This window comes from Colias eurytheme, chromosome 30 (genome assembly GCF_061535395.1).
Source record: "Colias eurytheme isolate Ceu_HAF_F1 chromosome 30, ilColEury1 Martin Lab GWU primary, whole genome shotgun sequence".
In the NCBI taxonomy this organism is placed as follows: Eukaryota; Metazoa; Arthropoda; class Insecta; order Lepidoptera; family Pieridae; genus Colias; species Colias eurytheme.
Window position 1 is genome coordinate 1,906,927 of NC_143009.1, and position 56,371 is coordinate 1,963,297.

At 33.6% G+C, this 56,371-nt stretch overlaps 1 protein-coding gene across 2 annotated transcripts; it reads left to right on the plus strand.

Moving 5' to 3' along the window:
* Window positions 1–11,320: 11,320 nt before the first annotated feature.
* Window positions 11,321–49,739, plus strand: LOC149895709 (43 kDa receptor-associated protein of the synapse). 2 transcript variants are annotated; one of them, XM_090118693.1, is made up of 12 exons: window positions 11,321–11,358; window positions 11,888–11,970; window positions 13,230–13,375; window positions 14,597–14,748; window positions 17,907–18,029; window positions 18,980–19,163; window positions 19,955–20,155; window positions 20,614–20,723; window positions 21,123–21,303; window positions 29,380–29,570; window positions 49,212–49,350; window positions 49,650–49,739. In XM_090118693.1, the coding sequence occupies exons 1-12, from the start codon at window positions 11,321–11,323 to the stop codon at window positions 49,737–49,739; spliced, it is 1,638 nt and encodes a 545-aa protein (XP_089974819.1). The 2 variants fall into 2 exon arrangements, with proteins under 2 accessions (XP_089974819.1, XP_089974820.1); XM_090118694.1 differs by having other exon boundaries at window positions 49,212–49,338.
* Window positions 49,740–56,371: the final 6,632 nt, after the last annotated feature.

Genomic DNA, 56,371 nt, shown 5'->3' on the forward strand with positions numbered 1-56,371 from the left:
ACTTTGTTAGCCTATAACACTCATACCCCATGGACATGGGCATAAATTTTTCGGTGGGGTAAATTGTGTTTAAAGCCATTGATACCCAATTTGTCTAAATCGACTCTGGGTTTTTTTTTGGACCATCTCCTTTGTGATTGGAACACTCCTAGTAAGCAAATAAAATGCTTGTGTCAGGAGGTTCCGCTCTTCCTTAGCACTATTACAGAAACAGAAATAAAACAATATGAATGAATACAATGCAAAAGCATAAAAGAAAAGAAAGAATTTAATAAAAAAATATCGGTAACGGTTGATTTATTATCGGCGATACCGATATATCGGCATTGCCGATATATCGGCCGATATATCGGTATCGGTATCGGTATCGTTACATCCCTACTAAAAATGTAAATCTGAAGGTTTTTTATACTTAAAAATATTAAGATGTTTGAAACTACTGAATCGATTATGGCGAAAAAATATTACAAATGTTACGTACGTGTACGCTCTATATTTGATATATTTATTGCCATTATATTTTTTATCTTGGTCCGTAATATTCAAAACATAGACCGTAACAATTTTTTCCAGTATAAGATTAAAACTTGTTATAATAAATAAACAATAAACATTATTTTAAGCAATACCGTATCGTAAAAAATATTAAATAACAGTAATGAGTCTATTTAAAAAAGTAGGTATCGTTTTCGTAGTAACGGTGCATTAAGGGTGCTATAACAGATTTTTAACAAAAATCGCTATTTTACGGTACAATTTTAACTCAAAGCACTTACACGTGAGAACAAAGTAATATCTTAATTTAAAGATAATATATTCAGTTCTACGATCATCTTATAAAAATTGTACGACGTCATACAAAATTGTCACTGAAATACGATTTTCCCAGCACAATGATGGCATAAAATGCAAAAAAATGGGGTCTAAACCGGTACACTTTTAAGAAAATTAAAAGCCTAATCTATCTTCTTACCTATAAATTATTGAGGGATATATAGTCCTTTATAGATTGTGATAATTTTTTTGTATCTAAATCAAAATTTTATTTCAATTATAAGCTAAATTAAAAATACTTGTCGATTTCTTCATACATTTTGCTCTCGCGGGTCGTCAGACCGCGCTCAGAAGCGCTCTTGGAAGGACGGGTGTATCGCTCCTCGTCCCAAAAATAAAAACGAATTAGAAAAAGATTATTGTGCGTATACTGTCGTTTTCGTGATTTGAAATATTTGATACTTTATAAGAGTAAACTGTATAAGTTTCATATTCCAGTTATTTGTAATTTAAAATTATGTTTTAAAAATTATGTTGACTGAGATCCTCTTTTTTTATGGGTTGTTGAACGGATTGGTGGGGTAAAGCAATTTGACAAAACTTAAATCCAAAATGGCGCCGACGAAAATTTGCCATCTTTTCGTCATGGGTGTCATTTTCATGGTTTTTGGGGTAGCTATTAACCAATATGAGGTCAAAAATAAAATCCAAGATGGCGCCGACGAAAATTTTACATCTTTTCATCATGGGTGTCATTTTCATGGTTTTTGGGGTAGCTATTAACTAATATGAGGTCAAAACTAAAATCCAAGATGGCGCCGACGAAAATTTTACATCTTTTCGTCATGGGTGTCATTTTCATGGTTTTTGGGGTAGCTATTAACCAATATGAGGTCAAAAATAAAATCCAAGATGGCGCCGATGAAAATTTTACATCTTTCCGTGATGGGTGTCATTTTCATGGTTTTTGGGGTGGATATTACGCAATATGAGGTCAGAACTAAAATCCAAGATGGCGCCGGTGAAAATTTGACATCTTTTCGTCATGGGTGTCATTTTCATGGTTTTTGGGGTAGCTATTAACTAATATGAGGTCAGAACTAAAATCCAAGATGGCGCCGGTGAAAATTTGACATCTTTTCGTCATGGGTGTCATTTTCATGGTTTTTGGGGTAGCTATTAACCAATATGAGGTCAAAAATAAAATCCAAGATGGCGCCGACGAAAATTTTACATCTTTTCGTCATGGGTGTCATTTTCATGGTTTTTGGGGTAGCTATTAACCAATATGAGGTCAAAAATAAAATCCAAGATGGCGCCGACGAAAATCTTTGTTATTTTATTTTAGTTTACTTCTTTATTATTAAGAAAATTACACCTATGACGAAAAGATGTCAAATTTTCGTCGGCGCCATCTTGGATTTTGGTTTTAACCTCATGTTCGTTAATAGCTACCCCAAAAACCATGAAAATGACACCCATCACGAAAAAAGTCAAATTTTCGTCGGCTCTATCTTGGATTTTGGTTTTAACCTCATATTCGTTAATAGCTACCCCAAAAACCATGAAAATGACACCCATCACGAAAAAAGTCAAATTTTCGTCGGCGCCATCTTGGATTTTAGTTTTGACCTCATATTTGTTAAGAGCTACTCCAAAACCTTGAAAATGACACCCATGACGAAAAGATGTAAAATTTTCGTCGGTGCCATCTTGGATTTTAGTTTTGACCTCATATTGGTTAATAGCTACCCCAAAAACTACCCACACTTGCAAATGTGTTTGCTACGTAGGAAAAGTTCAGATTTAAGAGTATCCTAGGTAATGTGTTATGTGACGAATACCTATAATTTATTTCATTCTGACTATTTTTCGGAATAACATACATTTACTAAGAATTGTATACAATGCCGGATTTAATACAGTGCCGGTAACATCATATGTATGATAATAATTCTACATTTCTTAAAAAGCTTTGATATTGTATACAATTCATAGATTATTATTCAATGAAATAATGATGTAAAATAGTCACACTTTTTTAAGTTGTTTGAATATACTAACATACTTATTAGGATCGTACCTACTAATAAAAGTAACAAAATGAATTTTTAAAGTTCCTAGTAATCTTCTGGAATCAATTTCAATAAAAATACATAATATCAAAAATTAAAAATAATATCAAGTATGAAGATGGTCTATAAAATGGAATGCGCTATGTTTACGTGAGCGTGATATTGCCGCGAACAAAGTTACGTCGTTAGATACCTAAATTTGAGTAACGCAGATTTGTGACAGCGTCCTTAACATCAAACGCAAAGATCAAACGAGCGAATGCCCACTATGTCAAATTCTTGTGTAAACAGGCGTATTCTTTCGTTGTTCTTAGTGCGAAAAGATTATATACAATGTTCTAATACTTAACAACACGTCATGCATGACAACACTGAATAAATAAATAAACAACAATTAGATAAAAAAAATGTGTGCGCGTACTAGTGTACTCACGTAAGAAGTGAAACTTCTTTATGACCTTATTTTTCAAAAAATAATTTGCTATATGCAACTTTACAGAAAAACCTCGAATCACGCGTGGTAGGCATAAGAAAAAGATGGCGCGTAACGGAAAAATGTCATGCGTAACGAAAAAATGTTGCACTAAATTTTTTTCCAACCCCGATAAAGAAGTTTCAATTCAAAAATAGCTTACCTATATGGGCTAGGGGACAGATGCATCTGTTTCAGTGATCGATTTTCTTTACGGACAAGTACATAGTAGCCTTCAATATATTACAGAAGACCCGCGTTACAACTTACACCGGCCCCTGGCCTACCCGTCGCCCCCTGTAATCCGACATATTGTCTTAAATTGTTGAATACCTATTTTTGTCAATTTTTACTTCGATCATGCATGATTGAACAGTGTACAACATTAACAAAAAAAAAATCCACCAACTATTGTGCTGTACTCGAAATATTGTTTTAATTCCAAAATACACAATGAAGCATGATTTGTACCTACTTCTGAAACAGAACTACCTATAACAATTTATTTTATAATTAGGTCCGTTATTTGTTGAATTACAAGGTACTCTTGCGTGAAAACATCCGGACTATAGGGGGACTCTAGACAGCACCCCATAATATATAATTATCTGAAATAAATAAATTAAATAAATAAATAAATAATCCGACAAATTCAATACTTTGAACTAGGGATGTAACGATACATGATTTTGCCGATACGATACCGATACCGATATTTGTAGTAATGTATCGGCGATACCGATACCGATACCGATATCGATGGCTTGGTAGAAAAATAAATAGTGAATTATGCATAAAAAGTTACCAGCATTTAACAGAGACTCAACTGTTAATCGTATTCTTTTAAATAAAAATGCCAAATCAAAAAACAACAAAACCATTTATTTTAGTATTATTATTTTACAAAGTCAGTTAAACTTTAAGTAATACACATACAATCAGTACCTAATAAAAGTTTACTATTGGTAGAGTTTTTTCAGAAAACAAAGTGCGCACGCGTGGGCGGCCTCCCGCATCGTTCATTGGGCGCGGTTTTTTGAATTGTTTGATATCGGTATCGGTTGTTTTATTATCGGCGATACCGATATATCGGCTTGCCGATTAATCGGCCGATATATCGGTATCGGTATCGGTATCGTTACATCCCTACTTTGAACTGTCGGAATACCGCGGGTCTACTGTATTTTAGATGTTTTCCATGGAAATCGAACCCACGACTTCTCTATGTATCTACTCGGTATAAGTTGATTTCCTTCTTTGTATCTATACAGAGAAATATGTAATAAGATAACGGCTATGAACTGGGGACCTTCAAGAAAAGAGCATATTCCTACTTGAAAGGCCGGCAACATACTCACAATGTCTCTGACACTGTGCGTACATATGGGCGACGTGGAGCACTTACCACCAGGTGACGCGTCTGCTCTGTTGCCCCCTATTGCATAAAAAAAAAAAAAAAAAAAAAAAAAAAGATTAACTAATTTCGATGATATTTCGCGTATTTGTAGACCATGTTTTAGAGGAGATTCATTTGAGAAAAAATATATCATAATAAAATATATTAACATATGATTAACATAGACAATATAAATTTATAAAGAATAGAAAAAATTCGATCACGAAGCGGGACTCGAACCTGCATCCTTTCGCGCCATTCCGGGGCGGATGCCTGACCAATTCAGCCACTCGTGACCCGCCAGAGCAATCGAATTTATTCCATTCTTTCAGTTTTATGTGTCTAGGGACACACCGCGCGCCATCTATTGAGACGATTAACAACCATCTCAACCAATATGAAACACTTTTCAGTGAATACAATATTGTAACGACGGAACACGACCTTTTTTGTTGAAATTGATATTTTTGGTTTTATGGCATTCAAATGCTTTATAAATATAAATTTATAAAGAATAGAAAAAAGCGGTGTGTCCCTAGACACATAAAACTGAAAGAATGGAATAAATTCGATTGCTCTGGCGGGTCACGAGTGGCTGAATTGGTCAGGCATCCGCCCCGGAATGGCGCGAAAGGATGCAGGTTCGAGTCCCGCTTCGTGATCGAATTTTTTCTATTCTTTATAAATTTATATTTATAAAGCATTTGAATGCCATAAAACCAAAAATATCAATTTCAACAAAAAAGGTCGTGTTCCGTCGTTACAATATTGTATTCACTGAAAAGTGTTTCATATTGGTTGAGATGGTTGTTAATCGTCTCAATAGATGGCGCGCGGTGTGTCCCTAGACACATAAAACTGAAAGAATGGAATAAATTCGATTGCTCTGGCGGGTCACGAGTGGCTGAATTGGTCAGGCATCCGCCCCGGAATGGCGCGAAAGGATGCAGGTTCGAGTCCCGCTTCGTGATCGAATTTTTTCTATTCTTTATAAATTTATATTTATAAAGCATTTGAATGCCATAAAACCAAAAATATCAATTTCAACAAAAAAGGTCGTGTTCCGTCGTTACAATATTGTATTCACTGAAAAGTGTTTCATATTGGTTGAGATGGTTGTTAATCGTCTCAATAGATGGCGCGCGGTGTGTCCCTAGACACATAAAACTGAAAGAATGGAATAAATTCGATTGCTCTGGCGGGTCACGAGTGGCTGAATTGGTCAGGCATCCGCCCCGGAATGGCGCGAAAGGATGCAGGTTCGAGTCCCGCTTCGTGATCGAATTTTTTCTATTCTTTATAAATTTATATTTATAAAGCATTTGAATGCCATAAAACCAAAAATATCAATTTCAACAAAAAAGGTCGTGTTCCGTCGTTACAATATTGTATTCACTGAAAAGTGTTTCATATTGGTTGAGATGGTTGTTAATCGTCTCAATAGATGGCGCGCGGTGTGTCCCTAGACACATAAAACTGAAAGAATGGAATAAATTCGATTGCTCTGGCGGGTCACGAGTGGCTGAATTGGTCAGGCATCCGCCCCGGAATGGCGCGAAAGGATGCAGGTTCGAGTCCCGCTTCGTGATCGAATTTTTTCTATTCTTTATAAATTTATATTTATAAAGCATTTGAATGCCATAAAACCAAAAATATCAATTTCAACAAAAAAGGTCGTGTTCCGTCGTTACAATATTGTATTCACTGAAAAGTGTTTCATATTGGTTGAGATGGTTGTTAATCGTCTCAATAGATGGCGCGCGGTGTGTCCCTAGACACATAAAACTGAAAGAATGGAATAAATTCGATTGCTCTGGCGGGTCACGAGTGGCTGAATTGGTCAGGCATCCGCCCCGGAATGGCGCGAAAGGATGCAGGTTCGAGTCCCGCTTCGTGATCGAATTTTTTCTATTCTTTATAAATTTATATTTATAAAGCATTTGAATGCCATAAAACCAAAAATATCAATTTCAACAAAAAAGGTCGTGTTCCGTCGTTACAATATTGTATTCACTGAAAAGTGTTTCATATTGGTTGAGATGGTTGTTAATCGTCTCAATAGATGGCGCGCGGTGTGTCCCTAGACACATAAAACTGAAAGAATGGAATAAATTCGATTGCTCTGGCGGGTCACGAGTGGCTGAATTGGTCAGGCATCCGCCCCGGAATGGCGCGAAAGGATGCAGGTTCGAGTCCCGCTTCGTGATCGAATTTTTTCTATTCTTTATAAATTTATATTTATAAAGCATTTGAATGCCATAAAACCAAAAATATCAATTTCAACAAAAAAGGTCGTGTTCCGTCGTTACAATATTGTATTCACTGAAAAGTGTTTCATATTGGTTGAGATGGTTGTTAATCGTCTCAATAGATGGCGCGCGGTGTGTCCCTAGACACATAAAACTGAAAGAATGGAATAAATTCGATTGCTCTGGCGGGTCACGAGTGGCTGAATTGGTCAGGCATCCGCCCCGGAATGGCGCGAAAGGATGCAGGTTCGAGTCCCGCTTCGTGATCGAATTTTTTCTATTCTTTATAAATTTATATTTATAAAGCATTTGAATGCCATAAAACCAAAAATATCAATTTCAACAAAAAAGGTCGTGTTCCGTCGTTACAATATTGTATTCACTGAAAAGTGTTTCATATTGGTTGAGATGGTTGTTAATCGTCTCAATAGATGGCGCGCGGTGTGTCCCTAGACACATAAAACTGAAAGAATGGAATAAATTCGATTGCTCTGGCGGGTCACGAGTGGCTGAATTGGTCAGGCATCCGCCCCGGAATGGCGCGAAAGGATGCAGGTTCGAGTCCCGCTTCGTGATCGAATTTTTTCTATTCTTTATAAATTTATATTTATAAAGCATTTGAATGCCATAAAACCAAAAATATCAATTTCAACAAAAAAGGTCGTGTTCCGTCGTTACAATATTGTATTCACTGAAAAGTGTTTCATATTGGTTGAGATGGTTGTTAATCGTCTCAATAGATGGCGCGCGGTGTGTCCCTAGACACATAAAACTGAAAGAATGGAATAAATTCGATTGCTCTGGCGGGTCACGAGTGGCTGAATTGGTCAGGCATCCGCCCCGGAATGGCGCGAAAGGATGCAGGTTCGAGTCCCGCTTCGTGATCGAATTTTTTCTATTCTTTATAAATTTATATTTATAAAGCATTTGAATGCCATAAAACCAAAAATATCAATTTCAACAAAAAAGGTCGTGTTCCGTCGTTACAATATTGTATTCACTGAAAAGTGTTTCATATTGGTTGAGATGGTTGTTAATCGTCTCAATAGATGGCGCGCGGTGTGTCCCTAGACACATAAAACTGAAAGAATGGAATAAATTCGATTGCTCTGGCGGGTCACGAGTGGCTGAATTGGTCAGGCATCCGCCCCGGAATGGCGCGAAAGGATGCAGGTTCGAGTCCCGCTTCGTGATCGAATTTTTTCTATTCTTTATAAATTTATATTTATAAAGCATTTGAATGCCATAAAACCAAAAATATCAATTTCAACAAAAAAGGTCGTGTTCCGTCGTTACAATATTGTATTCACTGAAAAGTGTTTCATATTGGTTGAGATGGTTGTTAATCGTCTCAATAGATGGCGCGCGGTGTGTCCCTAGACACATAAAACTGAAAGAATGGAATAAATTCGATTGCTCTGGCGGGTCACGAGTGGCTGAATTGGTCAGGCATCCGCCCCGGAATGGCGCGAAAGGATGCAGGTTCGAGTCCCGCTTCGTGATCGAATTTTTTCTATTCTTTATAAATTTATATTTATAAAGCATTTGAATGCCATAAAACCAAAAATATCAATTTCAACAAAAAAGGTCGTGTTCCGTCGTTACAATATTGTATTCACTGAAAAGTGTTTCATATTGGTTGAGATGGTTGTTAATCGTCTCAATAGATGGCGCGCGGTGTGTCCCTAGACACATAAAACTGAAAGAATGGAATAAATTCGATTGCTCTGGCGGGTCACGAGTGGCTGAATTGGTCAGGCATCCGCCCCGGAATGGCGCGAAAGGATGCAGGTTCGAGTCCCGCTTCGTGATCGAATTTTTTCTATTCTTTATAAATTTATATTTATAAAGCATTTGAATGCCATAAAACCAAAAATATCAATTTCAACAAAAAAGGTCGTGTTCCGTCGTTACAATATTGTATTCACTGAAAAGTGTTTCATATTGGTTGAGATGGTTGTTAATCGTCTCAATAGATGGCGCGCGGTGTGTCCCTAGACACATAAAACTGAAAGAATGGAATAAATTCGATTGCTCTGGCGGGTCACGAGTGGCTGAATTGGTCAGGCATCCGCCCCGGAATGGCGCGAAAGGATGCAGGTTCGAGTCCCGCTTCGTGATCGAATTTTTTCTATTCTTTATAAATTTATATTTATAAAGCATTTGAATGCCATAAAACCAAAAATATCAATTTCAACAAAAAAGGTCGTGTTCCGTCGTTACAATATTGTATTCACTGAAAAGTGTTTCATATTGGTTGAGATGGTTGTTAATCGTCTCAATAGATGGCGCGCGGTGTGTCCCTAGACACATAAAACTGAAAGAATGGAATAAATTCGATTGCTCTGGCGGGTCACGAGTGGCTGAATTGGTCAGGCATCCGCCCCGGAATGGCGCGAAAGGATGCAGGTTCGAGTCCCGCTTCGTGATCGAATTTTTTCTATTCTTTATAAATTTATATTTATAAAGCATTTGAATGCCATAAAACCAAAAATATCAATTTTAACATAGACAACCTTACATAAACAGTCAGAATTAAATATCGAAAACTTTGTTCATCGTAACCACTTAAAATACTGAACATAATTAGATGCAATTCAGTTCGGTAGACTACAACACAGAATACAAAATGATTTTTTTCACTGTACCTACACTAAAAGACGCAGATTTTTTTCCGTTCTTATTTTTTCCTCGCCGTACGGTACTCCTAAAAACTTTAAAGTAAAACCATATCATCCTTTACGCAGTCGGTAAACGTCGCAATAGTACATAATATACATTATCTAAAGGTGCGCTGACCCGTTTTCAGTGACATTTACTAGATGTTCCGACCTAAATCAGGCTCAGCTAATAAGGCACTAGGTTTTACAGCTAGATTGAGCTGTGTAGTTTTAAATTTTATAGTAGGTATATTTTGTATAGGGTCATGGAAAATGTAGCGTTGGTTGGTTATATTATGTGTAAGAAAAGATATATTTTGTTTATAATCTAAGACAGATTCAGTTTAAAATTCACGCGCTTGTTTTTACGTTAATCAACCCATACTAAAAGTTAAAACTCAGTAATAGACGTTTTCCCTTTCGATACGGATCTCTAAAAATTAGTAAAAAAATGCTAATAAATTGTTTCTTACACCTATTTAATTGTTTTCATCACACATTTGAAAATACCTAAGTATATTATGACAGCCTTTGCCATAAAAATGTCCGTATCATTACGAAGAATAACATCCGTATATTTTCATGCTAAAAGTTATTTTCAGAGGCAAAATCCTATGAAAACCATTGAGATAATATTACTACGTATGGAGGAGACACCACGAACAAAATCTGTGCGCCATTTTTTTGCTCTAACTAAGTTTTAAAAATTATTATTTAGTTAGGTACTTAACGATGAAAGTTATTCCTTTGCACTTTTCCGTATTATTTGTATTATTTGTGCAATATCGTAACACACACGAAGGCATGTTTGATGCGTTTCACTTTAAAACCATTAAAAAATACCGCTCAACATACGTCACATGACGTATGTTGAGTGGAACATAAGTGATGTAGGCGGTGTCGTCTCCTATTAATATTATCTCAATGATGAAAACATGTAAGTTCTAATTTATAATTTATGCATTATCATTAATAGATAGGTACATAAAAATCTTTATTAGATTCTATGCAATGTTCTAATATCGAACAACACTGAATACGAGTTTTCGTTTACACTAAAAGATAATGAAATGAAAGAATGCTCTTGCTCTAAGCTCTATGCAACGCGAGGAGGGCGATAAATTGTTGTGGCTGCAGTCTGTTGTAGGGCTATGCTTAATTACACGCTTTATATTAGCTTTACCTGTTTTTTAACATGAACCGGGCGAACTCCGTTTCGCCACCAGAGACACCTTTTCTTTGCTATAAACCTCACGGAGCCCGAGACCTTACCAACGAATGCAAAACCTTGGAACCGATTTCGTGTATTCTGGAGTAATAGCGTCAGGAAGGAAAACCCAACTTATTTCTATATAGTAGATTAAAAAAAATGCTCAAGCTCTAAATTCGTTTGATGTAAATGCACAGTAAAATATAGAAATACTAGCGGTCCGCCCCGGCTTCGCCCGTGGTACATAATATTTACGTTTTCTCTACATAAGAACCATCCTCGTACTTCAAGGAATATAATAAAAAAAGAATTATCGAAATCAGTTCAGCCGTTCTCGAGTTATGCGCTTACCAACACATTTTGCGATTCATTTTTATATATAAAGAAGATGTAAATAAACTGATATATTGTATAGGTTATGTGGAGAAAGGAGTGCGCAATGCACCCGGCCAGCAGGTGACCCTGCCGCCGCCACCCGCGGACCATGTCATGGGATTCACTCGAGTCCCGAGACTTTCTTGGGTAAGTCATAGTTTCTAATATTTTACAATATTTCTTCTGTTTGCTTTGGCGCAATCAACCTTTGTATTATAGCTTTCCCCCAGTTGCTTCGCGTAGTCAAAGAAAAACTCGCATAGTTCCGTTCCCGTGAGATTTCCGAGATAAAAAGTAGCATATGTCTTATTCTAGGTCTTCAGCTACCTACATATCAAATTTCATTGTAATCCCTTAGTAGTATTGCGTGAAAGAGTAACAACCATACATCCATCTTCACAAACTTTCGCATTTATGATATTGTAATAGGATGACAATTAAGCTATTGCATAGCTTCTATCGCGGGCCTTGAGCGCGGGGACCGAATCCAGAAATTCCGTAACGAAAAAACCTCACGCTCCCCACTCCAACGGGCACGGAGGTGTGGCTTGAAGGCATAGCATGCAATAGCTTTACCGCGGCAGTCCCCGAGTGCCACACGTCTTTTTATTTCTTTAAACAATCATCTAGATAAATAAATAAAACACCAGTAATTAAAGTTATTTCTCAATTTCAGCGGGGCGCCAGCTCATCAGCTGTCAGCATCGAGGCTGATCAGCTCGCCAGATCCTCAACGACACCGTCTCGATGACCCGCCAGGTGACGAAATTAGTATGTGTTTTGTGTATTCTTGTATGGGTTGTGTACGGTGTGATGTGAGGTCATGTTCGAAGATAAAAAATAATTTTTTTATACCTACTTCTCTTTGTTCCGTTCTCTTTCGTAATTCAAATTTTTCAAATTTAGTGCATGTTTAGTGCAATGTTCATTAAATGCAATTTATTTTTTAGCCTATATTATAAGCTTTTTCCATTATTAATTATTATAAAAATGTTACGTAATTAAATTATTGCAAATTAAATTATTGCAAATAATAAAATTATACCGAATAAATTGAAATAAAAGAAATTGTTTTGCATACATGTACAACATGTATGACCGCGGATGGGGTCGGTAAAATTCTAATTGTGTCACGTGTTCGTGATATTGTTTATTCCTATTTGTATTTATAATGAACATATTTATCACTATTAAGTCGTAATTATACCGAATAAATAGAAATAAAAGTAAAAGTTTTTATTTTGATTCATATACGGTCTATCTCTCCTACATATTTATATTGCATGCAGTGTTGCTACTCTCATATATTGAAAATACAATAACAATAGTGATTACGACCACAATTACGACGCAAGTATTTTCAATTTATTTCGGTAGAATGATTTGCAAATTTTTAAACAATTGTTGATTAAAATAAATGTATAATGCAAATAGTATCAGTATCTCAATAGACTAAATACTTGACAAATATAAACATCTATACCAAGATGGGTATTTTTAATCATTACCTAGTAACACTGATAATCTGAAGCTTATCTGAAGCGTCAAAACTTAGCGTCAAAATCATAAATCATAATTATTTATTATTATTATTGTTGTCAATTAATTCAATTATTGTCATAGTTTCTATTTGAAATGAAATGAATGTGTTCGTGCCTTGTTATTTAGATTTCTATGATGTGTTCGACGCTAATATATACATAAGGTTCGACGTTATTTTTTGAAATAATCTTATTACCATTTACTTTTCACATTTGTCTCGTAAATTAAAATATTACCTTTGTAATAAAATGTAAAACTTAACGTTCATCGTTTACTCGATAAACTATTTTTTTGAAGTGTTGAATAAAACTATTGTTTTATTTTAAGTGTCGTGAACTGCGGCTTATTTACAACTTTAATCATATCTAAAAATACTAACATCAAGCTTTAAATTGAGCTATCTTGACACAATAGAAAGACAGAAAAAAGAGAGAAACTAAATATTCCAGCAATAAATAGCTCATTAAACATTCCAGAGCTATACTCGTTCTCGGAAGAGTACCCTACAGAGGGCGGGCGATGGGGCGCACGCTTCGGGCCCGCGCACCGCCCCGCGCCCGGTTGGCTCGAGTGCTTTCGTGTTGTGAGCTCCAGGATCGACCAGTATCTGGCTAGGCGGAAGGTAAGAATCGATTAACAGGTATAAATTTATAAAGAATAGAAAAAATTCGATCACGAGCCGGGACTCGAACCCGCATCCTTTCGCGCCATTCCGGGGTGGATGCCTGACCAACTCAGCCACTCGTGACCCGCCAGAGCGATCGAATTTATTCTATTCTTTCAGTTTTATGTGTCTCAGGGACACAAGTTAAGTGTCTTCATAATAGACCTTCTGGAAAGTAGGCAGAAGGTGAAAAGATATAACAGGGTAACTAGGGGCCTTCAAGGGGTATTCAAGAGAAAAGTAAACAGGTACCTTCTGGAAAGCGTTTCACATTAGGTGACATCTTAGCTAACCAAAAGTGGCTTGGTGGAAGGTGAAAAGATATAACAGGACTATTGGGAGCCTTCAAAAGAAGTATGAATCATATTCTAGAACTTCTAGAAGTGTTCAAGAGAAGAGAGAACCTTCTATTGGGTATCTTCTATCCTATATTCCAATAAAAAAGGTATAGATACTCGTGCACAGCTCTAGGATTGACCAGTATCTGGCTAGGTGGAAGGTGAGAATCAATTAACAGGGTTAGGTGTCTTCAAGAGAAAAGTGAACTATTTATTTATTTATTTATTTTTATTTATATTACATCTTTTTATAATTAGATATAAAATAAGGTATCGCTGAAAATCTGCTCTGCAGTGAAAGTCTATGCTTTCACTGTAAAATGCTGAGCGGCATTTCTTTTAGCTTGTAGGTTTAGTAATTAAGTTTGTAAGTACACATATTGTTAATTTTTAATGTACCTGGCCTGCTTGCTAATAAGTATTTATTTATTACTAGAGGTCCGCCCCGGCTTCGCCCGTGGTACATATTTCGCAATAAAAGGTAGCCTATGTCCTTTCTCGGGTATCAAAATATCTCCATACCAAATTTCATGAAAATTGGTTTAGTAGTTTAGGCGTGATTGAGTAACAGACGGACAGACAGAGTTACTTTCGCATTTATAATATTAGTATGGATGTATATGGAATTTTAACATTACATCTTTTTATAATTAGATATAAAATAAGGTGTCGCTGAAAATCTGCTCTGCAGTCTATGCTTTCACTGTAAAATGCTGAGCGGCATTTCTTTTAGCTTGTAGGTTTAGTAATTAAGTTTGTAAGTACACATATTGTTAATTTTTTATGTACCTGGCCTGCTTGCTAATAAGTTATTTATTTATTATTATTTATATTATTTCAGATTGAGCGTGGAGTGCGTCTATACAGTCAGAATGAACAACGCCAAGCGGTCAAGATATGGCTGTCTGCGTTACGTGGTGTTCGGCATCGGAGTGATAAGTTTGCGTTGTTGGGGCATTTGTACCAGGCTTTTATGGATTTTGGGAAGTATAGGTAAGAAATAATCTATTTAATAGTAATAGTAGATTTGTCTATATTAATATTAACTAGCTGCTCCGCGCGGTTTCACCCCCGTGGCTCCACACCTGTTGGTCGTAGCGTGATGTTATATACCCTATAGCCTTCCTCGATAAATGAGCTATCTAACACTGAAAGAATTTTTCAAATCGGACCAGTAGTTCCCGAGATTAGCGCGTTCAAACAAACAAACTCTTCAGCTTTATAATATTAGTATAGATAATAAATAAATAAATATTTTGGGACAACTTTCACACACGGCACGATCTGATCCCATACTAGGCTTTCGCTTGTGCTATGGAAACCAGATGGCTGATATCGGTCAATTAGGGAAAGCTGGCATGTTCACAGTACTCACACTTATGCAATTTCACTTACAGTATGTTCAAAAATAAATGCGACTCTAGTTTCATTTTAGACTTGAATTGTAAAATGGGTGCGTTGTAGATATATATATGCAAATATAATTACTTATGAAAGCTCTCATAATTTACCTGTAAAATTATAATTTAAAAGTAAATAAATTGATGAAGTTAATTATTTATTCTAATAATAATCAATTGGATAAAAGTATTAATAATCATTCAATTATCAAATAATAATTAAATTCCTGACTTTGGTCGAGTAAAGATATCTAAGAAATATTATATTTGTAGTAAGTACGTAATACCTACCAATACGCGCTAACAAATATGTGTTACATGTTTATTGTATAATTTTCACACTATTGGTTTTAAACTCAAACTCAAACATTTATACAATTAGACTTCTTCTAGAAGCACTTTTGAATCGTCATAACAGTTTAACAGTTTTAACATTTACCACCAATTCAGAAAGCAGTATCTATAGAGAAGAAGAAGAATCTATTTAATCATAATCGTAATCTTCTACTTCACTGTAACTTTCATCGCTCGAAGAACTCAATGTTTCGTTGTCGGAATTTCTTAATGTTATTATAAATGAGTCAGTGTAATTATCTACTTTTGGTTCTAATTGAATATATTTTTCCTCATGTTCTCGCGTCTTTCTCCAAACGTCACTAAACATATCCAGACTAATAGCATTTGCTTCCTTTCTAAATAATTCTTCCACAGTTTTCAAGTTAAAGTTCACATTTTGTGATGCTACTTTCCCTTTAATAATTATGCCCCATAGTAACTCTATTGGGTTGAGTTCTGGATGGTATGGTGGAAGGCGCAATACACTATGTCCATGATCTTTGAGGATTGAATCAAGTAGGTAAAAATTGTGTATAGTTTGGCTTATTTTTTTTAATAATGTGATAACTCTGATTATAAATTAGTAATTTGATTTTTGAAAAAAAAAATGCCGATTTTAGTCAAAATTTATATTTTTCTAACAAGATCCTTATCATCCAAATTTCCACCTTGGTGAGTAAAATTGACATTTCTAATGAAAATGAACAAAAAATTAAGTAAATGATTTTATTAAATACTGTAAAATAGTCTATAATTCTTCCATTTACTGTATCACAAAATTCTTCATAGATTTTTAGATATTCGTACTACACCAATTACATCACCCTGTATTTATAAACAATTGCAAAATATGACACATACATAGGCCGGGAGATACTGACACAAAATTTCGGGTCATTTGTAACAGAATGGCGGTTCTACAGAGGTCTTATTACGCAATGACTAAAAGAAAAATGATGGTCACAACTCAGAACGCTGGTACCGGCGGACTAGTCGCGTGGGTGGCGAGAAAAAAAAATTCAAAAATTTGCAGATTTTCCGCGGTATGGCGACCATTTGGAATCGTCCGAAAAGTATGGCATGGCGATTTTAGTAAATGGCTGCACGACGATGGTTACCTGTGCAAAAGTGAGCCCGGTATAAATGGTTGAATTGTTTTTTTAAATCAACGCATTCACGTCGGTATGGCGGACTGTAAGTCACATCGTAACTGTATGGCATGACACTACCGCCTACATCTTTTTTAAGGGCTATCGGTAAATTCTAAAATTTTTGTGTTACAAATCGTTGGACTTTCGCTATTTATCCGACGAGTGTGACTAACGCCCACGCGACTAGTCCGCCGGTACCAGCGTTCTGACCATCATTTTTATTTTTGTCATTGCGTACTAAGACCCCTCTAGACCGCCATCCTGTTACAAATGACCCGAAATTTTGTGTCAGTATCTCCCGGCCTAACATGTGCAATGTGTAAATGTGTTGACGTTCCAGCTCTTCTTAATATACCTGTAAACATACATATATCATTTTAAATAAACACTTATATAGATAATATGATAGCTGATTTAATGGATTTATCATTGAATCTTTTTAAAAGTATCTATATAGACATTTTTATTTTTGGCAAATATAAGTAAGAAATAGATCTATTTAATAGTAGATAGCTTTTTTATATTCATAACAGTCTGGTCCATACAACATACAACAGTCTGGCTTTTGGCAAATTTTGGTGAAAGAAAATCTATTTGATAGTAACTTTTTGACAATTTTATCATACTTTTAGATTTCGGCAATTTGTTTTCGGTAGAATAGTTTGGATATAATCCATACTAATATTATAAATGCGAAAGTAACTCTGTCTGTCTGTCTGTCTGTTACTCAATCACGCCTAAACTACTGAACTAATTTGCATGAAATTTGGTATGGAGATATTTTGATACCCGAGAAAGGACATAGGCTACCTTTTATTGCGAAATATGTACCACGGGCGAAGCCGGGGCGGGCCACTAGTATTAAATAAATGATACAAGGTTCAGATACGTACGTACGCACTTAAGTGGTAAAATACTTTAAAATTGTTCAACCAATGATAACCTTACTAGAAAACCAAAATACTAGCATGGTGACCATTTTTTTAGATTATAAATCATCCAAATCTATACATTTATTGAAGTGAAACTTCTTTATCGAGGTTGGAAAAAAATGTAGTGTAACATTTTTTCGTTACGCGTGACATTTTTCCGTTACGCGCCATCTTTTTCTTATCCCTACCACGCGTGATTCGAAGTATTTCTGTAAAGTTGCATATAGTAAATTAATTTTTGAAAAATAAGGTCATAAAGAAGTTTCACTTCATACGTGTGTACACTAGTACATGCACACAATTTTTAATTTATACTACATTTTAATTTTCAGAGAATCGTTAGAATTCGCAAACCGTCAACTAGGCATATCAGAAGAACTTGACTCGGCTCCAATGAGAGCTGAGTCTTATCTAAATCTGGCAAGAGCACATCAAACTTTAGGAGGATTAGACAGGTAAAGTATGAATGAATCTTAATTAATACTATTATAAAGGCGAAAGTTTGTAAGTATGGATGTATGGATGTTTGTTACTCTTTCACGTAATAACTACTGAACCGATTACAATGAAATTTAGCACACATATAGAGGGTAACTTGGATTAACACATAGGATAGGTTTTATCCCGGAAATCCCACGGGAACGGGAACTATGCGGGTTTTCCTTTGAAAACGCGGGCGAAGCCGCGGGCGGAAATCCAGTGAATGAATAAAAGCTATATTGTACACACAAAAATAAAGAAATAACATTCAATAAAATATACTTTTAGAAATGTACACGGGGCTGGGTTAAATATTAGTTTGAATGTAATAAGAATGTACTGCGATTCTACAAAACTGCTTAATTGATGTTGACAGTTGATAACAAATCACAGCAAGTCAACGAATATTAACGAAGTGAGGGTAGTTGGGTTAAACGTCATTTAAACAACGTCTAAACCCCTAGGCACGATCCGTACGAATACGCCACGATTAAAAGGAAAGTCTGTCAAACGGCAATCGTTAGGGTATTATGACATTTGACAGATATAAGACCACGCTTGCTTGTGTGTGTGAGCCATTTCGAACGTTGGTATGAAGTTTCCCTACTGTATGGATCTGTATATTGTGTATGTCTGTATGTTCTGTTAGTCTCGAACTGGGCACGTTCTCCAAAGCGATGGACAGCTACTACCTTCTGAAAGCTATCCATCGCTTTGGTAAATCAGTAACGAGAATGTTACACATATAGAGATACTAGCTTTCCGCCCGCGGCTTTGCACGCGTTTTCAAAGGAAAACCCGCATAGTTGCCGTTCCCGTGTGATTTCCGGGATAAAACCTATCATATGTGTTAATCCAAGTTACCCTCTATATGTATGCAGCATGTTTCATTGTAATCGGTTCAGTAGTATTTGCTATCTCGTAGAGCGCTATCGTACGCCCGGCACGCGCTGTACAACGACTGCGGCGGCGGCTCGACGGCCGGCTGCGTGCAGCTCACCGTCGCGAGCGTTAGCCTCGAACTGGGCGCGTTCTCCAAGGCGATGGACAGCTTCCAGAAGGCGCTCGCTGTGGCGCAGGCGCAGAACGATAATACGCTGCTGTTGCAGGTCAGTTATTGAAGTGAAAACTTCTTTAGCGGCGTTGAGCACTTTTTCTGTAATGGGTATAAAATCTTAAACTCGCGTCAGGACACGTGACCTGATCGAAAAAGCGTAAGACGGATACCATTCCAAAATATCAAACATGCTCAACGTTAATAATCAAGTTTTCACTTCTGCCGGCACTCCCGGAGTGCAACCCGTCTTTTTTTTGTAAAAGGATTGCTTTTTTATCTGTTGAGGGTAGTCGAAAAAATTTGTGTGTAAAAAATGGGATTTTGTTTTGAGGGTAGTCGCAAATTTAAAAAGTTTTTTTGCGTAAACGGATTTTTTGAGGTTGTTTTGTTTGGTAATTGATTTAATTTTGTGTAAATGTGTTAAACAAAAAATCTATTTTTTGTGTGTATGTTAATTGCTTGCTTTTGTGTGAATATGTAATAAAAAAAGATGGTTTTTGTGTGGTTCATTGGTGGTTTTATTTGTGTAGTAATTTGCAAATGCGATGTTGAAAATATGAGGGTAGTTACTAACTTTTATGTCATACTATTTTTTATTTAAAGTAAATAGATAGGTGCTTCTGCATATTCGTTCGTATTTTTAACTTATCACAATGAAGTCTTTAAAACATTAATTATAACAGTCGAAGCTCAAAGTTTTCTTTTGATTGAAATAATATTTATTTTTCGTGTAAAACTGTTTTGAACAAATGACATAGAAATCCGATGAAATCATTCGTTTTAGTATTGTTATCTACTTCATAAACATTCCCTTACTAAAAGCAATAATTCCAACCATTCCAGGTATACGTAGGCCTGTCCGAACTATGGCGTCGTCTCCGCGACACAGAACGCGCGGTCGCTTGTGCAGCGCGCGCGTGTGACCTCGGCCGCGGTCCGCGCTCGACTGACCTGAATACACGACATCATAGGATCGCGCTATTGCAAATGGCGGCCGCTTTACGTGCTAGAGGGGAACTGGGGGATGCGTATGATTATTGTAATGTAAGATATTTTTTATTTTGTCGAGTTAGTTAAAAGCAGAATTAAAAATGTTACGAACCTATATTAGCATCTATTAAGAAATATTGTGTCTAGATAAAAAAATATTCGTACCATAAAATGCTTTCGGCCGCGGACGGCGCTTGACTGCACGCAACACGCGACATCATAGATAATTAAATATACTAGTTATAGAAGACTACCCGCATTAAAAAAACAATACGTCAAACACGTTAGTTGGACCGTTGTATTTATTTTAACTTGTTACAACTGTTGCGTTCGAGCCACATTACAAGTTTATACATCAATAGTCAGTTTAAGATCTCCAAAGTCATACCTAATTAACCCATTGACCACCGTAAGCCCCGATCGGGGCGCGACACAATAGATTTTCTATTGTGTCTGTGATTCCGAGGACTGATGGATTAAGGATATTTTTTAATAATTTTATACCTTTTTAGGAAGCGTTACGTTTATCGACCGTGGCCGGTGATCAAGGAAGCTTCGCCCGCGCAGTTCGAATAGCGGGTGACGTGTATCGACGGAAATGTGACTTTAATAAAGCTTTAAGGTAAGTAACTCTTCGTAATTACACTTATATTATGTAGTTAGTATACTATTTGAACACATGTTTTGATGGTTATATTTTTTAAAACTTGTTGTTAACCAAGTCGTATTTGAAAAATCAATTTTGTGGAAAAGAAATAATTAAATCAAGCGTTTAAACTAATTGGTGTTCCTCAAGGATCATACTTTGGACCAAATTTTTATGATACAGAAAATTATTCGTAGTTTTTAATATTCGATTAGTTTATCGAAAATGTATAAACCATGACCAATACTTTTCAGCATAACTTTAAATTAAACTTTTTTAAATTTTAACCTTTTTAAATAATACTGCTTTTAAGATACCGTGGCATGGCTTTAAATCATTATGTTAGTTGATTTAAGTTTTATAATTAAATTTCAGACATTACGAAGTAGCAATGGGCGCGGGTCAATCGTTAGGAGATCGTTTAGCACAAATGGAAGCCATGGACGGAGCGGCTCGTTGTCTCGAAGCGCTAAGGGTTCAGGGAAGAATCTGTAATTGTAGACCTTTGGAGTTTAATACGAGATTACTAGAGGTGGCGACTTCTGTAGGGTCTAAGGTATGTATTTCTATAGTAATAGAAGGAATAATTATAGTTAGAAAAAAAAGTCTTAGAAGTGTCAGAACTAGACAAAATTGAAATGGGACCCACCAAAAGGCATCTAAATTCCAATAAAAAAGGTCATATTATAGTCTAAATTTCTTAGTTAATAACACGAAAAATACAGACGTATTTTTTGGGCTTGTTAGATAGTCCTCCTTTTTTGAACTCGGTTGAAAAATAAAGTTTAGTTTGTTAGGATTTAAATAGTTAGGTCTTAATAAAATGGAAGCCATGGACGGAGCGGCTCGTTGTCTAGAAGCGCTAAGGGTTCAGGGGAGGATCTGTAATTGTAGACCTTTGGAGTTTAATACGAGATTACTGGAAGTTGCTACGTCTGTGGGGTCTAAGGTATGTATTTCCATAGAAAAAAAAAAAACAAAAAATTAAGGTTTTCGAAGTGTCAGAACTAAGCAAAATTTAAAATGAAACCAATCGTAAGATACCTAAATTCCAATAAAAAAGATCATAAAGTCGAATCTTCTGAGATAACAAGCCCAAGTCTAAGCAAGCCTAAGTTCAGTTAACCAGGGGTCAAAAATGGATGGTTATTGAGCTATGACGGTTTTTTGACCAAAATTTAAATTACATCTTTAATCGTTTTATTGGATTTTTATCTCGATCCCATGCAAAAGTAGATAACATTTGTGCCTTTTTAGAAAGCTTATGAAACAAGGAACTTAGGTACGTCTTTAATTTGTACATCAAGTTTATTACACCTTTTTCTTTTTAAGGTGATTCCTACGATCTGTTCCCAGCCAATGTCCCGCTAGATGGCGCTGAATTCTACATTTCTAGTTTATTTGAGTTTTTGCGTAATTGGAAAAGATTAAGGTCGTAGGAATAGTCATGGCGGTTACTGAATATTATATTTTATTGAAATATGTCATATCATTGCCTTAAAATCCACCCAATTCGGTAAAAAAATGCATTATAACATCTGTCATTGCATACAGGGTCGTTTACACACACAGACGTATACAAAAATGATAAAGATTTAAGTCTAGATGGCGTGAATGTAAAACAAGTAGGATTGTTATAAAAATAAAAGTTATATTTGTTGGCGTAAACTATTTTGTTGTAATTTTGGGAAATAAATAATGTCAAAATTGATTACAATAAAACGCAGTTTTATTTTATTACATTACACTATTGTTTTTTTTTATCAAAACATGTATTTGAAGTAGCATATACCTATGATATAATATTATGCTAAGAATAATTATTCATACAACAACAAATCTAAAACACTATTTACTATGGAAAAAAACCAGGAAGGTGAAAAAGATATTTACGATTTCGACGCACTCGACTTTTAGTAAAATATAGTAGGTAAAAATTAAACAATGGTAATGTAAATTCTAAACAAACTACTACCAAAATACAATTAGAACAAAAATCATTTGACTTGTTTATTTCACCCAGAGGCCAGAGGCGGCTCGTGACAAAATTGTATAGGTGTTCACTTGAAATAAAACAACGAAAATACAATAGCGTTCGGGATGATTTATTACAAAAAAATGAGCACCACATTTTATAAATGTCTATAACACTAAAAATTACAAAGTACAGGCTATTTCAAAACGAATTCAATGACTAGGTATCAATAATTAGTAAATCACCGAATTTGCATTCGCGAGCGTAGGTATCCATAGTGTTTGTCACTGACGGTCACTGACCTCTATAACTTATAGTTATAGAGGTCAGTGGTGTTTGTTGTGTAAACATGTATGTATTTGAGTAGTTAGTAGCATATTATATTCTGAATTTCTGATCCATGCCTATTCACTCAAAACTAATAACACTAATGATTTGTAACAGTAAATTATTTCAATAGGTAGGTATTTGAACATTTCCCAACAAGACGTAAGAATAATTATTCGTAGGTATACAAGATACAATAACAAATCTAATACACTATTTATTATTTTATTATTTACTAGCGGTCCGCCCCGGCTTCGCCCGTGGTACATGTTTACGTTTTCTCTCCATAAGAAGTAATAGTTAGAGAGCTAGCGCAAAGCTACCTGTATGTATTTGACCAGACCTGGATTTTTGTGTGTTGATTCCCCTATACCTACTATACATGAGATGAGGAGTCACTAAGCCCAGAGTGGTGGACGGGGCGCGCGCTTAGGTAAGACAGGTGGAAATTTTTGGCGAACTTTGAAACCATTTGACCACGTCTGCCATTTTGATATTTGAAAATAGATTATTATTACTATCGGAAAATAACAATGGCAGACCATTATCACGCGGATAACATTCTGGCAGACACTTATGAAAGTGCTGAAAAAAATACAATTTTGAAAGTATTTGACCAGATCTGCCATTCATATATTTTATTTATTAGGGTCTTAAAAACTTATTTTCGAAACGGCAGACATTTTCATTGCGTACAGACTTCAGCAGACAACAAAACTTTACAGACTTCAGCAGTCAACAAGACTTAGCTTCTACATGGTCAGATGTTATATGTATTACGTTCCCTGACCTTACATCAATGATTTACTTTATTAATGTTTTTATGGTCATTTACATTTAATTTTGAAAACTATGGAATAAAATTTATAAATTTGATGATACAAAACTAAATATACATTTGTAAAGAATCTGAAATATAAAGTTGTGTTGCAAATAACAAATCATCATTTAAATATTTAGTTTATTTCTTTATTTAAGAAACATTTAACAATTACAAAACAACATAAAAAAACACGCATGCATTTATTGAAATGTTCATTCATCATCACTATCGTATGGCGTTGTGTGACTCGTCTTCATAATCCATTGAATCGGATTCTGTAAAAGTAAAACGTAAATTATATAATAAAAGAAATGAGTCATTATAAACTTACCTAGTAAGGCAATGCCTTTGATGTCGCACGATGCCGCCGCGCCGCCAGTGTAGGTACTTCTGCTGCTACATGAAAATATGCTAGGGTTGCAACAAATGGGAAATAAAACAATTGTGATTATTACTATTATGATGTAATCATTTATTCATATTATGTACATTCAAAACAATTGCTATTATTAAATCTGATGTAATTATTTTTTCATAAATATATAATTATTATTAATTACATAATATATTGCACTGTGAAATATTTACGTATCACTTTATTTTTGATGTTCTTAATTGTCTTTTATAAAATTTAAGTGACGCATTCGCATTGGGATCAACAATCCGATAAGAAAAGAATGGAGACAACATATACATAGCTTTGATTTCAATTCTACAGATACAAAATATACAATCTATCTAAAATGATACAACGGATGTTTCCTGCGTTTTCTCGTCAAAATACCGAAACAACGTAATTATTGTATAGTAGTTGGGCGTGAAAGTAAAAAAACAAATGAAAAGTGTTTTCCATATGATTATTTATTAAATTTACGCGATTAAGAATAATTTCAACGATACAATTTAGTAACCGAGAATTCAGAGGATTAAAGAAAATACCTGCCTGATCATTTTATCAAACTCTAAAAGAATTATGGTTATTTCGCATCACTCGGTTTATTAGTTTGGTAATAATTATTAAAGGTAGTTACAACCCTAGCCATTGAGTCGAACGGTAGGCAACACAATATCGACTTTGTGCGGGTACATATGGTACATTTCTTCTTGCTGTGAAGCGTAATTATTATTATTAAGATTTTTTAGGCTATTTTGAATCAGCTGTTCTAATTTAATTCTAGAAATTTATTAAAACGTGATTTTTTTAAAAGTATATTATGAGTTTATAAATACCTCAACCAATAGTTATTGTGTCCTATCCTCATTTCTTTATATCTTGGTAGTTAACTAAAGTGTTAAATTTACATAACCTCAACAACAACATTTACACTGCCACTGCACTAAAACTAAACTAACTAGCTCTCTAGCTATAAGAACCATCCTCGTACTTCAAGGGATATAATAAAAAAAGAATTATCGAAATCGGTTCAGCCGTTCTCGAGTTATGCGCTTACCAACACATTTTGCGATTCATTTGACTAGCGGTCCGCCCCGGCTTCGCCCGTGGTACATGTTTACGTTTTCTCTACATAAGAACCATCCTCGTACTTCAAGGAATATAATAAAAAAGAATTATCGAAATCGGTTCAGCCGTTCTCGAGTTATGCGCTTACCAACACATTTTGCGATTCATTTTTATATATAAGACTAGCGGTCCGCCCCGGCTTCGCCCGTGGTACATAATATTTACGTTTTCTCTACATAAAAACCATCCTCGTACTTCAAGGAATATAATAAAAAAAGAATGATCGAAATCGGTTCAGCCGTTCTCGAGTTATGCGCTTACCAACACATTTTGCAATTCATTTTTATATATAAGATAAGATTATGTGAAAATAACCAGGAAGGTGAAAAACATATTTACGAAAACATAGTAACATAATATGGCTGTCGCTACAATAATTATATTTCAATTTTATCTTTTTATACCTAGTAGAACTGGCCGATGAATAAAAAAAATCGTATTAGAATAAATACAATAAATTACGGAACAAAAAAAGGATTGTAACTGAATTAGGTATGTTTGTTTCTGGGCGCACCGTTTTCGACGACGCGACGCGCGACGTAAGCGTATAGGTATAGGTACCTACTTTGCTAAAACAAACTAATAAAATTGTGTGTCTGTCTGAAAATTCGGAAAAGCATATTTTGCAAGTTTGTAATTACTTTGATAGTTTACCGATTTATAATATGTAATTGTAAAATTTGTAATTGTATAATATATAATTTGCAATGTGGTGAAATTTCATAAAAATCACGGGCCAATTTTTTGTTTTGAATCCCACCGAAAATATAATTGCGTTATTAGAATAATTAATTACTATACCTACCCACGATCAATTATTACAATATAGTCTCAAATGCATACTAGAGAAATATTGCAATTTGATTCAATTAAAATGCATAGCATACAAAAATAAATTCACAACACAAGAAATTCCGCGCGCAAATCATAGCGCGTGTCAATGAAATCAAGAATGTTTTATATCAAGCCGACGCGGACGACGACGCGACGCCGAACAAAAGTACCTACGACGGACGACCACGCTTCGAGTTGCCAAACAACATGAGTAATAAATTGTTTACAAAAAAAACAAGTTTTCCATTTTTCTGTATGAGTAGACAGAACTTCAAAACGCCACCTGCTACGGTTTATATTATGAACGATTGTTATAAAAATAAAAGTTATATTTGTTGGTGTAAACTATTTTATTGATCAATAATTTTGGAATTTAAAATTGTCAACATTGATTACAATAAAACGCAGTTTTATTTTATTACACTATTGTTTTTTTTATCAAAACATGTATTTGAAGTACCATATAATATTATGCTGATCCAAGCATTTTCACTCAAAACTTATATCACTAATGATTTGTAAAAGTAAATTATTTCAATATACATTTCATAACCAACATGTAAGAATAATTATTATTATTCCTACCTACAACAACAAACCTAAAACACTATTTACTATGGGAAAATAACCAGGAAGGTGAAAAACATATTATTATTTACGATTTCGACGCACTCGACTTTTAGTAAAATATAGTAGGTAAACATAATATTATGGTTTTGATTTTTGCTACTAGTATAAGAAAACTGCGTGTTCAAACTACTTGTTTGTCTGTCTGAAAATTCGGAAGTACTTTGGTAGTTTACCGATTTATAATAATATTGTATATATCGTTGTTTAAAAAATATTCAAACACAATAAAATATGATATACTGATTTATCACTGGTTTCAGTGATGAACTGATGAGTCAATTATAGCCACTATACTTTCGTCATACGTGTGTATGATTGATGTGATTTGCAACGTGGTGATATTTCAGAAAAATCACGGGTCAAATTGTCCCACCGAAAATATAACTGCGTTATAAGAATAACTATACCTACGATAAATTATACATAATACAATATAGTCTCAAATGCATACTAGTGAAATATTTTATTTGAATCAATAAAATAAAAAAAAAAAATAAAAAATAATAATAATACAAAAATAAATTCACAACACAAGAAAATCCGCGCGCAAATCATAGCGCGTGACAATGAAATCAAGAACTTTCGAGCCGACGCGGACGACGAAGGAGCCTAACAAAAGTACCTACAATCATAGGCGGCTCGTGACAAAATTGTATGGCCGTGTTCACTTGAAATAAAACAACGAAAATAGGTACCTACAATAGCGTTAGCAGTACAAAAAAAAATGAGCGCCACATTATAAATGTCTATTTATACACTAAAAATTATAGAGTATTTCAAAACGAATTCAAATATTATTTAGCAATAATTAGAAAATCCCCGAATTTGCATTCGTGATCGTATTCATAGTGTTTGTCTACACTAATATTATAAAGAGGAAAACTTTGTTTGTTTGTTTGATTGTAATGAATAGGCTCATAAACTACTGGACATTTTACCAATGTTTGCAAGTTTGTGATTACTTTGATAGTTTACCGATTTATAATAATTGTATACTTATATCATTGTTTAAAAATATTCAAACACAATATGATATAGGTACTGATTTATCACTGGTTTCAGTGATGAACTGATGAGTCAATGTTAGCCACAATACTAATCACTTTCGTCATACATGTGTATGAACTATGATTGATGTGATTTGCAATGTGGTGAAATTTCATAAAAATCACGGGCCAATTTTTTGTTTTGAATCCCACCGAAAATACATATATTACTAATTGCGTTATTAGAATAATTAATTACTATACCCACGATCAATTATTACAATTTACAATATAGTCTCAAATGCATACTAGAGAAACATTGCAATTTGAATCAATTAAAATGCATAGCATACAAAAATAAATTCACAACACAAGAAATTCCGCGCGCAAATCATAGCGCGTGTCAATGAAATCAAGAATGTAATTTTATATCAAGCCGACGAGCGACGACGCCGAACTAAAGTACCTACAGTACCATTTACCTTCAGTGTACAATACAGTTTACAGACCTACGACGGACGAACAATAATGAGTAATAAATAAAAAAAAACATAGTTTCTAAGGTCATTAGTTTTATTTTATTTTATTGTTATTTTCTTTGAACGATTGGAAATGAAATTACTCAATTTTTACACAGAACTTTGATTTATTAGAATTATGCTCATTATGCATAAGATAACGAACGCGAATGCACGACATCTAGCGCGTCAATGTCTAAACATCGCCTTTCGTTTAGACATTGACGCGCTAGATCTGTAATAAGTATATAGTCTATGCGCTAGATGTCGTGCTTTATGTCGTGTTTCGCTTGGCAAAAGTCACGCACACTACTGTAGAAGTGTCAAATTTTTCCGGTATTTTACTGTTGTTTTTCTAAGTAAATATTGTAAATTATTGATTAAAAAGGTCGAACGCGCACACATTTCATTATAGAGAAGTGATAAAATGATTAGTTTTAAAGAAATAGTGTCTGTGTTAAGTGTTTAGAGGTAATCAAAAATGTATGGAGGGACGGTCGGAACATCAACCTTAAGGTGATGCAAGTTTTGAGCAAGTTCTTTTTTTAAAGTGATCGCTCATTCTTCGGCTTTCAAAAAAATATCAATTGAATTTTAGTAGTTTTTTTCATAATTGTTTTGGTAAAAAGGCAGAAAATTTCTAAAAAATCAAAAAACCGTCATAGCTCAATAATCATCCATTTTTGACCCCTGGTTAACTGGACTTAATTTGTTGCAAATGACCTCTAGTATAACCCCTTTGAAGGATCACGTCGAATTTCCAGTCACCCTGTATATTAAATACTAGCGGTCCGCCCCGGCTTCGCCCGTGGTATATATTTCGCAATAAAAGGTAGCCTATGTTCTTTCTCAGGGTCTAAAGATTATCTGTGCCAAATTTCATCAAAATCGGTCCAGTATTTTATGCGTGAAAAACCATACATACATACATACAAACCTTTCCTCTTTATAATATTAGTATAGATTAATGTATACCACGCGACCACTGTAGGGTTGAACAAAATATCTTTTGTTCAGATGCTAGTCCGCCGCGTGCGGCTTCGTCTAGCCGACATATACACAGCGCTCGGCGACAACAACGCGGCCGCTCGCCAACGCAAGGCGGCTGCCGCGTGGGCCGCGCCCGCGTGCGCCAAGTGCCGCGAGCCGCTCGCCGACCGCGCCGAGCCGCTTGCTTCACTGCCCTGCGCGCACATTGTGCACCACGCGTGAGTACACACACACACACACACACACACACACACACACTCACACACACACACTCCCCCCACACACACACATACACACACACACACATTATATACACAGCGCTCGGCGACAACAACGCAGCCGCTCGCCTACATTATACATTATGCCACAGAATACACAATAGTAGCTAAACGCTACAGAACGGACACTCTCCGCCTCCCGCCAAAATTAAACATTACCTCACCCCGCACGATCATGCTATAAATGGTCCGCATTTTTCTGCAAGGACGATACGCAACGAAGATTGACAACATTAATCAAATTGACTTAAAGTAATTTCATTATTTTGGATTTGTGATTATCGTTTTTCGTAGAAAATGGTTAGATATTGTGCTGTTTACGAATGTATTTCATCAGAAAAATGCGAATTTTTTTTACGCTAGTCACAAATGTGCCAACCATAAAGCGTTAACCTTAGCGTTAACACACACATTTCCACTCTCTACAGTGTGACTGTCAAAACGATAATTTTGTATGGAGTGTCCGGGGTGTGATTATACATTAAGCACAAATTATTTATTTATTTTTGATGTATATTTTAGGAGAATCTACAGCTGTATTTTTTAAAATATTATAGGACATTTACAGATCCTCACAGCTGTATATTTCACGTAATGGTACAGTACATTATGCACAGACTTACATATTATATACTTATACTACACACGAACAGAGCTTCATAGAACCGTGCGAATGTCAAAAGAAAACATTTTGCACGTTCTTAAGCAGCTTTATTTCTGTACTACCTATTTTTTTTTTTTTTTTTTTTTTTTATGGTAGAAGAAGGCAAACGAGCCGACGCCTTGCCTGATGGTAAGCTAAGTGCGCCGCCCATAGACTATTTATTTACTTATGTACTACTTATACGTTGTATTTAAACAATCTTTATTACAAAAAATATAATATGTATCACGAAAAGGGCTACAATGTCTTACGACATTGAACAATTTTGACTACAATAGGGTAAAACCGGGATAGATGCCGCACTGGGATAGATGCCTCATTTTCAAAAAACCTAACTTCCCAAACTCGTGACTACGAATTAATAATTTAAATAGGAGCTGCTATCACCCCGCACCTCTGTTACGCATGAGCTGTTGTTTGGTGAAGACGTGTTTTGCTAGTGCGTATTATTATCTGCGCGGCGAACTTCACGAATACGTCAAATTTTGAAGGGTTAATATTTGCCTTTGCATAACTTTATAAGTATTAATAAATTTCATTATATTTCTTATTGTGTCAATACACTGGTTCATTAAGTATATATCTAAGTGTAAATAGTCTCTCTTTTATGTTTGTTTAATAAAAAAAATACTAGGGAAACTATCCTTATCAAAAAGTATAGTTGCCCTGCTTTTTCGATTCAATAAATATATACATGTTATTATCGATAAACACACATGCAGTTTATATTTTTAATTGAGTACATCAAAGGTTTTCTGTATGTTAACCGATTTTACTTGTTAAATTTGCTTTTTTATTGTTATGTATACTTACTTATTTATGATTTGACCTTATACTGATTGTAGCAGAACCATGCCACGAAAATACAAAAGAAAAGAAGGAGTGCGACCGCGAGTATATTCTTGGACAACAGAACAACTAGATTTAGTTATGTAAACAAGATATTTGCTGGTTTATCATTGAAATTTTATTTGATTTCGCGTTTATAGAGTATGTAAGGCATCTATCCCACTCTGCAGGCATCTATACTCCATAGTATTTTCATAATGGGGCAACTATCCATAGGTAGGCCATCTATCCCCAAAAAAGGTGTTCTACAAAAATTGTTATTACACTTTATCTATAAATGATAGGATAAAAAATATACATAGTAATTCAAAACAGATAACTAACCTAGCTATTCATGCAAAGTGTTCGTATAAGATTCATATTTTTTAAATTATGAGCCTATTTCAAAAAGTGGGGCATCTATCCCGCTTTTACCCTAAACATCTATATCACAGAAGTTTTTTTCTTTTCAAAAGATGATAAATTTAATTATGTATTTTTAAATCTTTTTTTATAAATGTTGTATACGCCTGCTTTATGGCCTGTTAAAGTAAATTTATTTATTATCTGTGTTATTCTAAATTGCGTGCCTTCCTGTGAGGTGTATAATCTATGGTCTCTCTCTGCTCCGTGACATTATAGCGACTGCATGTGTTCCCGGTATTTTTACTTAGAAATAAAGTTAATTTAAAGTAATCAGTGTTTGTGACTCATTAACCCCATCAGGTTATGGGCCCAGATAGCTCAGAAACAAAGAAAGTGCGAAATCTCGTTGTAAAATCAGTGAATAAAACATTACATGTGAACTTAACCTCAAACCGGCAACGTGACTTTTGTTAATACAAACTTTTGTGTTGAAAGTGAATAAATTCAAACAAAATGGCAACAAATAACCAATCGGCATTAATTGAAAAGCTATCCGGTCGGGAAAACTATGCAACTTGGCGGTTTGCAATGCAAACATATCTACAACATGAGGAGTTGTGGGACTGCATAGAATCTTACATGGAATCAGATCCAAAACGAGATACTAAGGCGAGAACAAAGATAATCCTCTCAGTGGATCCCACGAACTATGTGCATACCCAAGAGGCTCGCACCGCCAAAGAAGTTTGGGATAAATTGTCCTCAACATTTGATGACTCTGGGCTGACACGCAGAGTTGGGCTACTGCGTGATTTATGTAACACGTCACTAACTGAATGTCAAAATGTAGAGGAGTATGTAAGCAGAATAATGAACACAGCTCATAAACTCAGAAACATTGGTTTCAAAGTGGACGACGAGTGGCTAGGTACTATGTTGCTCTCAGGTCTGCCCGAAAGCTACAAACCAATGATAATGGCCATTGAAAGCTCAGGCACAACTATTACTTCAGATTCTGTAAAGGCAAAATTATTACAGGATGTCAGACCATATGAAAATGAGTCAAATGCATTCGCAGTTAACAAAAAATTTCAGAAAAATTTCAAGAGGCATTCTAAAGGACCTAGGTGCTACACCTGTAATAAATATGGACACAAAAGCCCAGAATGCAAATTGAAAAATAAAGAAGTATCACAAAATTCCAGTAGTTCATCATATGCTGCTGTATTTACTGCGACAACTGCACAGTGTGATGCCTGGTATGTGGACTCAGGTGCATCCTCACATATGGTCAAAGACAAGAGTTTGCTTCAGAATGAGACTACTTCCGTTATAAAGAATATAAGAGTAGCAGATAACAGAGTATTATCAGTGCAATGCTCAGGGCAAGTGAGCTTAAATACTTACAATGAAAAAGGTCAAGAAAATAAGGTACTGTTTACAAATGTATTACATGTTCCTGAATTAACTACAAACTTACTATCTGTAAGTCAGATTATTCGCTGTGGTGGCCAAGTAAGATTTGACAAAACTGGCTGTGTTATTATGAACAATAAAAATCAGATAGTAGCAACAGCTAGTATTATCAACAACATGTACCGGCTGAACATGCCCGGAGGAGGCTATGCATGCATGTCCGATGTTGAAGAAAATGATGCATATTTGTGGCATCAACGTATGGGTCACCTGAATTTCAGTGACTTAGATAAATTATTGGAAAATACTGAAGGTATGAAAGTACTAAAGAAAAGTGTTAACAATTTAACATGCATAACATGCATAGAAGGAAAACAAGCGAGACTGCCTTTCAAAAATAAAGGAACAAGGGCTACAAAACTCCTTGAACTTGTGCATTCCGATGTATGTGGGCCCATGGAGACAGAATCTCTCGGTGGAGCTAAGTACTTTCTCACTTTTATCGACGATTTTTCTAAAAATGTATTTGTTTATTTCTTAAAGCACAAATCAGAGGTGCTTGATAAATTTAAAGAATTCAAAAATTTTGTAGAGAAACAATTGGAATGTAAAATCAAATGTCTACGCACTGATAATGGCCTTGAATATATTAATAAGAATATTTCTGATCTTTTAAAAAGTAATGGAATCACACATCAAACTACTGTGCCCTATACACCACAGCAAAATGGTGTCGCTGAAAGACTTAATAGAACATTAGTAGAAAAAGCCAAGTGTATGTTACTCAATGCAAAATTATCTAAAAGATACTGGGCTGAAGCTATCCATACGGCTGCTTATCTACTAAATAGAATACCAACTAAGTCATTAGATTATAAAACTCCTCAAGAAGTATGGACGGGAAATAAACCAAGTGTTAGTCACCTACGTGTATTTGGATGTGAAGCGATGGTACACCTACCAAAAGAGAAAAGAAAGAAATGGGATCCAAAAGCACAGAAAGCAATATTTACTGGTTATTGTACTAATACCAAGGGTTACAGGTTTGTCATTCCTACATCTGGACTGGTTGTGAAGAGCAGAGATGCAGTCTTCCTAGAATCAACTGTAACAAGAAACTATGTTCCGGTGGACTTAACTGAAGCAAAGGACGAGTCTCTAGATGAAGAGCTTCCTTCAGACAGCACAAAGTCAAGTTCCACAAACACAGTGAGTAATTATGATGAATATGATTCTTATGACTCATCGTCAGACAGTATTTATGTACCAGATACAAATATTAATAACCTGCCCGATCCAAACATAACATTAAGACCAAGAAATAAACAGTTGCACTCTAAATTAAAAGATTTTGGAACATATTTATGCTATAATGAAGGAATTTTAGATGTACCTTTAACCTACATTGATGCAATTACATCAGCTGATTCTGAGAAGTGGAAAATGTCAATAAGTGAGGAATTACAATCTCATAGTGAAAACCAGACATGGACATTGGTTGAGAAACCTGAAAATGCCAAAGTGATTGGATGCAAATGGGTATTCAGAATAAAGGATGAGCCAACAGGTCCACGGTACAAGTCTCGTCTGTGTGCAAAAGGCTATGCACAAACGAAGGGGATCGACTATGATGAAACCTTCTCACCTACTGTCAGGTATGACTCTATCCGTTCACTTTTATCAATAGCTGCTGAACAAAACTTAGAAATAATGCAATTTGATATAAAAACAGCATTTCTTTATGGAGAGTTAAAAGAACAAATATTCATGGTTCCACCTGAGGGCTTAGAATGTTTGCCTAATACTGTATGTAAACTTAATAAATCACTTTATGGCCTCAAACAAGCTCCTAGGTGCTGGAACACTAAATTTAATATAGTTTTACAAAAATTTGGTTTTGTCAAAAGCTTAGCTGATCAGTGTGTCTATATTGGTCAAGTTAATGAAATTAAATGTTATTTATGCCTTTATGTGGATGATGGTCTTTTAATGTCAAAAGATAAGATGATTTTGAAAGAAGTAATTGATGAATTGAAAACAAGCTTTAATATAAAGACTTGTACACCTTCTAACTTTGTTGGTATGCAAATAGAAAGAAATAAAAGACATATTTTTATTCATCAAAGTAAATATATTGAAAAACTGTTGGAAAGGTTCAACATGAGCAGTGCTAACCCTAACTCTGTTCCAGCTGATCCTCATGTAAAGTTACAGAAAAATGAGACGATGCTTGCATACAAGCTACCATACAGAGAAGCAGTTGGATCACTTATACACCTAGCAACTGTAAGCAGACCAGACATTATGTTTGCAGTCAGTCTGGTAAGTCAGTTTTTGCACAATTATAATGAGTCTCACTGGAATGCCGTAAAGAAAATATTAAAATATTTAAGAGGAACCATTGATTTTGGTCTATGCTATCAATGTAAGCCACAGACCTCAGATTTAATTGGCTATAGCGATGCTGATTATGCTAATGATGTTATATCAAGGCGTTCCATGACAGGCTATGTGTTCATGAAAAGTGGAGCTGCGATCACATGGTCCAGTCAACGCCAACATAGTGTAGCCTTGTCAACTACTGAGGCGGAATTTATGGCTGCCTGTGCGGCCACCAAAGAATTAATGTGGTTAAAACAATTATTGTGTGATTTAGGAGAATACAAACAAAGTTCTGTGTGTTTAAATATTGACAATCAAAGTGCTATAAATGTAATTAAAAATAGTGAATTTCATAAACGCTGTAAACATATTGATATTAAGTATAATTTTGTGAAAGAAAAATATAATGAAAAGATTATTTCTTTAAAGTATGTTAGTACAGATCATCAATTTGCTGATATTTTAACTAAAGCGTTACCTCGAGATAGATTTAAATTGTTAAGATGTAATATTGGTATGTCAAATCTAGGAACTTAAAGTGTTTGTATTCCGATATAGATTTAAGTTGAATAAATGTAATATTGGTATGTTAAATTTGAAAACTTTGAATGTTTGTATAGCAAGATAGACTTAAGATTAAAAGTAAATTTGGTATGTTAAATAAAAGGTGAATATTAAGTTCTGTTATAATAAGAAGTAAATTGTTATGTTAAACTTATGTATATGTGAAGTTGAAACTTTTTGTTTATATTTTCTTTGTGGAAGGCTCTTATTTGAAGGGAGTGTTAAAGTAAATTTATTTATTATCTGTGTTATTCTAAATTGCGTGCCTTCCTGTGAGGTGTATAATCTATGGTCTCTCTCTGCTCCGTGACATTATAGCGACTGCATGTGTTCCCGGTATTTTTACTTAGAAATAAAGTTAATTTAAAGTAATCAGTGTTTGTGACTCATTAACCCCATCATGGCCAATTCAGATTAAGAAATAATATTAATGTATTTATGTGAATTGTAATTGTGTCATTATTGGTGTATCAAATAAAATAAATAAATTATATTATACAGGGTGTACCAAAAAGTAGTGATGAACGGAAGCTGAGAGGTAGAGGACCTAAAGGGCTATCCGAATCACCCCCATGTATGTTATGCGATTTTTCGTATTTTCGGAGTTATGACGTTTTTTTCAATTTTTCACCTATCGCCGAGTACGATGATATTTTCACTCATGCTGACGTCAATGATTGCGGAAGATGCTTGATTTTTTTTGTGTGCTAAGCTGAAAGATAGGCCAATTCAGTATGGTAACATTTACTATCGTTAGATCTTTGAATGGAATAAAAAAAAGAATTAAATGGCAAGAAAGATAAAATTACCCAGTATGTTCACCACTTCAAGGGCCCGTAAAAAAATAAAATCACATAAAAAAAGTTTTCCGTTTGACTTTTAAAAACTTGCTCTATCTATCAGATAGCTACCCTGAAAATTTCATTTAATTATTCAGAAAGCTTCAATCGAAAAATTTAAATCAAAATGTGGTAAGTGCAAAAATTGAATTAACTTGATGATCATTAAAACCAATAAATAGGTGTTTAATTACCAGAAATTTTTAAAATAACCCCGCTGTTGCTCAATGCAAGTGCGACATCACCGTAAAAAGTTGTCTTTTAAATGTCTGAATGCCCTTTTATCATTTTTAATGGTTTCTTCTGCTACTATGAATTTCCGGGTTATTTCGTCCAAATTGTGGCAGTCTCTCGTCTTTGTAGTATCCCCAAGGAAAAAAATCAATAGGGTTTATGTCCGGGGACCGTGCAGGCCAGGCTAAAGGGCAAAGATACCCTGAAAGATGGATTGGTCGTTGCAGCCTGCGCATGCGCCGGTGATGCCTGCCTTAAAGCCTGGCCTCTACGGTCCCTCGACCTAAACCCCATTGATTTGTTTCAATGGGAATACTAAAAAGACCTCGGCTACTTGAGAAAATGCCATCATCATCATCATCATGCCGTCAGGAAATATAGATAAGGAAAATTTGTATAAGTCAGGAAAATGTATATAAGCCAGGAAAATATTTATACGCCAGGAAAATTTCTATACGCCTATAAATTTTTCTCACGTATACAAATTTTCCTTTCTTATGGAAATTTTCCCGACTTATCGTAATTTTCCCGACTTATCGTAATTTTCCTGACTTAGAAATTTTCCTCACGTATAGAAATTTTCCTTTCTTATGGAAATTTTCCCGACATCGTAATTTTCCTGACGTATAGAAATTTTCCTGGCTTATACAATTTTTCCTGACGGACAGAAATTTTCCTGGCTTATAGAAATTTTTCTTTCTTATGGAAATTCTCCAGCTTATAGAAATTTTCCTGACTTATGGAAATTTTCCTGACTTATACAAATTTTTCCTGACTTATCGTAATTTACCCGACTAATGGATTTTTCCTGGTGTATATAAATTTTCCTGGCGTATAAAAATTTTCCTGGCTTATAAACATTTTCCTGACTTATACAAATTTTCCTTATCTATATAAATTTTCCTAACGTATTGAAATTTTCCCGACTTATGGAAATTTTCCTTTCTTATCGTAATTTTTCTGTCAATCGAAATTTCCCTAACTACTGTTAAGGTGGATGTTCCGACCGTCCCTCCATACATTTTTGATGACGACTAAACACTTAACACAGACACTATTTCTTTAAAACTAATCATTTTATCACTTCTCTACAATGAAATGTGTCCGCGTTCGACCTTTTTAATCAATAACTTACATTATTTACTTAGAAAAACAACAGTGAAATACCGGCAAAATTTTACACTTCTACAGTATTCTATAATGTAAATATTGATATAATTTGCCTAACGGAAACATTTATAAAAAGAGGTTGTGAAAGTATATTAAAAATTCCAGGTTACAAAATGGCTTCATCATACTCAAGGACAAAAAATAGGGGTGGCTCTTGTATATTAGTTTATAATAATATAGTATTTAAAGAAATTACTTGGCTACACAAAATAGCTACGGTAGATGTTTTTGAATGTTGTGGGATCGAAATTCAACGGTTAAAATTAGTAATTATCTGTATATATAGAACTCCAAATAGCGATCCTTACATATTTATTAATAAATTAGATTCTATCTTAAATACTCTCTATAAGAAAAGTAAAAATAACAGTAAACTGGTACTATGCGGTGACTGGAATATAGATCTCCTTAAACAAAGTAAAATAGTACGTGAAATAAATAGTCTACTTAATAATTATAACTTGCAATCTCACATCAACGTTCCCACAAGGAAATCTTCTTGTTTGGACCTAATAATTAGTAATATCAGAAATGCAAATGCTCAAACACATTTACTTTCACTCTCTGACCATGAAACCGGACAAAGCTTGACTTTTCAAACAAAAATGACAAAGATAGCGATACCCTTCTTTGAATTCAAACGAGATTATAATAAAGATAATATTAGAAAATTTCTACAAGCTGTAGCATCGCTTTCATTCACTGAAACATACGAACATGCTCAAGATGTTAATGAGGCATATAATGCATTCCATAGTATTTTTAAGTTATTTTACGACTTATGTTTTCCAATTATTAAAATAAAATCACAGAATAGATCCAAAAGGGAATGCTGGCTTACTAAAGGAATTAGAAGATCATGTCTGACTAAAAGAAGATTATTCATAATTAACATGCTATCGCGGAGTAATAGATCAAATCATGACAAACAGTTAAAAAAATACACAAAACTACTTAGAAAATGCATACACACTTCAAAACGAATCAATAATTTAAAATATATTCATAATCATAATAACAAGTGCAAAGCTGCGTGGAATCTTATAAAAGAGAATGTAAATGAGTGTGAACACAAAAACGATATTAATGTCATTGAAACGAACACATTAACAACTGACCAACCAAATATCATTTGCGAATTATTCAATAATTATTTTATAAATAATATAAATTTACAGCCAGAAGATGACATTAATATTCATAAACAGATTTTTAACAATAATACTAATAATATAATGAATTCAATTTACTTAACGCCCACAGACTCATGTGAAATATCTAAGATAATTATGTCACTAAATAATACAAACGCCGTTGGATATGATGGGTTAAGAACCGGTATTTTAAAGAAATGTGCTGAAATAATAAGCCATCCAATCTCATTCTTAATAAATCTTTCATTTGAAACAGGTATATATCCTACTATGTTGAAATACTCGGTAGTAAAACCAATGTTTAAAAAAGATAATCCCCGAGATCTAAATAACTATAGACCCATAACACTGATACCTATCATAGCTAAAATATTTGAAAAGGCTATAATTAAAAGGTTAAACAGCTTTTTTGAAAAAAACAAAATTCTCTCAAATATGCAATTTGGATTTCGAAACGGTAGTTCCACGACATTAGCTTGCTTTAATATGACGAAACTTATAATGGACAGTCTTAATGACAAAATACCCATTAATGCCCTATTGCTTGATATGTCTAAGGCATTTGACAACGTAAATCATAGCAAGTTACTCTATAAACTCTATAATTATGGTATAAGAGGAAAAGCATATGACTTAATGGATTCGTACCTGAGTGATAGACAACAATGCACTGAAATTACGAAAATTGATGGAAATTTGAAACGCACTTACTGCTCTAAGTACAGAAACATTGAACGAGGTGTGCCTCAAGGCAGTATAATAGGTCCATTTTTATTTTTGACGTATATCAATGACCTGCCAATGTATCTCGACTGTCCATGTGTTTTGTATGCGGACGATACGACTATTTTTGTGCAGTGTACCAATGTTAATACATACGAAACAGAAATAAACAATATACTTCAAAAAACAATACATTGGTTACAATCCAATAATCTTCAAGTAAATTTACAAAAAACAAATTTTATTCAGTTCTGCCCGTATAATGGAATAACTCATAACCTAACAGTAAAATACAAAGAACATATAATACAAGAAGTCGAAACAGCTAAATTTCTTGGGGTAATCTATGATAAACACTGTAACTGGAAGTCGCATATTGATATGGTCTGCACGAAGCTTGATAGATTTGTTTATGTAATAAGGCGGTTAAGACAGACGATATCAAGGGAAGCAGCGATAACGGCCTACTACGGCTATGTATCATCAGTCTTGTCATATGGTATTATAATTTGGGGCAATTCGGTTGAGTTTGACAGAGCATTTAAATTACAAAAAAAGTGCATAAGAGCTATTTGTAATGTTGGGCCTACTGTGAGTTGTAGGGAACTTTTTAAAAACTTGAGAATCCTGCCTCTTGCATGTATATATATCAAAGAAATTTGTATTTTCATAAAAAAAAATCCTCAATATTTTAAACTTAATAAAGAAATTGGAAAATTAACAAGATATCCAAACAAATTGTTTTTACCGAGGCCTAAATTAACTTTGTACAAAAAAAATGTTCCTTACATAGGTATTCAGATATTTAATAAAATTCCAAAAGACCTGCAAGGGGTTCCTCTTCCAGGATTTAAAAATAAATTAATTAAATACTTGTTAGAGAATTGTTTTTACAACTTAAATGAATTTCTGTATAATATGAAAAATGTATAAATAATATAAAATAATGATTTTGATATTTGATTGACTGTATGACTATGATTTATGTATAAAACTAATTTTAACTGACAATACTCCTGACTCGTCTTATTAAATTGTAACTAACTTATCATTCTCATTCATTTTGTGAATTAATAATAATTATTGTATGCTATGTAACTATAGTAAAAACATGAATGTTCCTTAATTTTCATCTTAATATCTTTGTATGTACCATGTTTTTATGCAATAAATGATTTATTTATTTATTTATTTATTTTATTTACAGTAGTGTGCGTGACTTTTGCCAAGCGAAACACGACATAAAGCACGACATCTAGTAAACGAATGGCGATGTTTAGACATAGACGCGCTAGATGTCGTGCATTCGCGTTCGTTATCTTATACATAATTCGCATAATTCTAATAAATCAAAGTTCAAAGAAAATAACAATAAAATAAAATAAAACTAATGACTTTAGAAACTATGTTTTTTTTTGTAAACAATTTATTACTCATTATTGTTCGTCCGTCGTAGGTCTGTAAACTGTATTGTACACTGAATGTAAATGGTACTGTAGGTACTTTAGTTCGGCGTCGTCGTCGGCTTGATATAAAATTACATTCTTGATTTCATTGACACGCGCTATGATTTGCGCGCGGAATTTCTTGTGTTGTGAATTTATTTTTGTATGCTATGCATTTTAATTGATTCAAATTGCAATATTTCTCTAGTATGCATTTGAGACTATATTGTAAATTGTAATAATTGATCGTGGGTATAGTAATTAATTATTCTAATAACGCAATTAGTAATATATGTATTTTCGGTGGGATTCAAAACAAAAAATTGGCCCGTGATTTTTATGAAATTTCACCACATTGCAAATCACATCAATCATAGTTCATACACATGTATGACGAAAGTGATTAGTATTGTGGCTAACATTGACTCATCAGTTCATCACTGAAACCAGTGATAAATCAGTACCTATATCATATTGTGTTTGAATATTTTTAAACAATGATATAAGTATACAATTATTATAAATCGATAAACTATCAAAGTAATCACAAACTTGCAAACATTGGTAAAATATGCTTTAGCGAATTTTCAGACAGACACACAATTTTATTACTTAGTTTGTTTTAGCAAAGTAGGTACCTACTCCGTTTACGTCACGCGTCGGCCGTCGCGTCGTCGAAAACGGTGCACCCAGAAACAAACATACCTAATTACCTAATTCAGTTTCAATCCTTCTTTTGTTCCAATACGATTTTTTTTCCTGATAGCTAATAGCAAAACCATATGTTACTTTGTTTTCGTAAATATGTTTTTCACCTTCCTGGTTATTTTCACATAATGAAATATAATAAAATAATAAATAGTGTATTAGATTTGTTATTGTATCTTGTATACGAATTATTCTTACTTGTTGGTTATGAAATGTTCAAATAAGGTAACGGCACCAGTGGTGGACAAGCATCCAGTAATGGACAAAATAAATATTAAATTTAAATATTAGGACCAAAATTAACGTTATATAATTTGGCAATACTTAAAATAAAAGTTTGGTTCATAAGCTATCAAAATACGACATTTCATCTTATTCGGCCAAAATGTTTGAAGATGGCAGAACGTTATGTTTAGTTGCTGCGACTCGTTTCGAAGAAATCCGTTTTTACTAAGAAAATCCTTAAGGAAGTGAGGACTCAATTTTGGTTATAAGAATTTTTGTATAAATGTCAGCAAAATTTTATATTACTTTTATTTATAGTAGTTAAGTGTACAAAATATTACACGATTTAGTATCATGATAGGTTATGTTGTTTAAATAAAATTCATCAGTGTCCATAACTGGATTTAATTCTATGGATATATCCATTTATGGACATATGTCGAAAATAAACTTTTTTTAAAGGTACTAATTACATGCGCTTTTCTGTATTGTCTTTTCTTTCTGATTAATAATATACCTATCACGACCATTTCAAACAAAGGGTTCCAATATTGTACAACAATTGTCCATGACTGGATTTGCTTTGGTTCCTATAATGGACATTGATATTTTTTGTTAAAATTACACTAATGGGTCCAACAACATAATATCTATCTAAACATGAAGAATATATTTTAGAACAATGGGTCATTATTGCTGTGCGACTCGTTCTCGGCTTCATTCTCTATCACTGCGTAGAAAAGTCGCATACTTATGCGTATTGTAACGCATCTATCATAGAGAGTTCTCTGATGAACTGTTTGGATCGTTGTCTGCTGCTAAATTTCACCACCATATAGCACACACGCTTAAATTTCATCCACACCATCTTGACAACAGTTTAAAAAAAGCTTTTTGTCTCGTGCTACAATTTGGAATCCATATCGATGGACCGATCAGATTAAGGCTGCTGGCGGATTCAGATTGGCGATTCACTTCACGAGTGTAGCGGAATGCCAGGAAACAGAGAGATATGGCGGAACATCGTGAAGCGGGTAACATCTACCCCCCTAGAGTGATATGACGAAGAAGAAGAAGTCCCAAAATGGATGGAATGGCAGTACTTTTTTTAGTTATATTTTTCATCCCTGACTTATTGAGAAAAAAAACCATATTGGTGTAACTCGTATTTAACGATGCATTTGTCCAATTTTTGCATAGAAAATGGAAATTAAGACTGTTTTAAATATTATAAGTATGCAAAATAATTAATAAGTACTATTTTTTATAAATATATCTCCGATTTATTGTATTCCAATCATCATTTTCAAGATTCTATTGATAACTATAAGTCTTCTCCAAGTGTAGATAAGTGGAGAAACCACATTAGGTACAGTCCATAAATGGGTGTTCATAACTGGATGTTGTCCAAAACTGGGTGTCCATCATTAGATTTCTCACTGTCCAACACTGGTGCAAAAAAGTGGTTTTTTAATTTATAAATAACTTCATTATTTATGCATTGTAATCTTTTTTCTAACATTGGTTACGTTAAACTAACATTTAACTAAAGGTATAACTAAACAATATCCAATAAAGTTAAAAAACCTACGAGAAATTTGTAAAAAACTTCAATTTTTTCCTTAATCTGTACAAGACTGGTGCCGTTACGTTACCTATTGAAATAATTTACTGTTACAAATCATTAGTGTTATTAGTTTTGAGTGAATAGGCATGGATCAGAAATTCAGAATATTATATGCTACTAACTACTCAAATACATACATGTTTTGATAAAAAAAAAACAATAGATAAAACTGCGTTTTATTGTAATCAATTTTGACATTATTTATTTTCCAAAATTAATGATGAATAAAATAGTTTACGCCAACAAATATGTATAACTTTTATTTTTATAACAATCGTTCATACCGTAGCAGGTAGCGTTTTGAGTCTCACGCAACGTTGCCGCATCGTATGACAGCAGCAATTGCACGCGACGTTGCCATTCCTTTAGTATAAACAAACACTATGGATACCTACGCGTAGGTACGCTCGCGAATGCAAATTCGGTGATTTACTAATTATTGATAATCATTGAATTCGTTTTGAAATAGCCTGTACTTTGTAATTTTTAGTGTTATAGACATTTATAAAATGTGGTGCTCATTTTTTTTTGTAATAAATTATCCCGCTACGCTATTGTATTTTCGTTGTTTTATTTCAAGTGAACACTCATACAATTTTGTCACGAGCCGCCTCTGGCCTCTGGGTGAAATCAACCAGTCAAATGATTTTTGTTCTAATTGTATTTTGGTAGTAGTTTGTTTAGAATTTACATTACCATTGTTTAATTTTTATTTTGTATTTGCAGTAAAATAAAAAGATGAAAAACTTCATTAGGTATATTGTACGACACCTCACTCTGAATCGCGCTAGCGAAATTTTTTCGTTACAGAGCACATATACAACTTTCGGACAATCTTCATTGAGGCCGGCCGGCAAATCGAGTATGTCGAGAAACTTCACTTATTCGATGGAGGTATTCTACCTTCCTTCCTCCACAGTTGTGGGACCCCGACGTGAATTGAACACGCAGCTTTCTGATACTAGTAGCTAAAATCAAAACCACAGACATATGTCTGTGATCAAAACCATAATAATATTTTTACCTACTATATTTTACTAAAAGTCGAGTGCGTCGAAATCGTAAATATCTTTTTCACCTTCCTGGCTTTTTTTCCATAGTAAATAGTGTTTTTGATTTGTTGTTGTATGAATAATTATTCTTACTTGTTGGTTATGAAATGTATATTGAAATAATTTACTTTTACAAATCATTAGTGATATTAGTTTTGAGTGAAAATGCTTGGATCAGCATAATATCATATATGCTACTTAAAATACATGTTTTGATAAAAAAAAAAACAATAGTGTAATGTAGGTAATAAAATAAAACTGCGTTTTATTGTAGGTAATCAATTTTGACATTATTTATTTCCCAAAATTACAATAAAATAGTTTACGCCAACAAATATAATTTTTATTTTTATAACAATCCTACTTCCTACTAATGCGAAAGTTTGTGAGGATGTGTACACATTGAATAGGTTTTATCCCGGAAATCCCACGGGAACGGGAACTATACGGGTTTTTTTTTGAAAATGCGGGCGGAAAGCTAATCGTTCATAATATAAACCGTAGCAGGTGGCGTTTTGAAGTTTTGTCTACCCATACAGAAAAATGAAAACCACAGGAGATTGCCCAAGTGACTATGGCACTTGGTATCGCAATCAAACTTATTGTGTCAAGATGAAATATAGCTCAATTTAAAGCTTGATGTTACTACTTTTAGATATGATTAAAGTTTTTATGTAAATAAGCCGCAGTTCGCGACAATAAAAATAAAACAATAGTTTTATTCAACACTTCAAAAAACTACTTAATCGAGTTTAAACTAACGATGAACGTTAAGTTTTACATTTATTACATAGGTAATATTTTAATTTACAAGACAAATGTGAAAAGTAAATCGTAATTTAAACATTATTTCAAAATAACATCGAACAATGCGTCGAACACATTCATTTGACATTTCAAATAGAAACTATGACATATGACGTTTGCAAGAGAGATAGATATAGGTATGTGTCAAAACAAAACTTTTACTTTTATTTCTATTTATTCGGTATAATTACAACTTAATAGTGATAAATATGATCATTATAAATACAAATAGGAATTAACAATATCACGAACACGTGACACAACTAGTATTTTACCGATTCCATACGTAGTCATACATGTTTCAAAAGAAAAACTTTTACTATTATTTCAATTTATCCGGTTTAATAGTCGAGCCAATTTAATAGGCAACATTTGACGTCTATCAATTTTATCTTCGAAGAGAGGTAACCTGCTTAAAAACATCGATTAAAATGAATTGATCGATACGGACTTGAAACATTTGTCAATCGAACTTGAAACACATTTATTAATTTATGATGATTAGTATTCACAGGTAATCAATGCATTTGATTCTAGATGTCAGATTTCGATTTTCAGAGTAACGTCTCTGGTATTTAAAAAGAAAAAAAGTTTATTGACACAAAATTGTAGCGACGTCAGTTCTTTAATTCAGAAATTGTTTATTATGTTTAGAATGGTTTATCAGTAAAATGAAATCTTAAAATTATCGTAATTATCATATTTATAATAATAGTATCGGTAATTATTATTATAAATATGTAATCGTAATTTAAAAAAGTTAAGCAAATATGCAGTTCTAACAAAACGAAATATCATGTTATTCTATGTCGTCGTTAAGAGGTTACATTGTTGAATTTTATTGAACTGTCAAATGTTGCCTATTAAAATGGCTCTACTATAATATTGATACATATGATCATTATAAATACAAATAGGAATTAACAATATAACGAATACGTGGCACAACTAAAATTTTACCGATACCACCCGTGGTCATTCTCCTTTGTGGGTCATTTGTAACAGGATGGCGGTTCTACAGCGAAAAAAGAAAAATGATGGTCAGAACGCTGATACTGGATACCTTAAGATACTGTAATATAAAATATTACTAGATTAGATAAAATATTATAGGTAGTATCTTCACCGTGTGTGACGCGCTTTACATTTACGCCATCTAGAGTTAAATCTTTATCATTTTTGTATACGTCTGTGTGTGTAAACGACCCTGTATGCAATGACAGATGTTAAAACGCGGTATTTTACCGAATTGGGTGGATTTTAAGGCAATGATATAACATATATATTTCAATAAAATATAATATTCAGTAACCGCCATGACTATTCCTAGGTTTGATGACTATTCCAATTACGCAAAAACTCAAATAAACTAGAAATGTAGAATTCAGCGCCATCTAGCGGGACATTGGCTGGGAACAGATCGTAGCAATCACCTTAAAATCATTTTTCTAATCTTCCTAAAATTGGAAATTTTTACGACTGATTAAAGTACTACCAACCACCCACCTATTCCCACCCACATCCCGTACGCTATGCTCTCTATCCAAAGGCCGCGCGTACGCAGAATGGCTCAATATCTGCATAGCTAGCGAACGTATAAACTCGCCCGGTCGTTGGGCGCTTTCACCAGGGCCCTGGAATTATGGAATTATTATTAATTTCATGAACAATATCATCATCATCATTCTTATTGAAAACAATATTCATATATTTTTCTTTGCCCGCGGATTCCCCTGATGTTAAATTCGTATTAGTATGAGTCGTTTCACCCCTGTCAAAAGTTACCCATGGCCATGTCACATTAATACGAATAAACACACTTTCGCATTTATAATATTACTAGAGGCCCCGGCTTCGCCCGTGGTACATATTTCGCAATAAAAGGTAGCCTATGTCCTTTCTCGGGTATCAAAATATCTCCAAACCAAATTTCATGCAAATTGGTTCAGTAGTTTAGGCGTGATTGAGTAACAGACAGACAGACAGAGTTACTTTCGCATTTATAATATTAAGTATAGAGTATGGATTTATAATGTGGTGCTCATTTTTTTTGTAATAAATTATCCTGCTAACGCTATTGTATTTTCGTTGTTTTATTTCAAGTGAACATACAATTTTGTCACGAGCCGCCTCTGGTTACAACTTATAATATTGTGAAAAGTGTTTCGTATTGATTGAGATGGTTTCTAATTAATACTACTGAACCAATTAGAATGAAATTAAGCACACATATAGAGGGTAACTTGGATTAACACATAGGATAGATTTTATCCCGGAAATCTCAAGGAAACGAGATACGGGTTTTTCTTTGAAGGGCGAAGCCGCGGGCGGAAAGCTAGTTTTGACTTTAAAGTCGAAACAATCACGAAAACTAGCAATGTTTTCACATTGATATTTATTGTTTTATGGCATTCAAATGCTTTATAAATAAATTTATAAAGAATAGAATAAATTCGATCACGAGGTGGGACTCGAACCCGCATCCTTTCGCGCCATTCCGGGGCGGATGCCTGGCCAATTCAGCCACTCGTGACCCGCCAGAACCGACCAGCCGCCAAACCCGCCAGACCCGCGAAAGGATGCGGGTTCGAGTCCCGCCTCGTGATCGAATTTTGCACGCCTCATAAGCGAAGCGTTGAGGTGGGTACCTACTACTGTCACTTCGCGCAAAACATCTGATTTTTCAAACTTAAAATGTCTTTATGTATCATACATTGCACTTGTAAGATAATACATACACACACATAATTCTTTATTCATATTAAGAAAAAACACTATTTTTAACGTTCATGATATTTTTGATGTCATTTTTGTTATTTAAACTAGTTAAAAAACAGTTTAAAAAAGTTCTGTCTTGGACGTCCGTGTGTCTGTATGTGCGGATCCTTTTTCTTGTTAACACGATAGCGACCGAAATACTTTACTAATCGAGTCTTTTTTTTTCTCTTACGCTTGAGTATGCACAGGAATAGAACCCTTTCATTTTTCAGGGTCTGATTCGATGTGGTTTAATTGTTATTAAATAAACAAAAATAATAATTAATAAATATTTATTAAAAAAAAATTATGAGGCGTGCACTTTTGGATTTTCCAAATTATCTATACTATCTATACTAATATTATAAATGCGAAAGTAACTCTGTCTGTCTGTCTGTAATCAATCACGCCTTAACTACTGAACCAATTTGAATGAAATTTGGTATAGAGATATTTTGATACCCGAGAAAGGACATAGGCTACTTTTTACCCCGGGAAATAGGATAGGTTTTATCCCGGAAATCCCACGGGAACGGGAATTATGCGGGTTTTTCTTTGACTGCGCGGGCGAAGCTGCGGGTCGAAAGCTAGTTCTTTATAAATTTATAATGTGTTGACAGCTGCATGCCCGAGTCGTGGTCGCGTCGCTCGACGCTGCGCGCGGGCGGGTGCGCGGAGTGCGCGTCGCCCCGCGCGCCGCGCGACCCGCCCCCCGCGCCGCCCGCCCCCAGACACGCGCCCCATCAGGTGTGCCCCAAGGTTTTACTCAGCTCCTGTTGGTCTTAGCGTGATGATATATAACCTATAGCCTTCCTCGATAAATGGGCTATCTAACAATGAAAGAATTTTTCAAATCGGACCAGTAGTTCCTGAGTTTGGCGCGTTCAAACAATCAAACAAACTCTTCAACTTTATAATCTATACTTAATATTATAAAGCTGCAGAGTTTGCGTCCGTTAAAATTGTTAGTTTTGTTCGTTAAAATCCGTTTAATTCTTAATTTTTTTGTAACATAATAATAATATAGTTTCAATAAATAGTTTATCCTTCTCTTACAGGATTTCCCCTTCGGCTCCCCCCCTCCCCTACGGGACCCAGACATAAATTCCGTGAGATCAGACCAAAGCAGCCAAGAAGAAAGTGTCTAGAAATTTCTACACATTACCTACGACATTTTGTTTTTGTTTTTATTAATAATTGTCAATGTGAGGTTTGTATGAAAAATAAGCATATGATGTTTTTTTTTTGTGAAAAAAATGTTCAAAAAAGATTTTGTAGTAATTTATTTAGGACTTATTTTAAATTTGACTTGAGATGTAGTTTTTAAAATAATATAAAGGCAATGTTTTTTTACGGTAAGTATTCTTTTAAAATTATGTATGATTATTTTTATGTGTCTAAATTCGTTGTTTAATATCGAAATTGGATATGAATATGAAAAAAAGTAAATACTAAGTAACGAATACTCGTTAAATTTGTGATCTACTTTATATTGTAATATGACTATATGAATAATATAGTCGACATTTGACAAAAGGAAAAAAAATCTGGTTATTAAAATCAGAGATATTTACATATTGTCAAAAACCAAAAAAATTAACCTACAATATTAACAATCTATTAGAAAAAACATTTTTCTTGAAAAAGACACAAAAAAATGTGTGCGTGTAGGTACTAGTGTACACACGTATGAAGTGGAACTTCTTTATGGCCTTATTTTTCGTATACGTCGAATCACGATCAATCGACGACAATCATCATATCAGAAAAAGATGGCGCGTAACGGAAAAATTGCACGCGTAACGAAAAAATGTTACATTAAATTTTTTTCCAACCCCGATAAAGAAGTTTCACTTCAAAAAATTGTTTTGGAATATCAAAAAAGAAAAAAAAATAGAACAACGTAAAATTTACATAATATTTAGAATATTTACGATAAGATTGCAAATGATATATAAATAAATTATTTATCTAACTTTGGGCCGATTGTGTTCATCTTTAGTTTGCAAATATCATTTTATATAAAAATTAATAAATATATAAATAATTAAAAAAACAGATCCCAGTCGCTTATACAGGGTGTCCCACTGTTGGTATACTAAGCTCAAAGGAGGTTATAGTTTTGCATACGCTGAGTACGTAAAAAATAATTATAAAATTCCAGACGCATTTTTTTTTCAAATAAATGAATTCTTAAAACTCTATATGTACTCCCATAACAAGCAACCCGCCTAACTTTAGCACCAGCACGTGACCTATCGTTTAAATTTATGTTTTCAAAGACAAATTCTTACATTAAAGAAGCGGTATATGCCGGTTGCGCGAAGTCAGAGAAGAAAACATGGATTTTAGGAAAAATTTACAAAAATATTTTTGACGTAATTTTGTTGTTGTTGAAGTATTTTTTACGTGATCAGTGTATGCAAAACTACAAGGCCCTTCGCGCTTAGTATACCAATAGTGGGACACCCTGTATAGTGTCGGAAATAAAATACATGTAAGACTTGTAAGGGTGCTTTTCTATCAATAATGTGCGAGAGTGTGTAGCGAGGAATGCGTTTGTTAATAACCAATCATATCCATTGAGATAATATTACTACGTATGGAGGAGACACCACGAACAAAATCTGTGCGCCATTTTTTTTGCTCTAACTAAGTTTTAAAAATTATTATCTTGGTAGGTACTTACCGATGAAAGTTATTCCTTTGCACTTTTCCGTATTATTTGTGCAATATCGTAACACACACGAAGGCATATTTGATGCGTTTCACTTTAAAACCATTAAAAAACCCGCTCAACATACGCCATATGTTGAGCGGAACATAAGTGATGTAGGCGGTGTCGTCTCCATATCTCAATGATCATATTATGACTTCATTTAGTGTGAAGTTTGAAGCGTTTAGCGTTTGAATCGATACTCTTGGTTATTTTAAAAAACACATTCCTCGCACATTATTGGTAGAAAAGCACCCTTAATGATATTGTATAGAATAAATTATAAATGCTTATGTTTACGAGAAAAATAAAGTTCTAATTTCTAAATGTACCATAAAACAGATGAAGGTACTTTTAAATATTTTAACGGGATTTATGAAAAAAAGGGAGTATCAATTCCTTTGTATTAAAGTTTTAATATTTTGCCTCCGACACTTTGTTATAATGAATTAGGTACATCGTATTATAAAAAAGGAAAGGAAAATATAAAATAAATAAATATGGACACTCTTCATAATGCCCACGGCTATTCTTGAACTATAACATCAAGAAAATCCGTATAATAATGATGTATCTCAATGCAATACAAAAATATACTCTAAACTACAAAGCAATACTATTATAATAGTATTTGAATACGCTTTATAATTTTTTATTTTATATATTGTTACCTATAATATATTATTGTTTGTTGTATAAATGTATAATAAATATATTATAATTATATACACATCAAATTTTTGTATAATTATAATATTATAAGCTTGTATCGTGATATACTTACGTTGCAAATTAACCAATATTCTATAAATATTAAATATATTCATAAATTTTAAATATAAATCGTAAATAATTTTAAAAACAATCGGTGTTGTCACAACATTAATGTAAGCACTTAATATTTAAAAAATAAGTCATGACATATTAAAAAAAGTTTAAACTCTATGGTCCATGTAAATTATCTATAATATATTATCTGTACTGCCAAAAATATAGTTGTCAATTAGGTGTTAACAGCATTAAAAATATGCACTAGTTTGAGATCAAAGCACACAAAATACACGGCAGCTATTTATATTGTTAAGAAATCTAATAAAATAGCTACATAACTAAATACATGAATATTTATTTAATTCTAGTTAAAAAAACTATGTTATTTTATTTATAACTTATGAATCTTAATTATTATTAGTTAATCAAATGATTTGACTATAATTTCATTCAGAGAGTCATTTTTGTTCAAACTAAATAGGTAATTCAATTGTCTGTTATTTTATGTGCTACAAAAATAATTTTATTTACCAAAGCTATGTTTATGTTTTATGCCTTTAACCGATTTGACAAAAACCGACCCAACTCTACTTATTATGAAAGTAATTTGCAACCTTACTCAATCATCATTAGGTTAAAAAGTTCATTAAAATTTCAAAAGGTTTCTTCCATTTTAATAATCTTCATGATAAGGGTTTTTGGCTGTAAATTTATAGTACAATTTATTTCTTATAGCAATAACCTACAGTCACGAATGAACAGTAAGTCTAATTTAATTTCATTAAAATAATAAATATTGCAGTAAATTGGTTTTCAGTTTATCCTGGGTTCCTATAAAGTTACATTACCTTTCCTAAAAAGATGAAAAAGAAAGATAACCTACCTTTCTTTTGATTTCAATCAACACAGTTGAATGATCTGTCTCGGTCATTCCATTAATAATAATTTCTCAACTAATTATAATTTATTATCTACTTGTACCTTAACAAAAATTACCAGTAAGTATTATAGAATACATTTCTCATATATTTTCGTTCGTTGTTCATAAAATTAAACATATTTTAGCTAAAAATAAGAACATAGATAGCAAAAAATAATAAAGGTACTTTTATTCTTATATAAATATATAAAATATATCTTTCAAATGTCTATCTATTGTTGTGTCGTGGTAGATATTTATTTTAATTCACCAGATTATATTTACACGTTTATGACTTAATATAAATTTATGTCTATCGGCTGTTAGAGTTTATGTAAGTACTTCACAGACCATAGACAATTCTTGGCAAATTAAGAGACCATAGACACACTAGATGTGAATGTAAAAGTGTCACCGTTTGTGCAATAAATATGCGCAAAACTCCAACAACGATTTTTGCTTCATTTTTCTTTTGGCAGGCATTGCATAAAATGCAATGCTTTCTGAACAAGTTACGCCACGTTCAGGATATAATTTTCATTGACATAATAATTAATAACAGGCTATGATATATAAAAAAGCTAGATACGTTACCCGCTCTCTATTTTGGCAAGAAAAAACTCAGCTAAGTGCCCGAGTTTCACTTAGTCACGCACCATTCAGCGTCGTGGCTGGACGTTCTTTTTATATTTTAATCGGCAGTTGTTATTACGAAGTACATGAGTGAGTCATGTCTCGTGCGTGAGAGTAAAAGAGAGAACATCTGTATTGGTGATAATGCGTTAGTAAGTAGGTATGTATTAATTACGCTGTTTTTTAGTGCAATGATGTTGGCGTATGCCGCGTCTACTAGTATAATAGGTCATTGATAACAGGTAAATTCTTTACACCTCTTATTTGTATGGCCTGTGAAGTACGGTTAGACTTTATCATTATATTGTGTTTAAAAACGATTTAAATAGGGTATTTGATATTTCTGCTAGCACTTGAGTACATTTTTGAATGCAATTTTATTTTATGTATATTTCTGTATGCAATCGGTGAAGATGTTTGGGTGGTAATTGCGATTTTCAGGAAAAATAAATTCAACATAAATAATTCACTGAAAGTGAGTTGTGTGATAAACTGTACCTGAATTATTATAATTTAGATTTATTATTTGTATCAAATAACCTAATAACGTTTTTAAATGCATTCCTTCTTGTGTTGTTAAACTCAATCTCCAAGTATGCTCTAAGGATTATAATAAAATTAAACAAAAAGAGGATTGGAAAACGGTAGTTAAACAGAAATGTATTTAAAATTAGGCATGCACTTACAATCAAAATAAAATACTTACTGTGATTAAAATTCTTTATTTTATGCACATAGACAAAATATCTTAACATGGCAACACAATAAAAAGCGCGGGACAGCATTCTCAAACGTCATTAAAAAAAAAACAATTGCGCGCCGAATTCATTTGTTATTTTGTTTCAAATTAGGTATAATGATTTTTTTATTGTTTTTCAGTATTAAAATCATATTCAAAGTGCATGCCTTAATTGAAAAAAAGATCTGTTTTCTATAGAATTCTATACCTACCTACTTAAAAACAATTCGAAATCCTTAAAGTAAGTATGTAGATATAACTCGTAATTCCTTTTATTTATTTTGTCCATTTCTAGCCTTAGTACTAAATTAAAAGCACTACGTTTAGGTGTAGTATGCACAGTCTATTAGATTTATTTTTGTTGTATCCTAGAGTAAAATTGGTGAATTAGTATTTATTAGGAATCCTCAATTTTCTTTAAAAATAAAATATTTGTCGACATAATAATATCTTTTCATTTATTCTGAAATACACATAATATTGCGGTTATTTAAGTTTTCAATAAGTATTAAGAGAATATATTGAAATATAGTTACAGTAAACGTTCGTAAAAAATATAATTTTGCAAATGTAATTACCGATGGTAATTTATTTACCTTTCCAAAATTATAATTTTACCTGTTTGTACCTTTAGGTACTGGATATTAAATATTATGAACCCTTGTTTGTCAATGATATCTTATGTACTTAAAAAGGTGTAGATAGGTTTAACCAACACAATATTCGATCTTCAGAAACGGCACACTAAGAGCGTATACGCACTATGCGGGTAGCCGCATTGCGGGTAGCCGTCCGGCTGACCGCAAGCACAATTATGTACGTAATATTCATTTCTATGCGCACTGTGCGATCTGCGGTAGTCGCATAGTGCGTATACGCTCTAACGCACACATGATTAGATGTCACAGTGAGATGGCATGATTCAATAATTATTGTTAGAGAAAAAAAGACAACTGAAGTAAAATGTTGCCAATTAGCCTAGTATTTCGATGAATCACTGCTGGAGCGCTAATAACCTATCTACACCTTTTAATAATAAATTGCTTGTCTGTATTATTAAAAAAAAGTGTCAGAAGTGAAACTTCTTTGGCAAGATTCAATGATACCAAAGCCTTACTCCATGACGCGACATTGAAATTTAACTCTCAACGCGCCTAAAGAAGAATTTCACTTCAAAAAGTAATTTTTCTAAGTTCATACTAATTCACCAAACGAGTTAAAATTAATAAAATGGTCCTGTCTCAACTTGTTCCTATTCCTTTCGGAATTCTTCTAACTTCTACTTTAAAATATCTATATTTTCGATAATATTCTAAAATATCTTCCAAATTATGTTTCGCTATGTACTTTTTTAATAATTGTTAAAATTATTTTGCTATCGTGCAATATTATGAGGTTTGTAAATATTATTGTAAATTGTGTGCTATGTATTATTTGATTGAAAGTTCTATTTATTTTCTTATGAACATTTAAATCACTATATTTGAAAAGATGATTAATTTATTTTCTTTCTAAAAATTAACCAATTCTCTAACACTCCATTAATTATTTACAAAAATCAAAGAAATACCACTCAGTAGTTAGTATGTAAATAATTGGTAATGGATCTCTATTGCAAAAAGCAATAAATATTAAAATATTATAATGAATATTCTGTCAAATAATACATAGTTCATATTATCTATTTATATTTCGCTACGATTATAAAATTAAAAGGGCGTAGATATTATATTCAGGTACAATTCGAAACTTTCTAATTTAAAATTATATCTGAAAAAAAAAGCTAAAATAATGTATTACAGTAATAATAGTTTTGCTTTCCACCACAGTGGCGCTAGCGTCGGGAAATTAAAGTTAGTAATTACCTTTGTTTTCTGAATTATAATATAAAAGATCGATTATTCTTTGTATCATAACTATAAAAAAATATGTGTTTCTCTGAAATAGGTATATGTACCATGTAACTATAACCATTATAATTTTGAACCTTCGGATCAAAATT

Bases quoted from the DNA above. Each gene is read 5' to 3' on its own strand.
- LOC149895709 (XM_090118693.1), top strand. From the start codon at position 11,321: ATGTCATGGGATTCACTCGAGTCCCGAGACTTTCTTGG. The intron at 11,359-11,887 runs GTAAGTCATAGT...TCTCAATTTCAG, and splicing joins GAGTCCCGAGACTTTCTTGG to CGGGGCGCCAGCTCATCAGC. The intron at 20,156-20,613 runs GTAAGATATTTT...ATACCTTTTTAG, and splicing joins ATGCGTATGATTATTGTAAT to GAAGCGTTACGTTTATCGAC.